Genomic DNA, 72,089 nt, shown 5'->3' with positions numbered 1-72,089 from the left:
CCAATTCCTTTGAATTTTTTGTGGTAGCTTCCACTCATTGGGCACTATAACCCCCTCCCACTCTTTTGACCATGTGGCCCGTTTTGTGATCTGAATTAATTCAGATTCGGATTAATTCGGATACAAAACAAAACTGGGGTGATTTGGAAGGCTTAATTTCCTACAAAATACAAAATAGGGTTGTTTCGGATTTGGTACAAATCGAAACAGAAAAAACACAAAACGCGCAACCCTAGTTTCATGTGCAGTAGATGTTATAAAGCATTGGTGACAGAATGGAGCCCTGAAGGACATTAATGCTCAGTTCATTTATGGAACAAAGACAAAATACTGGCTGACAATCCACACAGAGTACTACCAGTTCTGCACCACCAGATTCTAAAACAAAACCAACACTGTTGCAGAAAAGCACTATTGCACTAATACATAAAATGTACAATTGTGCTTGTGCTACAGCTGTAGCATCACACAAGCATGATTGCACAATTTTTATGGCATATTTTATTCTATGGCAACAGCACCAGTGTTGTTTTCGGATTTGTGGGTGCTCCTGCAGTATGCTCTGCAGCATGTCAGCCGCTGAAACATTTATTAGGAACTTTCAAAATCTAATGGAGTCTTCTAAAATCTCCAAGCTGTCACCCATGATTTGGAAAACTTATTGGCATGAAAGCTCAAAGAAGGTGGTTTGTTTCTAAACAAGGAATCCAGAGAATCTAGGCTGCAAAAGGTACAAGATAAGACCAATGAAACATCGTCAGTTGGACCAACTATTAATTTAAAACACTGCAAACTTTTGAAACTTCTGAGATTTTCTCTTTTGTTTAAGTGTGGCTGCTTGCAGTGATAATCAAGTAATGTGAAATGAAATATTTCCTTAGATATCCAAGTTTGGCTGCCAGTCACCCATGGTATTTTGAGAACAAAGAAATGGTCAAGGCTGTGGGTTTAATTAAGGGCTTTAAAAAACTGGAATGGTGAAGAAGAGGAGCTATCAAAAAGCAAAGGAAAGACAGAATGAATATGATCATTACAGCCAGATTGATCATTTAAAGAAAAATGGAATAGTAAGAAATAACTACTGGTGGATGAATATTTTAGAAACATATGGGATATTTTAATGCTATCAAAGTTAATATGCTAATTAAATTGAGAAAGCCAAAACTGACCAAAAAGGGGGGGGGGGAATCTTTGTGCACTACATTTTGGAATAATAGATATTATCTGAATCAAGATTATCTCATTCTTTACCTCATTCCTTAGGATTTAGGTACACATGGGCTCCTGTATGAGAAGACGTAACAGAGGCTTTCTCTCTTTAATTTGTTTTTATTCTTTTGTATGGTTTTATTGTCAGGGGTCCACAAATTTAAGATTAACTCACTAGCCAGCCATTATATGTGTTGGCCACCAACCTCCTCTCTCCCCGCAAATCCTTTCTGGCACATAGACAGAGAACCTAGAGGGGAATCAGATCTTCTCCCATTTCCACGGGGTTATGAAGAGGGTAAGAAACAGTGGGAGCCCTCTGCTACTGATCAAATGGGATTCCTGCTGTTTCATACCTTCTCAAAAGGTAAGTGGAAATGAGACCTCTGCGGAGGTGATCCATGTGGTCCTGGGTGTCCTGCTCACCACAGCACTCTCCCCAAGTAGCTGGCAAGTGGATTTGTGGATGCCTGGTTATTGCAACATTTTCTTAAGTTTAAAAAGAAGCAGGGGAGCTGAAGCAGATGCTAGCTAGGCAAGCAGAAAAACCTAGGAAGGTGTGTTAGAAAGGTTTTGTCCCATGTCTATAACTTGGGGTAGTCTAAGTAGATGATGTTAGTGGGAAAAACAAGGACCCTAACATCCATAGCCCTGTGAAATAATAATGGTAATGTCAGCTAGGGGAACCAGGAAAGATTTGCCTTCCAACCATCCCAATGCCAGGCTAATAGATCTTTTCCTCCAATCGACTTGGAATGTGTGGCAGCCCCATTAAAAAGAGAAACCTTGGGCAGGAAAATGACTCTTTTTGACACTTTAGTGGCAGAAATCACAGATCTGGAACTCATGTAATACTTTGTATTGGCATTGGCTTGGTAATTGACAATTAAATTTAATTACACCTTTGAGAAATAATAGTGTAAGTTTTTTAATGGGCTTATGTAGGGCTGCTCCGATTTTCATGCCGTACAGTCTCTCCCTAAATGAGATGGATAATGCAATGATGTTCACACCTTTATCAAGGCTATTAGCTGGGCTCAGCAGTAGGACAAATAGTACAGTTGGGAATTTTTATCAGACTGAAATGTAGTTGTTTAAAATTTTGTTCTGCTTATCATAAAATAGAGGCTGATGTCAGTAGGCTTGCAAGCTACAGCTGCTGTTTTCCAAATTTACCTTGTCTCACCTGGTCTGAAGAAAGCTGATCTGACCCAAAACAGAACCTCACTTTCATGTTGGGTTTCAGCTGAAGCAGTGCTGCAACTAGTGGTTAGAGTGCTGGACTAGGACCGGGGAGACTTGAGTTCAAATCCCCATTCAGCCATTAAACTAGCTGAGTGACTCTGGGCCAGTCACTTCTCTCTCAGCCTAACCTATTTATTTATTTATTTATTTATTTGATTTATATACCACCCTTCCAAAATGGCTCAGGGCGGTTTACAATTAAAACAAGCCTCTAAAACAATAAAAAGCTAAAACAAATTAAAAACAATATAGCAACGATTAACAATTTAAAAACATTTTAAAACAGCAATTAAACAGTTTACAATAATTAAAAGCCCCAAAATTGGGTTAGAATTTAAAAACCCTGGAAAGCCAGGCCAAAGAAATACGTTTTAAGGGCTCTCCTGAAGGCTAATAGAGAATTCAAATTACGGATTTCCGCAGGGAGCGCATTCCACAGCCCTGGAAGCAGCTATAGAGAAGGCCCGCCTCTGAGTCGCCACCAGACGAGCTGGTGGTAACTGAAGACGAACCTCCTCAGATGACCTTAATGTGCGGTGGGGATCACGCAGAAGAAGGCGCTCTCTAAGGTAACTCGGGCCTAAGCCGTTCAGGGCTTTAAAGGTAATCACCAGCACTTTGTATTTTGCCCGGAAACATATTGGCACCCAGTGCAATTGTTTCAAAATAGGTGTAATATGGTCTCTCCGGGTTACCCCAGAGACCAATCTGGCTTCCGCATTCTGAACTAATTGAAGTTTCCAAACTACGTACAAAGGCAGCCCCACGTAGAGCGCATTGCAATAGTCAAGCCGGGAGGTTACCAGCTGGTGCACCACTGTTTTGAGGTCATCCTCCTCAAGGAATGGACGCAACTGTCGAATAAGCCGAAGCTGATAGAAAGCACTCCTGGCCATGGCCTCCACCTGAGAAACCAGGGTGAGGCCTGGGTCCAGGAGTACTCCAAAGCTGCGCACCTGCTCCTTCTGGGGGAGTGTAACCCCATCCAGCACAGAGAGTTCTAACTCACTCCTCAGATTCTGAGCCCCCACAATGAGCACCTCCGTCTTGCTTGGATTCAGCTTCAATTTGTTCTCCCTCATCCAGCCCATTACTGCCTGTAGGGAGGCATTTAAAGAGTGAGTGCTAGGCGTGTGCATCGGTCCGGATCTGTCCAGACCGGCAAGGGGGGGTCTATCTTTAAGGGCGGGGGGGTAGAACTTACCCCTCCCGCCGCTCTTCCCCCTCCGGCGCTGTGGTAAAATTTCAAGTTTTCGGGGCGGCAGCGTTCTTCCCTGCCGCCCCGGCCCCCATCGTTGCCCGGAAGAAGCCTTCATATCAAACACGCATGTGTGCATCGCGGCGCGTGCGCCTGGTGCCGCCGTGCGCGCCGCATACGTCACACGCAGTGTGCGTGTGACGTATGCACCGTGCGCATGCGTTTTTGATATGAAGGCTTCTTCTAGGCAATGACGGGGTCCAGGGCGGCAGGGAAGAACGCTGCCGTCCCGAAAACTTGAAATTTTACAGCAGCGCCGGAGGGGGAAGAGCAGCGGGAGGGGTAGGTTCTACCCCCCGCCCTTAAAGATAGACCCCCCCCGCCAGACCGGTCGGTTTCCGAACCGGTTCAGAAGCCTCCAACATGGCCTCCGGACTGGTTCGTGCACACCACTAGTGAGTGCCATTTCCTGAAGATGAAAAGAAGTAGATTTGGGTGTCATCAGCATACTGATAACACCCAGCACCAAATCTCCTGATGACCTCACCCAGCGGTTTCATGTAGATATTAAAAAGCATTGGTGACAGAATGGAGCCCTGAGGGACTCCATATAATAGCTCCTGCTTTGAGGAGCGACTGTCACCAAGCTCCACCATCTGGGATCTACCCAAGAGATAGGAACGGAACCACTGCAAAGCAGTGCCCCCTATTCCCAACTCCTCCAGGCGACCCAGAAGGATACCATGGTCGATGGTATCGAACGCCACCGAAAGATCCAAGAGGACCAACAGAGTCACACTCCCTCTGTCGATTCCCCAGTAAAGGTCATCCATCAGGCCGACCAAGGCTGTCTCAACCCCATAGCCCGTTCTAAAGCCAGTTTGAAATGGGTCTAGATAATCAGTTTCCTCCAAAACTGCCTGGAGCTGGTTAGCCACCACCCTCTCGATTACCTTGCCCAGCCAGGGGAGATTGGAGATTGGCCTATAACTATCCATCGCTGAGGGATCCAGGGTAGGCTTCTTAAGAAGAGGTCCAACTATTGCCTCCTTCAAACAAGGAGGCACCCTACCCTCCCCCAGCGATGCATTTATGATATTAACTAGGCCATCTCCAACAATCTCTCTGCTAGATCGAAGCAGCCAGGTCGGGCAACGATCCAGAGAACAAGTGGTAGGCCATACCATGGTAGGCCGTACCGCTCCAAGCAGCTTGTCCACTTCATCAGGAGTCACAGATTCTTCACAGGGTTGTTGTGAAAGAGAAACTCAAGTATGTAGTACACTGCTCTGTGCTCCTTGGAGGAAGAGCGGGATATAAATGTAATAATAATAATAATAATAATAATAATAATAATAATAATAAATTATTATTATTATTATTATTATTATTTACACAATATAAGTGGAAAATCAGACATCACCAAGACCTGGCAATGGCTTAAGAATGGCAACTTGAAGAAAGAAACAGAGGGTTTAATACTGGCTGCACAAGAACAGGCACTAAGAACAAATGCAATAAGAGCAAAAGTCGAAAAATCCACAACAAACAGCAAGTGCCGCCTTTGTAAAGAAGCAGATGAAACAGTGGACCACCTGATCAGCTGTTGTAAGAAGATCGCACAGACTGACTACAAACAAAGGCATGACAAGGTAGCAGGGATGATACACTGGAACATCTGCAAAAAATACAAGCTACCTGTAGCCAAGAATTGGTGGGACCATCAAATTGAAAAAGTTGAAGAAAATGAAGATGTAAAAATATTATGGGACTTCCGACTACAAACAAACAAACATCTGCCACACAATACACCAGATATCACTGTAGTCGAGAAGAAAGAAAAACAAGTCAAAATAATCGACATAGCAATACCAGGGGATAGCAGAATAGAAGAAAAAGAAATAGAAAAAAATCACCAAATACAAAGATCTACAAATTGAAATTGAAAGGCTGTGGCAGAAGAAGACCCAAATAATCCCAGTGGTAATTGGCGCCCTGGGTGCAGTTCCAAAAGACCTTGAAGAGCACCTCAACACCATGGGGGCCACAGAAATCACCATCAGCCAATTACAAAAAGCAGCTTTACTGGGAACAGCCTATATTCTGCGACGATATCTATAACCATTGACAATAAAATTCTGTCATCCCAGGTCCTTGGGAAGGACTCGATGTCTGGATAAAACAAACCAGTCAATAACACCTGTCTGACTGTGTAAACAAGAAATAATAATAATAATAATAATAATAATAATAATAATAATAATAATAATAATACTACCTGAGTTCTCCTTAGGCTTCCATGTTTTCTGCAACAACCCTTTATTTTTAATGACTCATCCCGCAAATACCACAGTATTTGTGCATGCATTTTTTTCCTTTGAAGAGCCTCATATTTTTGAATGTATGATCAGCTCCTGAGTGATCAATCACTATAAACAAGGCTGGACTTTTGTGTAATCTAAACCATAAAGGAGCATGGTAATTACATAAATGGGGTTTTAAGTATGAACCACACTGCCCATAGAGATCACCAGGAGAGGTTTCTCTGCAGTTACCACCAGCTTGTCTGGTGGCCACTCAGGGGCGGGCCTTCTCCATTGCTGCCCTGGGACTTGGAATGTGCTCCCTGCTGAAATAATAATAATAATAATAATAATAATAATAATAATAATAATAATAATAATAATAATTTCTATACTGCCCTTCCAAAATTGCTCAGAGCGGTTTACACTGAGAAATAATAAATAAATAAGATGGATCCCTGTCCCCAAAGGGCTCACAATCTAAAAAGAAACATAAGATAGAAACCAGCAACATTTACCGGATGTACTGTGCTGGGGGTGGATAGGGCCAGTTACTCTCCCCCTGCTAAATAAAGAGAATCACCACATTAAAAGGTGCCTCTTTGCCAAGTTAGCAGGGGTTAGGGAAATAAGAGGCTCCCCATCTCTTATAACTTTTAAAAAGGTAGTTAAGACACATTTGTTCACCCAGGCTTTTAATTAGATATTGTTTTAATAATTTGATAATTTTTAATAGTTTAACCTTGTTTTAAGTTTTAATGTTTTAATCTTTTTTACTTGTTGTTTTTATTGTTTTGTTGTAAACTGCCCAGAGACTTGCATTTTGGGCAGTCTTTCTTTCTTTCTTTCTTTCTTTCTTTCTTTCTTTCTTTCTTTCTTTCTTTCTTTCTTTCTTTCACCAACCTATTTTTATACCACCCAAAACTTACATCTCTGGGCAGTTTACAACAAAAACAGAGAAGTTAAAACATTAGTTAAAACAGATAAATGACAACAAAGAAATTAAAACATTGGTTAAAATAAATGACAACAAAAAGTTAAAACATTACAACAGTTCAAAACTTTAAAACAATGTTAAAACTATTAAAATGGAATCTAATTAAAAGCCTGGGTGAACAAATGTCTTTAAAGTTTTTTAAAAAATTATCAGAGATGGGGAGGCTCTTATTTCAGCAGACAGCACATTCCAAAGCATCAGGGCAGCACCTGAGAAGGCCCGTCCCCAAGTAGCCACCAGACAAGCTGGTGGCAACTGCAGATGGACCTCTCCTGATGATTTCAATAGGTGATGGGGTTCATGACAAAGAAGATGTTCTCTTAAACACCTAGGGCCCAAGCTGTTTAGGGTTTTATAGGTTATAATCAGCACCTTGTATTTTGCCTGGAAACTTATCAGCAGCCAGCGTAGCTCTTTCAATACAGGAGTAATATGGTCTCTCCCAGATGACCCAGAGACCAACCTTGCTGCCGCATTCTGAACCAGCTGTAGTTTCCAGACTACACAGAAAGGCAGCCCGTCATAGAGTACATTACAATAATCCAGTCTGGAGGTGACCAGCATATGTACCACTGTTCTGAGGTTGTTTATCTCAAGAAACAGACGCAGTTGGCGTATCAGCCGAAGCTGATAAAAGGCACCTCTGGCTACCGCCTCAGCCTATATATAGGTTATACAAATATGTTAAATAAATAAAATAAATAATAATTATGGCTAGCTCTGAAAATAAAAGGGAGGAAAAATCTATGCACAAGAGGGGAAAAAGGGAAAGGTGGGGAAAAGATGGCATAAGTCTAGGGTTGCCAGGTCCAGATGTTGAAAAAGTTGATATCCACCACTAAAAAAGTGGAAATAGAGGATGCTTTTCACAAAAAGTCTCCACTTTGCATATTTGTGTGTGTATGTGTGTATTGGTATTATATATGCATATTTTGATTAAAATTGGATAATTTGAGAATAAATCCTGCTCACCACTGTGAAGTTGATGACCAGATGAGCTGTATGTCTGCTCAGTCTGCTGTCTAGTCTGCAGAGTTCTCAAGGTCCCTGCTTCTTAACCATAATTCATCTCCTGGTTAGGTTTACCACAAACACAGTCCTCTGTCCTCCTCCCCACGGGTCACCCAGCCTGCTCTCCCCAGCCAGGCCACCAAGGAGAGGAGAGCTGGTCTTGTGGTAGCAAGCATGACTTGTCCCCTTAGCTAAGCAGGATCTTCCCTGGTTGCATATGAAAGGGAGACTAGAAGTGTGAGCCTCTGGGGGGCGGTGGGCAGCTTCTTTAAGTGTAAGTGGAGCCACGCTTGGTGTGAGCACTGTAAGATATTCCCCTCAGGGGATGGAGCTGCTCTGGGAAAAGCAGAAGTTCCCAAGTTCCCTCCCTGGCATCTCCATGATAGGGCTGAGAGAGATTCCTGCCTGCAACCTTGGAGAAGCCGCTGCCAGTCTGTGAAGACAATACTGAGCTAGATAAACCAATGGTCTGACTCAGTACATGGCAGCTTCCTATGTTCCTAACTTCATCTCTTGGCTGGAGGAAGGGTAGCCAGCCAGCCAGCCAGCCAGCCTCTTTGCATGTTGGCACACACAGTCTCCTACTTGCTTGCTGATCTCTATGCCTGCAAACATTTATAGATGCCTTTTCAACAGAAGTGTTTTTCAAAGAAATATAAATCATAAGATGGTCCCCTGTCCCCAAAGGGCTCACCATCTAAAAATAAACACAAAGTAAAACCAGCACCAGCCACTGATAAAGACAATTGCTCTCCCCATGAAAAATCAAAGAGATTCACCACTTTAAAAGGTGCCTTTATACTCAATTGGCAGGGGTAGCTGCTAACTGACTACAGTTAGTTTGCTAACTGCTAACTCTTTACACTGCCCCCGTAGCTGCCGCTTCCACCATGAAGGAAACAAGCTGCTCCTGCCAGGCCCACCTATCTGTGCTCCTGCATCACATGACTCTGCAACCTGCCACTGAAGAAGAACCTCCACTCTGGTTTCCCCATTGGATGGATGGTGAGGAGGAAGGGGAAGGAGGCAGAGGAAAAGAAGCTGCTCATGAGAGCAAACAGTGTTCTGAGCAAACAATGCTACTGGGAACACAGCAGTGTCTGATCACTCCCACTACCCCATGGAAATGACTAACACCCCACCCTCCCTGTCACTCACCCAGCTGCCTCAGGAATGTCACTTCCCCCTCCCCTCCTCATTTCCTGGCACCCTGTGAAGGCTGCATGGCAGACACAAGATAGGCTAGGAATTGTAGTTTTGGCAAGGTTACATCAAGACTTCTCTTCCTCTCCAGCTGGAATAAACATTTGAGTTGGAAAAGAACTTTTGGATTGTACTGCTTGTCTTGCATTGGAGGTGATCATTATGAATCTATTGAATTCAGTTGCTGTACTGCACTTTGACAATGTTTTGCGGCATCATTCGTGTTGTGTCTGCACTGGGCTAGTGACTTTTGCAGTTGCAGCACTGTCATGTTGAACTTGGCTGCCTGAAGGCAGTACCACTCCATGCTTTTTCTAAGCTATGGAGATTTTGCTTGCTGGAAGCATGGTAGCACTGGACTCCATCACACAGTAGATCCCTTCAGATATGATAAACCTTGTGTGGGAAAACAGGTGTTTGAATCCATCCTAAATTGAGATGTCACTAGCCTCAACTGGGACAGGATATAGAGGGCTCCCTGAAAATCAAATCATGAGGACTGCAAGCATGGGCTCACAAAGAGTTTTGTTACACGAGGAGAGATCCAATGTCATAGAAGGAAGTTGTAATCCTCCACATTATGCCCCAGGCTGACCCTTAAAGCAGCGGTGGGCAGGCTTCAGGCTTATGGAACCTACTTTGTTTTTAACAGTGATGTCTACCAGTTGAAACCAGGTATGACATAGCCACCTTAAGTGGCGCAGTGGGGAAATGCTTGACTAACAAGCAGAAGGTTGCCGGTTCGAATCCCTGCTGGTACTATACCAGGCAGTAGTGATATAGGAAGATGCTGAAAGGCATCATCCCATACTGCGTGGGAGGAAGCAATGGTAAACCCCTCCTGTATTCTACCAAAGAAAACCACAGGGCTTGGTGGGTGCAAGGAGTTGAAATCGACTTGACAGCACACTTTACTTTACCTTTATGACATAGTGGCTTTGGGGTGGGACCAGGAACAAAATGCTGGCTTAGGGCATAAGGCCAATTACCCCCTGCACCCCACTAGTGCATATACAAATACCTGAATTACTATTTTCTACTTGCTACAAAATCTGAAATGCCCAAATGAAATGGGTATTCAGCTGTTGTTGTTTGAGTGAGGTTGACCATTGATTCTGATGCAGAGATGAAGGGGAAACTCTGCTCAAAGAATCCATTCATCCGTAACTGTAAATATCTAAACTAACTTCCATGCACATCTATAATATTCTACTACTCTCTCATCTGAAGAAAACTGACCTTAATAAGCTTGCCTTGAGCTCCCCACTGTTCAGGGACAATGGAGCAAAACAGAAATCTCATTATTGAGCTTTCTCGCATCTAAAAGCATCCCCCAATGTAGATAATGTGCAGAAGAACAATAGAGTCCATACTTAATATCACTCAAAGTAGTCCATCAACAGCTCAGTATTCAAAGTATTTGCATATGGGGGTGTGAATGTCCTCTAGCAGGATTCATTTAAGGTGAGTTTCAAAGATGTGGAAAACACATTGATTAATTATTTCTCACAGTGCATACTTGGGAACCATTCCTCTTATGCGTACACTGTGAAAACTAGCACAGGTTTCCACCTGTAAGTGGCAGCAGTTCAATATCAAGTCCATGTCCAGCTCCTAAGCTTCTGAAAGACTGAGTTCAAGATAAACTTGCAGACGTTAATTACAAAATCAAGGGCTAGGTATTTTCCTCTTGGCAAATTATAAAGCCTTAAAAAAAACAAAAAACCTCTGCCTGAATGCTAACATTCGCAACACCCTTCCCTTTCTCCTCAGCTCCTGTTTGATCGGTAACCACCAAGCAGATTGCATGTCTGGACATCAAGGTCAGATAATTATCGTTGCAAATCAGTCTTTACAGAGGATTTTTTAGCATAATCATTTTCAATAAATGTTCTAGTGTGTTAATGCCATGGCCAAATTCAAAGATGAATTAAAAAATCTATATTTGAAAAACTGTACAATAACTTTTTGTGAGGATGGCCAGGAGTCCCTTGATGCTTCTCCTATTCTCCTTCTTCTTCTTTTTAAACATCTCTACCTGTCTTTTAATTCTCTGACTGCCTTCTGCTTATCTGTTTTGAACCTGTAAAAACCAAACATCAGAGCAATTAGAGTGCCCATTGAAATGACTTCTGAGGCAGGTGTTTACAATGTGATGTGGGGAAAATACCCCCCACCCCGCTCAAATAAATATGATTTGGGATTACGGGATCTTGTGCCCAACATGGATTCCCCCTGCCCCCATTCATTCATTCATTTATATCTATTTAATAAACTTACTAGCCACCCTTGACTATAAGCTCCGAGGGTAACGTACAATTAAAGATAAAAACAATATAATCACTAAAACATTATACAACCACAGAAGCAATAACTATCATCATCATCAACAACAAATATTTATATACCGCTTTTTAACAAAAGTGTCCAAAGCAGTTTACATAGAGAAATAATACACAAATAAGATGGATCCCTGTCCCCAAAGGGCTCACAATCTAAAAAGAAACATATGATAGACACCAGCAAAAGTCACTGGAGTTACTGTGCTGGGAGTGGAGAGGGCCACCCCCTACCAAGACAATAAAACCAGCAGAACCATGAAATCACAATTAAAACCAGCCAATCAGCATGTTGGAAGGTCTGAGCAAATTAATCAGTCTTTGTTTTAAAAAGCACTTTAAAAGGACAGCAAGATTGGTATCAAGGAAGCCTCTCTGGGGTGGGAATATTTTAAACAAACGAACAAACAAATATGGGGCACCACAACTGAAAAAGCCCCCTTTCTGATCACTACTCACCTAACTTCAGATAATGGAAGGACTCAGAGAAGGGACTGTGTGGATGAATGTAAAGTCTGGGCAGCCTTGCATGACAGAAGACAATTCCTCCTGTTTAACACATATACACCACACATGTAGATTATGTTCCTAACACACACAGGGGCTGTTCACATGAGCAGCCCTACCCCCAGGCTTGCACAGCCCTACCCAGGAAGGGCTGCTTGTAAGCAGTATGCTGTCCCGCCAGCTAGCCTGAGTTTTTTACTCAGGCTTTTACTGAGGTAGAAGAGCACGAGGACACTCTTCTACCTCAGTCCCCACTGGTGTGGCTGCTCGGACTGCCTGAGTAGCCACGGTGCCGGGCAGCTAGAATGCCCGGAGTTCTGCACTCCTTGCACAGTGGTGCATTGTGGGATATGGGAGGCTGCAGCCTGCTTTCTTCTCACCTCCTCTCTGCTCCCAGAGCTGTTGTGCACCGTTCATGTGGATGCACAGCGTTGGGAAGCCCGGCAACAGCACTGCTCATATGGGGGAAGGCAGGAAGGCTCCTGCCTCCCCCGCCCAGCCCTCCCCAGGCTGGGTAAGATTGGGTTGTGAGAACGACCTTACAATGTCACATGCAACAGTGAGGACCAAGTGCCTATATTGTTGTCTTACTATTCTGAGGCTCTACACACGATCCATGTGCAGAGCCTGGGCGGCTTCTGTGGGGAGAGTGGACTTAGCCTGCTAACCCTGCAGCCGAGCAGCCGCTCGTTGCTGGGTGGCCAGATCGGCCACCCAAACGACTACCGGCTCTGTCAAGGCTGCAGGGATCGGGGGCTGCCTGGCCCCTGGCAGTCACAGGGAGACCCCTCAAGTCCTGGAGGCTTGTTTGAGCCTCCCAGCAGGGGTCTTCCTGTGTGTCACCATGGAATGGAGCTGCGCTGCAGTGGCACGTGATCAGTTAGTGGATTAGTGGGTTAGCGGAGCGCTTACTCTGCTATCCTGGGTTAAGGGGTGGGCTACCTTGGCAGGCTAGCCACCAGATAACCACCCGGCTCGTCCGGTGGTTCTCACAGTGGGGGGAAACCCGGCTGGGTTCCTTCAGCCCAGTTTCCCCCATCATGAGAATAGCCTCAGTGAGTTTTTTCTGTAAGATTGTTTAGACAAAATGCAAAAGATGAGGCCATTTATATATGCAGTGGAAGGGGACAGGGAAAGACCTAGAGGCAATGAGTCAAGGTGTTACTTGACACAGTGGTTCCCCTTCCCAAATTATTTTTCTAGGGCTCAGCCTACATGTTATGATTACATGAGACTATTTGAAATACCCTCCATGGAATGCAGTTCCCCTTCCCATTATATGTAAATGCAGCCATTGCTTTTTACTTTCATATCATGTGGAGACACTATTGCCAAATGTTGGAATCTATTGGTGTCTTGGTAGCCAAGTTGCCTCTAGTGTTAGAGGCTCTTGGAGAAAGCTTCTTAGGATTCAAGCTACGTGGGAAAAGATACACAAAGATTTCAGGCTATCACCGGTTGGAACCAAGACTTCTCCATTGTGAAATGGGAAGGAGGATTTCAGAATTCCTCCAAGGAGAAAATGAAATTCAAAGAGGAATGACAGGGCTCAGACAATTTTATCAGATAATTTCTCCGGATAGAACAAGGCTTTATCCAAGGGGCATTCTCATGGAGAAATAAGAAACGCAAACGATGGCTTCAAATCGTATCACATGCCCTGCTATTTAGTGGGCTTTCACTTGGTTTGAATTACAACTTTGCTCTATGCAGCATCTGTCAGAAAGAGGTATGGCCTCAGAGGCATATCTTCCTGTTTAGACAAATAAATGAGTGTCCTTCTAGAAGAACTGTGTTTGTTACAGGGAGGTCTAGGTTGTGTAGAGTTGTGTGTGCTGCTCGCAACTGCACACAGTTATTCATGCTCTGACAACTGCCAGGCTAGATGACTGAAATGTGCTCTGTGTGGGGGCTGCCTTTGAAGATGGCTGGGAAACTTGGGTTGCCTCCGAATACTGTGGCTATGACTGCTATGAGTTAATAGAGAGGAAACCCTGCCACTGCTTTGAAGAGCTTCACTGGCCTGGGGTACTTCCAGACCACCCACTCTGCTATGAGTCTGTCCTTCCACTTCCACTGAGTTCTTCTTTGGAAGCTCTGCTCAGTGCCCCCACCTTCTGAGGTACACTGGGTGGCAATGTGGGACAGAGGGGGCAATTCACACAATCGTCCTGGGCGGGCTGGGAGGGCATGGGGGGAAGGCTGCACTGAACCTACCTTCCAGATGACTGAACTTTCCTTTCTCAGCATGCCTCCCGCAAGCCCACACAGACAGCCCTGCTCTGTGCAGCTCTGTGAAGCACGGAGCAGGGCAGAGGGATCTGGGGTCAGAACTTGTGGTTCTGGCCTCCAGGCATCCCTCAATGCAATGTGCGTGCGTTGCATTGGAGATTCCCCCATCAGAAGGGTGCTCGATGTGCCCGTCTCTGTGACTCCTCGGGCTGCACACAGCCCAAGGAATCACAAGATAAGTAGCCGGGCAGGGGTGTGAGAGCACCCTTAACCTCATCTAAAAGCTGGGTTTGTTAAGGGGGTTATGCGGGCAGGGAGTGGAGGGATCCACAAGGATCCTGCCACTTCTCACGACCAGCCTAATTCTGCTTGGGGCAGCCCAGGCAGGGTTAGGCTGGTTGTGAGAAGAACAGCCTCACGGTTTGCTTGCTAAGTTGTGGCACCTCACCTCTGAGATTCCCAATCAGTTCCATTTCTTCGGGTACCCATTGTCACCATGGGTACCATGGAAGACGTTTGTATTCATTCCAGCATTTGGTGAAATCCAAGTTTACTACTATTCTATCGTTGCTGTCGACTGAGTCTGTTGTACTGTTTATAGTGCTTATCCCTGTTTAACATTTGGTTAAATATTATATCACTTTATAGAAGCTGTTCTGATGATCAGTGGAAAGTGGGCTAAGGGTGCTTAGCCTGCTCCCCACCAATCGTCAGATGCACCAGGCTCGCAGCCGAGCCCCGCTCTGTCAAAGTGGGGCACCCACTTCTGTAGCCCGCCCCTTAAACTGGGTTTGCGGAGCAAGCACTCCACAAACCCAGTTTTTTTAAATCATGCATAGCTGCAGCATGGCTCCATGCTGTGGCTACTCATGAGTAGACCCCCAGCGAGAGGCTGAAAAGCAGCCTCTCGGCTTGGGGGTCTCCCCAGTATGCCCTGCATGCTCACGCAGGGCATACTGGAGCTTCTGGGGGCTGCGCGGCCCCCGATCCTCCCAACCCCCGCCAGCTCCGTCACAGAGCCGGCAGTCATGTGGGCGGCCAATCCAGCTACCCAGGGCTCCCACCCTGCTTGTCTGCGGGGAGAGCGGGCTTAGCCTGCTCTCTCCGCTTACCTTTACAAACTGGGTCTCACTGATTGTGAGACCCGGTTCATAGTGTTTTTAAAAGAAGTTGGCCATTTTGAGATTCTTTGACTGAGAGATAGTACAGAAATATTTTAATAGATATAAATAAAAGAAATGATGAACTGAATTCAAGATTTTGCATGGCATTCACAATGGTACCATATTTAGGGAAACGTTTGATCTCTGAAAAATACTCAGCAGTGGAACTGTCTTTCTGTAACAGCCAATTGTGGTGCATCATTGGGACCCAGAGCCTTTTACAGTTCTGTCCTCTTTGGTATTTAACAAGAAGTTCTGATAAGAACTAATCTACCTACTTTCCTTTCAAGATAATCTTGATTGATAATTACCATCTTCACAAGTTAGCCTACTTCCCCCTCAAATGTTCAAGCATCCATCCATCCAACGACTATGCCACTGAAGTGTCCCTGTGTGACACTGTACTAAAGTGTCACACTAAATTTAGAACTGTACTAAGTTTGGTGAAAATTGGTTCCCACTTGTGCCTCAAATGTTCATGTGTCTGCCATTTATAACTGAGGTGGATGACATCATCATAAACTATGCTGATGAGGTGTCCCTACAACTGTTCTAAATGTGGTCCAAATCAGGCGGCTCACAAGTTAGCTCACTTGCACCTCAAACGTTCATGAATCTGGCATCTTAAACTGGGGTAGATGACATCATCACAATTGATGGTGTTGAGGTGTCCCTCCATATGTGTTTCTACAATTGTACTACATTTGGTCCAAATCAGTTCCCACTGGCACCTCAAACATTCATGCATTCACCATCTTGAATTGGGGTGGATGACATCACCACAAACTACACCATTGAGGTGTCTCACTATGTGTCCCTATAACTGTTCCAAATTTGGCTCAAATTGATCCAGGCATTGAGAAGTTGATAGTGAGGGACACACAAGTGGGCACTTGCACACACACATACAGCTCGATGATCTCATAAGCTTACTTACCTTAAGGAAAGTAGGCTAATAAAACAATATGATCTCAATCCTAGTTCACAGTCCATATGAGCCACCCTTAGAGACATGCGTTGTAGAGTGCCTCCACATGATGTAGAAGTAAAATGTGGTGACTCCCAGAATACATTGTAATTGGAGTGACAGTTAGGGGTGTGTCCGAACCGGTCCGGAGGCCATTCTAAAGGCTTCCGAACTGTCCAGACCAGTTCGGACCTGGCCGGTCCGGGTCCGGGTGGGGAGTCTTTCTTTAAGGGCGGGGAGGGCTTACTTACCCCTCCCGCCTCTTTGCCCCCTCCAGCGCCCGTATTTTACCGAGTAATTGGGGCGCTGGAAACCAGCCGCCCCTGCCGCCCCCCCCCCGCGAGCAGATTAGGGTCAAAGCTACTACTGCCGCTGTCGCCCGCCTGCCCTCCCTCCCAGCAGCCCGCCCTCCCTCCCTCCCAGCCGCCCGCCCGAGTCCTCACCAGATGTTGTTTTAAAAAAAGAGAGGAGCTCGCGAACAGAGCTCCTCTCTCTGCAAAGTCCCAGACGCTACTGAGGCTTTTCATGTGCACCGCAAAGGACGCCTGGGAGTTCCGCTGGAGGCCCGGTCTACCCGCCGGGACGAGGCCGGCCTCGTCCCGGCGGGTAGACCAGGCCTCCAGCGGAACTCCCAGGTGTCCTTTGCAGCGCGCGCGCGCAAAGCCTCAGTAGCGTCCGGGACTTTGCAGAGAGAGGAGCTCTGTTCGCGAGCTCCTCTCTTTTTTTAAAACAACATCTAGTGAGGACTCGGGCGGATGGCTGGGAGGGAGGGAGGGCTGCTGGGAGGGAGGGCGGGCGGGCGACGGCGGCAGTAGTAGCTTTGGCCTTAATCTGCTTGCAGGGGGGCGGGGGCGGCTGGTTTCTGGCACCCCAATTACTCGGTAAAATACGGGCACTGGAGGGGGCAAAGAGGCGGGAGGGGTAAGTAAGCCCTCCCCGCCCTTAAAGAAAGGCCCCCCTTCGGTGCTGGTCCGGACTGCTCCGGACCAGGCACATCCCTAGTGACAGTGTGTCATTATGCAAACAAATGTTTGCAGGCCATGTTCTGAGGGCACATGGAACAACTACCTTTCTGAAACTAAGCAAGTTTGGTCACTGCCTGGATGCATGACCTGCCTGGATGCATGGGATGCCATGTACACTGTCATGAGTTCCATGATGGAGGAAAGGCAGGATGTAAAGTTAGTAAAGGTAAAGAGTGCCGTCAAGTCGATTTCTACTCCTGGCACCCACAGAGCCCTGTGGTTTTCTTTGGTAGAAGGGGTTTACCATTGCCTCTTCATGTGCAGTATGACATGATGCCTTTCAGCATCTTCCTATATCTTTGCTGCCTGATATAGTACCCGTGGGGATTCGAACCAACAACCATCTGCTAGTCAAGCATTGAAAACCAGAATGTGAAAAGCAGACTTAAAATACCCTCCAAATGGAACCTTGTCTTACTCAAGAGCCCGCTCCTGCTGTGAAGGCCAGACAGTACACAAATGAATTACCCCCCTCCCTCCATCACAGGTGTGTCAGTGCAGTGAGTCACCCCTACTGATGTTGACCTGGTCAGATTTTAGAAGTTGGAGGCTGAGGGTTATTGTAGACTTTGCCTATTGTTGCCGCCATGTCCAGAATAGCTGATGGCTGAAATGTTGCCATGGAAATATGTGCTGTTAGCTACTATTATTAGAGTTAGGGCTTTTTTCCCCTCCTTCTCCTCTCAATTGCAGAGCACCTTGGGGGAAAAGAATTAGAGACAGGTGAAAAGACTTGCCCCAAATCCCCAAGAAATGCATGACAAAGGCTGAAATATCAGTCAGCTCTACGCAATGACACACTGCTTTTCTTGGCCAGATTAGCCCTCCTATAGTATGAGTCTGTCTGTAGTCAAGTCTTAAGTCTGCATAGAGCTGACCTGGGTGATGTCTCTCACCCACAGTTACCTTGCTCAGGCTTGTCCACCCCAGTCTCCTGCCCCAAATCAAGCACCAAATATTTTTATATTCTTACAGCTCTGGCCAATGAATGGATGCCAGCTTGTGGTGTTGTCCCCAGCAGTGGTCAATCAATCATGTGGGGGCAGGGCCAGCATTGCTTCCATTATGTATGCTTACATTTTTCTAAGAAACTGCTCCAGGTTATTCCTCCTACCCAATTCCCAGTTGTGGGTATGAATGGATTCTGCCAATAGAACAGTGTCCCCCTCTTGTCTCCACACTATGCCTGCAGATTTGCCCTATGGATGTGCACAGAACCGCAGATGGACAGTTCAATGGCAGGGGGTTACCTTTAAGGAGCAGGGAGGGTGTTTTCAAATCCCCCCCCCCCCGTGTTTCCCCCATTGGTGCTGTCAGCAAAATTGCTGGCACGGGGTGGCAGGGTATCCTCTAGCTGCCCCAGTCAGTGTCAGACCAGAAGTGGCCAGTGCGCATGTGCATTAGGGATGTGCACAAAACTGGTTTGCCCAGTTCGGTTCGAATTCAAACCAGGTTCGAACCAGGAGGGGGTGGTTTGGTTTAGGTTTTGCTCGAACCTCCCCCTGGTTCGGTTTGAATTTGAACTGCTTCAGACACCCAAAAATTGGTTGGATGGTATCTGGCACCAGGGGTACCTGGCACCCAAACCCTAAACCAATCGGACACTTGAGCCCCTGGTGGTGCAGTGGTAAAACTGCCGCCCTGTAACCAGAAGGTTACAAGTTCGATCCTGACCAGGGGCTCAAGGTTGACTCAGCCTTCCATCCTTCCGAGGTCGGTAAAATGAGTACCCAGAATGTTGGGGGCAATATGCTAAATCATTGTAAACCGCTTAGAGAGCTTCCGGTTATAGAGCGGTATATAAATGTAAGTGCTATTGCTATTGTACAATTTTTTATGAATTTTTGAAAATTATTTCTATTTTTTTCTCATAGGATATAATGGGACGCCAACCCACCCATTATTCCTTATTGTGAAGCACCCATGGGTGCCAACAACTATGCAAACCCCGAAGCAATCAGACACCCCTATGATTTTTTTATGAATATTTGAAATATTTTTAATTATTTTTGTCATAGGGTATAATAGGATCCAAACCAGCCCATATCCCCTATTGTGGAGCACCAAGGGGCACAAATGTGGGGTAGGTGGTAGACAACCAGGGGTGCCTACTATCCACAAAGTTAGCAACCCATGGAGGGGGTTAGCTACCCATGGAGCTGGTTGGCACCCTCGCTCTGGGCCACTCCAACACCCCCCAAGTGCAGTTATGGGGCTGCTGAAACCTCCATTCTTCCCTATGGAGAAAAACCTTAAAGCCACTTGTGGGGTACTGGGTTTTGTTGTTTCTGAAGTGTTCTGAGTGTAGATTCTTTGGTAGCATATAAGATTTTCAATGACAAACCATGAATCCACTCTCATTGCTAACCTTAAAGACACATAAACTTCAAAAATCACTTAAAAATCAGCCCTTTGCCCAATTCCTTTCAAATAATTCTGATAGCTTCCTGGCCCCCCTTGGGCACTACCACCAACCCCACACTGCTCTAGGCCACCCCTTTGCCCCCGACGTGAAGCTATAAATTTGCTGACACCTCCATGCTTCTTTATGGAGAAAAACCTTAAAGACACGTAAACTTCAAAAATCACTTAAAAATCAGCCCTTTGCCCAATTCCTTTCAAATAATTCTGGTAGCTTCCTTGCCCACCCTAGGAACTACCACCCACCACAATCCACTCTACGACACCCCTTTCCCCCCGACGTGAAGCTATACATTTGCTCCAATCCTAATTATTCCCTATGAGGAATTCAAAAATACTTTAACAATTCACCAATAATCAGAGGAGTGTCCAATTGCCTTGGGGTTTTGTGGGTGGTAGTAAACCCTGTCTGTCTACCAACCACCCCTCATTTGTGCCCCTATGTGCTCCACAATAGGGGATATGGACTGGTTCGGGTCCCATTATACTCTATGAGGACAATAATTGAAAATATTTCAAATATTCATAAAAAAATCATAGTACTGTCCGATTGCTTCAGGGTTTGGGTGGTTGTTGGCACCCATGGGTGCTCCACAATGAGGAATAATGGGTTGGTTGGAGTCCCATTATACCCTATGAGAAAAAATAGAAATAATTTTCAAAAAATCATAAAAATTGTACGAGTGTCTGATTGCTTTGGCGTTTGGGTGGCAGGTACCCCTGGGTATCAGCTACCATCCTACCAATTTTTGGATGTCCAATCAGGTTCAAACTGGCTCTAACCAGTTCGAATCAAACCACCCCCTGGTTCAGTTCAAATTCGAACCTGCAGCTCTAACCTGATGGCTGGTTCGGTTCAAATTCGAACCTTCGAACCACCCTGGTTTGAATTTGAACTGGTTCGAATTTGAACCGGTTCGCACATCCCTAATGTGCATGCGTGCTGTGAGCATGCACACCAGCCACTTCTGGTCTGACGCTGACCAGGGCGGTAAGTGGGTACACTGCTGCCCCATGCCAGCGATTTTGCAGACAGTGCTGGTGGGGGGAAACACAGCGGGGGTGGCTGGGTTAAGAGAATTCTCCCTGCTCCTTAAAGGTCAACCTCCCGCTGTCAAACTGGCCGAACTACCGGATCTTCAAAGTGGTTCGGAGGTCCATAAAAGGGCCTCTGAACTGATTCGTACAGATCCCTAAACTGCCCTTGAGTACCCTTGAATTATTATCTGCTAATTGCTCTACAGTCAGCAAAAAAAGAGGGGGGGAGTTAATAGTGACCTCCCATTTGCTTTTTAGATCCCAGCAGCAGGATATTAGCATCCTGCTCTCACTGCATGGTGCCTTCATTTGTCCCAGAAGAATATGTGTTTGGTTCTTTAAATTCTCCAAAGGAGGCCTCTGCTTTGATGATGAATCATACTGGGCAGCTTTGTGTATCACAACTCAATGGAACAACTGCTCTGAGATGGCTGAAATGCAGCTGCAGGCTGGAAATTTTAAAGATGTGCACACATATTTTTTTTTAGTGGTGAAACTGATGCGTTCTTAGTCATCTTTAATTAATGACATCAAGTCCTTCTAAAAGGCATGATTCCTCTAAAAGCAGGTTAGTGGGTTTTGATACAGTAATGAAATAATTCAGTCTATTATGCAAAAAAAGACAGGTTAAAAGGGATTAGCTTTTTTAAACAAATGAAAAATTGATGGATAATCCCTGACTGAAAATGATTTATCTGTAGAATTTTGCTGTAGCCGGTATGGATTTACCTTTGGCTTTGTTGATTTCCTTGGTGGCCTGAAAGAACCAACTGTGAGCCCCAGAATTTTTGTGGCCTTTAAGGTAATGTGAGGTCATTAGTGTATAAGATATAGATGGTGCTTTAGTGAAGCTGGGTCTCAGCCCTGGAATATATGAATTAATAACTGAGTTCCCGTGAGCATGTGTAGAGTGCCTTTTGCTTAGCACTTTTATAACAACATCCTGCTTTTGCCAGTAAGAAGGGCTTCAAGAAAGGTTTGGCCTCACCATTTCTGAGACATTTTTAAGGTTAATAACAAGGTGCTAATATGCTCCAAAAGGGCTGAACTACTTTTCTTGCGCTCTCTCTCCCTTTTGCAAGTGAGTTGCTAAAGCCAAATATCGCAGACCCTCTGAGGTCATTGTGATCTTTGTTACTCTAGCAAGCTAGTCAACTATCCAAGTGTCACACCTTCTGGCTGATATGGGTTTAACTCTGCTTTAATGACACAGGCTATGATGCCATAGAGAGCATGAACCACATAGTTGGTGTGGCCCCTGATTGGGCCCGGCCCGGTTTCTTTGAATCCGTTGGCCCAGTGGTGGTTCTGCCCCTGCATTTTGCTGGAAGCAAAGAGACTTCTCTAGCTTGTTGTAAAGTAGCATCTTTCTAAACTACATTCTTTCTCTGGTTTTAAATGTATCCCGTATTGTGAGTTTGCATGATAGGGCGGAATCAACTACAAATTAATAAGTGCCATCAATTTTTAGACATGAGCCAGCTACTGTCCATCACTGCTGAGTGGAACAAAGCCTGCCGTGTCCTAGGCACAGCAGTTGCTTCATGGTTGAAAGAATATTTGGTGTCTAAGAAATGCCACTTACTGTATTTTACGGACTATAAGACGCTACGGACTATAAGACGCACCTTAATTTTAATCCAGTTTTTCAGAGTTTTAACATATTAAACTGTTAAAACATATAAGACGCTCCTGAATTTTGGCGGATATTTTTCGAGGAAAAAAGTGAGTCTTATAGTCCATAAAATACGGTATCTCTTAAAGCCCAGCAGCCCTATGTGGAATGCTGGGAATTCAGACTTGTGGATAAGCCTCTTCTGAGAAACATCTGCACATGTCATGGAGGACTACCGGTTCACTTAGTGACTGCCAGAGCTGTGCCCATACAGTGATCTCTCTCACTAGACTCAAAAGGATGGGATGAAGGTTTCTTGAACCTAAACTTAGTGGGGTGGTGAAGAGAGAGAAAAGGGAGCAAAGAATAATACAAAATATCTGTTGTCGTATGTTTAAGGGCTACATCTCATGATAGGCACTAAAGACACAAGTTTTTTTAGTGCTCATCAGGACCCCCACATCCATACAAAAGTGCAAAGAAATAGATGTCTGGATGATTAATATGCACAACTGGCTGCCAGAAACTTCAGCATTCTGGAAGGACTTGGCAATTTGTGACTCTGACTAGGAGCTAGTTTCATGCATTTTGTATATCTTTGCAGGTGCAGGAGTGATTTGTGGGAATCATCTAAAAACACATTATGAATATTGGCACAATTTACTTCATAGGAACTTTGGTTCACACCCTTTGGCTAAGCTTAGGGGTGTGTGTGTGTGTGTGTGTGTGTGTGTGTGTGTGTGTGTGTGTGTTGTGTGTGGCTCTGGGATACTGGAGGAAGATTATAGGGCTCACTGCTGGAATTGTGGAGAAACAAAAAGAAAGAAAAGATGGTGGCCACCTGAAGAAATAACAAAGAACCGCAGGTCCACAGGGGGACCCCCTGTTCTCTCATACAAATTTGGACATTCTGGAGAGCTGCCTCTGCAGTCAGTAAGACTGCAGAGAGGCAGGGGTGCTGGCTATGCAGGCTTGCTTCTTGACTGAAGTACAGCTTGCACAGCCAATTCGGCCAGAGTGAGGGAGGAGCTTCCTCCCTCAACTCCATGGGGCTGAAACTGCGGTGCCAGTGTTTGGATGTAATGCTGGTGCTGCAAAACTGGAGTTGAATGTGGCCAAACTCCACTCTGAAACAAAGGTTCAGAGCGAAGGTTCAGAGTGGAGTTTGGGGAGGAAAACCACAAGTCCTTTTTCGCCTTTAACTCTGGTTCCCCAAATTTGGATATATAGCTATGGAAACTAGGGGTGTGCATTTTGGAATTTTCTTGTTTCGATTTGTATTCAAATCGAAACACCCCCGTTTTGTTTCGTACCCAAATTTTCTGAATCCGAATCAGCTCTGTTTTGTTTTGTAGCCAAACTTTCCGAATCCGAATCGATTTGGATTTTTAAAAAGGGTCCCAGGGCAAAAAGAGTGGATGGTGGTGGTAGTGTCCAATGGGTGGAAGCTACCACCCAAATTTCAAAGGAATTAGGCAAAGGGCTGATTTTTTTGTGAATTTTTTAAGTTTACAAATCTTTAAGAATTTTCCCATAGGGAATAATGGGGATTCCAGCAAATGTATTGCTTCAAATCAAGGGGAAAGGGATGACCCAGAGTGGAGTGTGGTGGGTGGTAGTGTCCAATGGGGGCAAGGAAACTTCCAGAATTATCTCAAAAGAATTGGGAACATAGGAAACTGCCATATACTGAATCAGACCATTGGTCTAACTACCTCAGAATTGTCTTCACAGACTGGCAGCAGCTTCTCCAAGGTTGCAGGCAGGAATCTCTCTCAGCCCTATCTTGGACAAGCCAGGGAGGGAACTTGAAACCTTCTGCTCTTCCCAGAGCAGCTTCATCCCCTGAGGGGAATATCTTGCATTGCTCACACTTCTAGTCTCCCATTCATATGCAACCAGGGCAGATCCTGCTTAGCTATGGAGACAAGTCATGCTCAGCCACAAGACCAGTTCTCCTCTCCATTGGGCAAAGGGCTGCTCTTTTGTGAATTGTTGAAGTTTATGTGTTTTTTAAGATTTCTCCCATAGGGAATAATGGAGGTTTCAGCAGCCCCATAATTCCACTTGGGGGGCACTGGGGTTCCCCAGAGCGAGGGGTTGTGTAGTGCACATAGGGTGCCAACCACCTCCATACCCACAAGCCCTTGGGGTACTGGGTTTTGTGTTTCTGAGGTGTTCATTGTAGATTCTCTGGTGGCATATGAGATTTTCAGTGAAAAACAAGAATCCACTCTCATATGCTACCAGAGAATCTACACTCAGAACACCACAGAAACAACAGAACCCAGCACCCCATGGGTTAGCAACACTTCCCCTGGCCAATGTGGGGTCAGGAAAGAGTGGCAAGAAGCAAAAGAGCCAATGGGGAACAAGGAGGGAATTGTCAGCAGGTCAGCCCATGATTTAGGTCACCGATCAGAAGGCTGGAAGGGTGGGAAATTCAAAGAGATGTCAAACACAAAATGGAGACTGACTCAGAGATCACTACAAAATGGAGATCCACTACAAAACGTTTTGTAGCCGAAACAGTGACGTTTTGTTTTGTATAGAAAACTTTTGGATCTGGAAAATGGGTGTTTTGTTTTGTCTACAAAACACCCGAAACAGGCTGTTTTGGGTACAAAACATTTTGTATCTGAAACGTTTCACACATCCCTAATGGAAACCAGAGGTGAAGGGACCTCTAGTTTCCTATTGCTTCTGAATTTGGCCTTTGCCTCAACTGTAATCAAGGAAGGCTTGAAACATGGGATGCCAGGGATGATGAGACCGTTGTAGATTAGAAATGGAAAGCATCTGCAGACTTTGGAGTGTGGAATGGTGGGACAGACATGGAGAATGTGTTCCTGCCAATTCTCCTTGGGTTCAGCAGCTTTCAATAACAGCATCCATTTTGACACCCTTCTGCATCAACTTGCAGGGATGGCATGTTCCCATCCTTCCTGGAGAGTTGGTTCCAGAAGAACCAATGCACTGGAAATGCCAGACTGCAGCAGCTATCCTTTTGTGCATTTTTGTTGAAACTTAAAGCTGCCTTGATTCTCTTCTCTCTCTTTTTGATGAGGAAATGCTTGACTAACAAGCAGATGGTTTCTGGTTTGAATCCCCGCTGCTACTATATCGGGCAGCAGCGATATAGGGAAATGCTGAAAGGCATAATCTCATACTGCGTGGGAGGAGGCAATGTTAAACTCCTCCTTTGGTATTCTACCAAAGAAACCCACAGGGCTCTGTGGGCGCCAGGAGTGAAAATCGACTTGACGGTACACTTTCTCTTTGCACTCCTCCTGAAGGAGCAGGTATGCAGCTTGGGGAAGCATCTTGATTTGGTCCTTTCTGTGAATATGCAAGTGGCAATAGTGGCCAATAAGGTTTTTATGAGCGCCTGGTTCATCAACTGCAGCCTTATCCTGGAGAAAGCAGATCTGGCTATAGTTATCCGTGTTCCAGTTACTTCTAGGCTGCAATGTTCTCTACCTGAGGCTGAGGCTTTAAATCTAAAGTTTGGTAACTTCAAATGGTTCAAAATGTGGCTGCCAGACAACTCGGGCTAAAGTGGAATATATAACTAGTCTGCATTTAGTGCTTTAAAGTACTGAATTTAGCCTGAATAATTTGGGCCCAGTTGAACCACATGAACCTCTCTGACATCTAAGATCACCATCAGAGTCCCCGCTCCTCATTCTGCCCTTGTGTGACATCGGATTGACAGATGCCTGAGACAAGGCCTTCTCAGTGGTGATGCCAAGATTCTGGAATACGGTTTTTCTAGAAATCCACCTGGCTCCATTTCTATACTTTTTAAAAGATTTAGTTTAAAGACTCTCTTATTTTAGTGAGCTTGTAATCGGTAGCTTATCATGTGTTTCCATTTCAGTGCTGTAATGTGCTGCTTTATTTTTGGATTGTTTGATTTGATTGGTGAGGTCAGCATTTTATTGTTTTGGAATCTGACTGTCTTTAAAATTTTGTAGACGACTTGCTGTGTTTTTACAGAAAAGCAGGAAAAAACTAACTAACCAACTGAATGGATTGTAAGAGGAATAATGGTCAAGATGGAGAAGGATCAGCACAACTGGAGAGGGTCAACCCACCCTTGCCAACTGGTCAAAGTAGCTACTTTGTGGCTCTCTTATATTTAGCAGGAAGAGAGCAATTGTCCCTATTCAGCCTACTCCAGTGGCTGTCACTGGTGTCTCCACCAGAGGTGCATCTAGGTAATTTTCGAGCCTGGACATAAAGGCCTTTGGATAGCCCCCTCCCCCCAGCTGGAACCCCCTCCCCACAAGTTAGTGCAGTGTGAAGTATAGGCCAGTGGTGACCACACCACCCAGGACAGACTAAAGAGGATGGGGGGGGGCCTGAGGAGGTGTGGAGGCACTGGACTTTGCCCCCGAAGTCCAGGGGTAAGAGCGCCACTGGTCTCCACTGTGCTTCTTTTTAGACTGTGAGCCCCTTTGGGGCAGGGAAGCACCATTTCATCCTTTTTGCTGTATAAACAGCTTGGAGACTATTTTTGTTTAAAGGCAGTATGCGTGAAGGGATCGACCTGAGCTCTAAGCCCAGACAGCCACTTTTGCAATTAGCCCTCATCTCAAATTAATCTGCCCCCCTCCATTGCCCTCACTGACAGAGACTTACACTGCACCTGTGTGTATCTGAAGTTTAGGGTTTCAAGCAAAAGGCCAGTTGCTGTCACCTCATAAAGTTCTTCAGGCATTTCCCGAGCCTGGTCAGCTGTGCAGTGCTCGCAAACCCCAGTTATTTGTATTAGGCAGTGGTCCTCTGAGAGGCAATGAATATTCCGGCCCTGTCTGTGCGTTCTGTGGCTGATGTGCCTGTCATCGATCTTTGAGGCAGGTTCACAAGGGCACGGCAGGCTGGAAGGCCCAGCTATCAACTTGCAAGCTTCAGTGCTTGCAGGAGAATCTTCGCAGCCAGGCATCGAGGCCTAAATGGAATAACCTCCTCCGGACCTGTCTGTGTGGCTGCCATTTAAGTTAATGGTGTTAGTGCCGCACAACTGAGAATGGAACCAGCATAAAGGAGACTCAGAATGATGTTTGCTGCCAATGCTGCTTCTGAGGGCCATCTACACGTGACATTCAAGGCATTATTAACCCTGAGAGGCTTAGTTTTCTTTAGTCAATATCAGCTAGATCGGGGAGGGGGGGGTGGGGATCAAGACTCTTTGCCCCTTTCACAGTTATGATTTGCAGAGTGCCCCAATTTGGCTGCTATTTACTCTAGAAAAAAGATCCCATTGGCGCCAGTGGGATAAAATCCCTTACCCCTGCCACCATAGTCCCAAACTACTGGGCCCTGATCCAGCTGCTATTGAATACAGAAAATGAAGACAGAGCTAATATGCTTTAAATGGGACATGTAGTTTGCCTCTCAGATTTGAGTTTGCACAACAAAAGATAATACAAAGTAACCTAATCTACTCCAACCTAGATAATGGCCAACATTCTCCAATGGTTTTTCCAGGGAGCCAGGAGACTAGCTGTACTGAAGTCTTGCTGCACAACCCAGCACACAGGGATAGGAATGGGGAAGCAAATTTTGCTTTTCTCCCCTCTCTGCAAAAGCTCTTTCAGCTTGCATAAATATGTCCCTGAGGGCTGTGTGATCCTTAGGGACATATTTCAAGCAAACCAATATAACACCGCCACAAGAGTATGTTCTTGGTCTAAATACCAAATAAAACATAACAAAAATATGTTTTTGTTAGGATATATTTCAAAGAAGCACAAGGAGACAGCAGTGGAAGCAGGAAAAGATTTGGGAAGATTTTTTGATTAATTCATGTAGACTTACATAGGCTTAGGTATAGTCAGAGGACTAGGAGTTTGGGCTAACACTTCATGCAAAAGGTGGCTTTGAGGAGTGACATAGAAGAAATAAGAGAGAAGGCATTCTGGGAGGCAGTTCCAGGCATAAGGGGCAGAAAGGGAGAAAAAGCAGTGTTGTTTAATGAAGCAGGATACTCCCTTTGGATGGTTGTGGGTGCTGGGGTTGGACAAGTGAAGGTCACAAGCAGGGATGTGTCAGGATATGAGGACAGAGAGAGATAATACAGAATCTATCTATCTATCTATCTATCTATCTATCTATCTATCTATCTATCAGTTCCAAACATTCTGTCACCTTCAAGCATGGCCAAGAAACAGAACCCAGGATAGGGCTTGTCAGACAGAAGCAGGCTTGATTCAATGGCTGACATCAGCAGGGGCGGGGAGCAGATTTAGCAGCCACCCCAGTTGCACTCATTTACTTTCTCCTATATAAGTGAATGGCTGCCATTTATTCTAGAGGGGGAAATAACATGTCAGGCTTTGAGACTACACTGTGGTGAGGGCTCTCTCTCTCTCTCTCTCTCTCTCTCTCTCGCTCTCTCTCTCTCTCTCTCCTGCTTGGTGGCCCAGCTATTGGTGACAGGATAGATCCCACATTGGGTTGCAGTCTGGGTCTGTACACAGTTTCTTGCAAGATGCAGGCCCACCCCCTATATACTCTTCTTGTCATAACAATGGGCATCAGGCAGTTCATGGGCACTGGAAGGAAGACAAAAGTTCTTTGAAACCTCAAAAGAAGAACTGTTTTATTGTGGCTTGACGTTCTCAACTTTACAGTCAGTTAATTGCGTACTGTATTACTGGAAGCATATGCGTTAACTGATCTTTCCACCATAAACTGGATATGTAGGGTCTGTGTGAATTCCCTTCCTTAATTTAATGCATGGTGAAACCTATAGTATCATTTCAGAGAAATCTTTACTTCATATTGCACAAATATTTCCATTTCATACTAACACCTTCCAAGTATGAGTTATTCTTTGCAAATTTGGAACAATGAAAAGGAAGCAAATAACACTTTTCCATGACTCACCCTGAGGGGCATCCAGCAAAAGAGGACTAAAGTGAGGGAAGATGGAAAAATTTGCATTAAAAAAAAAAAGCAGTAGAAATGTTCCCTCCGCAAAGTCTACCACACTGATGAGTAATTTCACAAGAAGCAGGGCTAGAAGTCTCAGAGCTCAAGCTAGGATAGTCCAAACATAATAAATACATGGTGGGGAATAACGCTCCACCGTCTGAAGGCAGGGTGTGAACCGAATGACCTGAGGAGAACTTTCCCATTTTGAGCGTCTGTGGAACAGCCAGCAGAGTTTTTCTTGTAGCAGTTTCAGAAGCAGAAAGGTAATCAGTTTGTAAAGGATGAAAGGAATGTGAAAGAGATCTCAGAATCATTGTGGAAGGTTCGCTGAAAACCATCAGGCTGCAGCTATCAAAAAGGCAAACAAAGTGTTAGGAAAGGCCAAGAGAATAATACAGAAGCCTTTCATAGTATTTCGGTACAAATGAATGGTGGGCCCACATCTTGAGCACTGTGTATATACACCCTGTGGCAAAAAGGAATGAAACCAAACAAAATGCAAGAAGCAGGATAACAGCAATGATCATAGAGAGATCATCCTCACAGAGAAAGGCAAAGAGAAGGATACGTTTTAACTTCCACACAGAAACAAAAAGCTAATGGAAAGGTGAGAGGTGGAAGATGCGAGAGAGGAAAATGAAATTACTTATTTTGCCCTGTTAAAGATGAAATATGAAAATTAGGATGACTCCTGAAGAAATTAATACAGCAAGTTTTAAACAAACAACATATCCCCCACCAATTAGTCTGGAGAGCTCACAGTCAGAAATGAAATGGACTTTAGGGCATTCCTAAAGGGAATATCAACATCTGTTAGTCAAGGCAGTCAGAGAACACATCTGCAGCAGTGTTTGGAGTTCAAAAAATGGAGAGCTACCATGAATGCACTTGTGAATGGCAAGTGGGCAGGGAAGTTGTTTTCTAACACCAGCTTCAGAGGGCATACAGAAAGCAACTGGACGATGGTTGTGGACTTGCACTGGTTGTTCCTATATAGCCCTAAAAGGGTGACATCAAGAGAGAACTGGGAGAGTCTATGGAAGAGAGCTCAACTTAGAAGTGCCTGGCATCTCTTGCCTAATCTTTCCCTTTAATCAGGGGTTCCCAATCTTGTGTCCCCAGGTGATGTTGGACTACAACTCCCATCATCCACAGCCACAGCAGCTTTTGGGATGATGGGAGTTGTAGTCCAACCTCATCTGGGGAACCCAGTTTGGGAACCCTTGCCTTAAGTGGTTAACGGCACTCAACTTGATTTCAGGCTGAAATGGCAGAAAGAAGGCCCAGAGATGGGATCTGTTCCCCCACCCACGCACACACATGCACACACACACACACATACTTCTGAGGTCACTGGGGTGAGTAATTATAAGGCTGAACTCTTGCCTTGACGCCATCTGCCATATGATAGCAGCTCGTTTTAGCCAACTATTAGAGAGCTGTCACTCACTCACACCTTCCCATTATCTGTGGCCAATAGCCAAGGATCACTTGGGCAGGTGCCATTCTGCTGGCGAGGAATGTGTCACAATGTCCTCTAAATGTGAATGCTCTCATCTGGCAAGCAGACAGCCTCATCTGCTCACACCCTGTCCTCCATGGATGCAGAGGAGAAGGGCAGACAGTGCAACTTGGCACAGACGGCCCAGCAGAGGAAGAAGGAAAGGGGCTGGCTGGTGGGTTCCAGGCAGTCAGGCATGTCACACAATTACCAGAAGAAAATTAGTCCAAAGCTAAGACCCATTTTCCTGTCTGTCTCTGTCTGAGTGATCATCAGCCTCATTAAAAAATGACTAATTATTATTCTGCCTCATTAGCAACTATAAATCTCCAGTGCCACAACTTCATTAAAAAAAAATGACAAGTTAGCACTTCATTATGTTCCATAGTGCCAAATGTTAACCTTTGCCAGGCTGTTTTTCTCTAGTGTGAGGGTGCCAGTCCATGCCAGGGCTTAAAGGGCATGAGCCTCCTTAAATATATACGGCCAAACACAACACCAGGGATTTCCGTAGGGAAGGTGGATGTGATGACTGGAAATAGTTGGCATATTCTGGGGGGTGGGGGGAGAAGAGACTTCTGTTTGGAATGAGGAATGTCCTTTGTTAAGAGGTTGGGTGCTTTCAGATGAGCCGGTCAGCTGGACGAGATCAAGATTTCCCTTCAGATTTAAAACCTGATGTGGAGAGTGAGTTATAGCCTCTGAAAAACCAGATCCTGGATCCTTGTGTAATCCCCATGAGGGAGATTAGACAGTCGGTTATGGTCTCTAGCCATCTATGATGAAGTCAGTGGATTTATAACCTGGTCTGTTGGACTGCTATTGTTTGCTCTGGAGATTATCAGTTCAGTCTTTGCTTGTGGTACACAGGCACGTCTTAGAATGATGGAGGTTCATCTGGCTTGGATCTGCATAGCCCACACACACTTACCATGAACTATGTCTGTTGAGCTTTGCAGTCCTTCCCCGCCCCCACTGTAAAAAAGAAAGAAAGGATGACTGACCACTTGCCCTCTTGATTCCTTTGCAGCAGAGGTTCCCAACCTGGGATTCCTGATGTTGTTGTACTAAAATTCCCATCACCCCAGCCACGCTGTAGTCTAGCAACACCTGGGGACCCAAAGTTGGGAACCCCTGCTGCACAGTATAAGGATCACACCACCAAAAGCTTTTATAGGTCAGGCTGAAGAGATGTCACTAAAGGAGCTCATTAGTTAAATTCCTGTGGTGGGCTCTTGATATGCTCCATCATCTGGTGTTTTCCTCCTTCCCTTCTTTCTATGTCTCCTCCACATGAGGAAGAGATTAGATTTATGTTCTGGTCTTTTCTTCAGCCTCATCTAGCAGGGACCACCAGATCAAACATGTTTAAATTAGCAACAGTTGAAGCTAGATTCCAGAAGGAAGGGTCAGTTTGACGTACAAACTGTAGCCATTTCCACAAATGTCTCAAAGATCACTTTAATGTTCACTTACACATTTTTGATGACACTGCAGCTGACTCTCTGCACCCCTGTTCACCTATGGGGCTTTCCCACCATAGAGGTGGCCATATTGTCCTCCAGCTCGTGTGAATGAGGATATTCTCCCACTTGTAACAACCAGAAAGTTTACAGCTCCATGATAACAGTCATGGGCCAATAATATGCTTCAGGTAGAGCAAATGACACAACAAAAGCATGGGAGTTGGAATATGGATGTAAATCCACCTTTCTGCATGGCTCTCAGTTGATCTAACAACCATATCCCTGCAAATCTAAAAGTGCATAGTAGTTATTCACTTGGGCCAGGGGTCTCAAAATATAGCCCTCCAACTGTTGTTGGACTACAACTCCCAGCATTCCCTGACACAATGGCCAGTATCCAGAATGATGGGAGTTGGGGGCCTACATCAGCAGGAGGGCAGCAGTTTGAGAACCCTGACTTAGGCCTACAAATATTGTGGGCAGGGACTATAGCTTTGCATGCAGAATGTTCAATCTCTGGCATTGCCAGCTTTTTTAAAAAAAAGGATTGCAGGTGGTGGGAAAGACCCCTTCCCTGACAATCAGGGCAGACAATATTGTGCTTGATGGACTGCTGTTCTAAGCCTGGGTAGGGGAACTTTGTATAGTGTGAGCAGAGGCACTCTTACCCCTGGACTTTGGGGCTGAAGTCCAGGGCCTCCACGGCCCCTGGAGGCCCACAAATCCTCTTTAGTCTGTCTTGAGTGGTGTGGTCACCTGGCGGAGCATGTTGATGCTTAATTTGCAGGGGAGGGAGCCTCCCAAGGCCTTTCTGTCCAGGCTCCAAAATTACCTAGCTGCACCTCTGAGTGTGAGATGCAAAAATGTGCTCTCGGTACCACTTGTGAACATGCTACAGAAGTTGGTGAGATTTATTGTGGTGTAAGCTTTGTAGGCAACAAACCAATTTTCCATTAAGGAGTGCCACAGCACTCTTAATGTGCAGGGCTAGAGGGTCTGCTGCTTCACTGTTCAAGAGGACTGTTGTCTTCTGAATGAGGAGCCTCTATTATATCCTGTGAGAATATTATATTTTGCAATGAGGGACAGCCCTTCAAAATAAGGGACAACTCTCAGCCCTAGAACCAAGTCATTGCATCAATTACTTTCTGCACTACAGAAATCAAGGAATCCATTATTAGACAGCAAGGACAGTCCTCAAGTTGTAGTTGAGAAGTTTTGTAGCGCTGGGTGAGTTTAGGAAAGAGGCCAGGCCTAGACCAAGAAAGCTGGTCTTGTGGTAGCAAGCATGCATTTCCCCCTTTCCTAAGGAAGGTCCACCTTGGTTTACATTTGAATGGGTGGTGACTATATGTGAGCATTGTAAGATATTCCCCTTAGGGGATGGGGCCATAGCTCAATGGAAGAGCTTCTGCATGCAAGCATTCAGAAGGTTTCAGGTTCACTCGGTGGCATCTCCAGGTAAGCTGGGAGAGATTCCTGCCTGGAACCTTGGAGAGCCACTGCCAGTTAGTGTAGACCAGAGATTCTCAACGCTGGGTCTTCAGATGTTATTGGACTTCAACTCCCATAATCCCCAACCAAAGACCACTAGGGCTGTGAGTTGAAGTCCAATACCATCTGCGGACCCAACGTTGAGAATCCCTGGTGTAGACAATACTGAGCTTGATGGACCAATGATCTGATTTGGTATAAGGCAGCTTCACATGTTCCTAAAAGATCAGCAGGTTGAGATTGAGAGAGATAGCCAGAGATATGAGGAACCAAAGTGTGGACAGAGCTAAAGACAGTCCTCCCAACAGTTTGAGCTGCAATATAAAATCAGCCCCATTCTAGCCATTTCTAGAGAAACTTACAGCCTCATTCAAGGGCAGAGGGGAATGACTTAGTCATATTATCAGTCATTCCAAAGACCTGGCACATAAAGGGTTACCCTTTCTTTTCAAGACTTACCCCATTCTGTGCTTTTAAAAAATCACCTTCCCGCTGCCTGACAGATATTTGGCTACTAAATCCCCATGGGGAAGCACTGGTGAGAAAGAAATTACTGCTGTGGAACTAACTTTCCCAAATTATATCACCCTCCCTGACAGCATAATTGCCCCCTTTCCTGGAGATTTAACGCGGTGCATGCGTCCTTAAACAGTTGAATGTTATTTTAAGAGCTCTCTGTGTTTCCCCCTCTCCCACACCAGGTGATGTAGAAATCGACTTTACCTTCACCCTCATGGCTCCAAGTGTTGAAAAAGTTATTTGGGCTGAGGGTTATTGGTGAGGGCAGGAGGAGCTGTGCCATGTGGGAGTGGCCAAAACATTCCCACTGCTTTTGCAGCTGGCTCCATCCCTGTTCTCCACCAACCTGAGCTCGTCAAGCCTCTCTTCCCACTGGCAGTGTGCGGATGCTTTGGGATGAAGAAACTGCTCTGGAAAGGTCATGGTGACATATAATTAATTCAGAGGTTTAATGACAAACATGGACAGGCAAACAAAGCATTTCTCCACTAGTGCATGACAGGAAAGAGTAAACATTTGGCTGCCCTGAAATTGGGGGGGGGGGGCACATATATTGTGAACATTTTTCGTCTACAGCAAAATGTATCCACCCACCCCGCTTTTCAGCAATTCTTTGCATACCTTTGTAAAAATATGGGAAATGATTCAGAAGGTGCTGGGTGTGTTGGCAGGAAGGTGGAAAGTGCTGGAGCAACTGGGTTGCTCTTCTTTTGCTCCAGCCTAATTGTGCAGAATTAACTAACTAGAGCAAAAGGCGGGCAGGAATGCACAACTGGGCGTGCATCCAAATGTGCATTCCATTGAAAGAAATCCAATGTGGATGGATATCATCTGCATTCCAGTGTGCATCCCCATTCACACTTTGCCCCAACTATTTATGCGTGACTAAAGCTGGATCAGAGCAATAGTCTTGCCAGGAAGCACTAGCAGACACCAACATTGACCGCATAGTACAGTACAGCAAGAGAAGTGCCAGCCTAGTTGCCTGGACAACAGGAATGCATCTTGGTTCCCTCCCCACATTCACAGTAAATGAATGAGAAGGCTTTGCCTATTCTTGGTGACATCATCAGATAGTCAGAACTGATTAGCTGCATGGCACTCTGACAATTTCAGATTCAGCGTGTGATCCCTGATTAGGGATCCCTGATTAGCTGGGACTCCGCAGTGAAGAAGCCTTTTCAAGTTTGTTTGTTTTTTTAAAATAGTACTGAAGCAGAAGATCAAAGAGACCATGGTTGTGAACAGGAATGACAATGTCATTCCCCTGCTAACTGGGCAAAGAGGCATCATTTTAACATGGTGATTCTCTTTATTTAGCAGAGGAAGAGTGACTGACCCTATCCACTCCCACACAGCCCTCCAGTGGCTGTTGCTGGTGTCTGCCTCATGTTTCTTCTTAGATTGTGAGCCCTTTGGGGACAGGAAGCCATCTTGTTTGTTTATTTATTATTTCTCTATGTAAACCACTTTGAAAACATTTGTTGAAAAGCAGTATATAAATATTTCTTGTTGTGAGCCGCCCCGAGCAGTAGTGTACTGGATGGGCGGGGTATAAATATTTTAAATAAATAAATAAATAATAAATGAATTGGTGGTGGTGCATGAAAGAGTGGAAGACAGAAGATTTGTTTATTTATTTGTTATTCATTCATTCATTCATTTGGCTGATCTGTCCACTCCCCTAGTGCATCAAACAACATTTGCATTGAAAATCAAACCTATCAAAAATTTGGTGCAACACAAATTAAAATTCAATAGGCTGCTTTGGCCTGTAAGTGGCGATGTGACCTGGCAGGAAGCCTGCCACACTTTCTGTAGAACCTAAAGATATGACATTCTGTAGTATCCTGGGGTCATACAGAAGTGATTGTGGGATTTAGCAGTGCTTCAAGGAAAGGATAGGCTATTTCTTCCTCAATCTTCCTGTAGCACCTACTTTATACGTGTGATAAGTTATATTTTTTTTCTCTTGGTCTCAGGTGGGCTAGCTATTCTTAAAAAGAGTGGGCCCTTTCAGACATACAGTGAAACTCTGGGTTGACAAACCTGAGATTAACTCTTGAAACCGGGAATTGTCCCACAGAAGACAACCCGGGTCAAGCAACCTCTGGTTTCAGAGCAGAGGAGCCCCTCCCTCTTCCTGGTCCACTGGTAGAGATGTGCACAAACCTGTTTGGAGGCCCTTTTCGGGCCTCCAAACAGGTTCAAACACGAGGCAGTTCAAAGGGTTTGAAGGCAGGCGGGGGGGATAACTTTAGGGGTGGGGGAGGGTGCACTTACACCCCCCCTGCCACCTTCCCCCCGCCTGTGCTCACTTAAAAACCAGTCCAGTGGGGCAACAGCATACCTCCCTGATGCCGCATCTGCTCCTTGGACCGGAAGTAGCACGTGCACACAGACGTCGCTCTCGCATGCCCATCAGGTGCTTATGCAACATGTGGTAAGTGCACCCTCCCCCATCCTTAAAGTTATCCCCCCCACCTCCGAACCTGCCCCTGCCAGTTCCGTGCCCATCTCTATCCACCGAGACCACATCCCAGCAAGCTCCATAGTGCTCACATTGCCAGGCTGCAGGCAAGGCGTCAGCACGTCCACAGGGCAGCAGCCCTGGGCCATGATCTTCAAGGGGCATGCCCGGCATGATTGTACCTTTTTGGCATGGACTGCCTGCCTCACACCATTGCCTTTTTCCTCACACCACTTGCATCACCACCCTCACAAGAGCCCTACGGCCAAACAGTCTAGCACAAGCACAATTACTAGTAATGGGGGGATGGAGAGATGCAGTATTTTTCTGTTACTCCAGGAAGGGATTGTGATGGTTGTTGTTGTTGTTGAACCCCCAACACACTCCTGCCACCATGTCGGCTTGCCGGCCAGGGATTAGCCCTCTCATAGGAGGCCCAGTCCACTGGGGAGGACCAGAGGATCCATGAGCTCCGTATCTCCATGGGACTGTGCCCTCATGGTTAGGCCATCCAACTATAGGGGCCCCCACTAATGTGGGCTCCCCAGTATATCTGTTTAAAAATAGAACTCATACCCCTTGTCTTCCCCTCTACACTCAACCTCTACTGACTCCCAAGCCCATTTAGGCAGCACACGATGAGAGTGACAATTCATTTCAGACACTGCACCCTGCTAATAATTATCATCTATCTACCCCCACTGCAATGAAACTCCCAGGTCCTGAATCTATGGTCTCAGCTAGAAAACTACCCGACTAACCTCTGCTCCTCCTATCCCAATGCGCACATAGTGTTAGGAGGTGACTTTAATGCCAGGCTGAGCCTGATGATGACACTCTATATGCACGTCACCAGCACCCCAAAGAAGAAAGACTCTCTCTCACTCGCCACCCGAAGGACAGGAAGTCAAACTATCTGGCATTTGCCTGGCCCAAATGGCCACCAGGCTCAATCTCTTCATCTTAAATGGCTCCCTTGAAAATGATTACCCCACTCAATTCATTTTTTGGTCTGGGACCAAAATGAGTGTCATTGATTATGTAATCGTTTCTGGAAGCCTGCTCCATTTTGCAGATCGTTTTGAGGTCACCTCCCCCTGCCCCAATTTGACAGTGACCACTTTCCAATTCCTCTACTACTAAAGTCCTTTGCCCATCAGCCCCACACTGAGGACTTATATCAACCTCACATCCTACCAGTGGGAAGAGCCTGTTGCGCCAAATGGTCCACTCACCTAGACAAAGCAATAACTGAACTACTTATCTCAGAACACTTCCAGCACCTTTGCCTCTCCCTGATAACAGCAGAACCCTCTAACTCAACCCTAGAGAATTATAGCAATCTAGTGTAGGAAGGAACTACAAAAGCACCTAACTCACAAAAACCATGCTCGCCCAATACCTGCACCACTCTAAACCATGGTTTGACATTGACTGTGTTGATGCCAAAGAAAGTACTCATCACCAACTAAAGGTAAGAGTGTGCCATCGAGTCAGTGTCAACTCCTGGTGACCACAGAGCCCTGTGGTTGTCTTTGGTAGAATACAGGAGGGGTTTATCATTGCCATCTCCCATGCAGTATGAGATGATGCCTTTGCCTCTTCCTAGATCACTGCTGCCAGATATAGTAGCAGTGGGGATTCGAACTAGCAACCTTCTGCTTGTTAGTCAAGCATTTCCCCGCTGCGCCACTTAAGGTGACTCATCACCAACTACCATTTTAATAAAATGAATACAAAATCAGTGTCTGTGCAGGACCTTCTTAAGCAGTAGAGACAATATAAACAAACAGCTACTTAAATGCAAGAAAAGAGAACCTATGAAAGCCACCTGATCACACCTTATCCAGGCAGTCAGAGCCAATATCTCAGCTTCATTCTGGTGCAAGACAGCAAATCTCACCAATAATGGCCCAACACACCTGGACAGTAGAGGTCTGGGGGAAGCACTTCTTTGATCTGTACAGGGATGAAGCTGTGGAACACGGATGTCCCTGGCATGACGTAGAGAACTTGCCTGCTTGGCTGCCAGCGGACAGCTGAGATTATGAACCTCATCTCCCAACAAAGACCTGGGAAGGCCCCTGGTTTTGTTCTAATAGCCTTAAAGCTAACAAAACCCAACTCTGGGGGGAACAAATCCCCCCCCAGAGGGCCCCTATTTTGGCCTCTTTGTATTTATTGACAAATACAGCTGTATTCCTAAGGACTGGGAGCTAGTGGTCATTGCTCCCATCTTCAAAAAAGGTAGAAGGGACAACCCAGCAAACTACAGCCTGCTCAGCAAACCTAGCAGCTTGCTCAGCACATTTAGTAAGCGCCACGCTAGACAGCCGTACTGGAAACTAAGGGACTGGTTGGAACAAGAAAATATCCTAGCGGAGGAGCAGGCTGGCTTCAGGGAGGGACAATCCACCATTGATCAGTGTCTAGTGCTACAACGTATAATAGAGAAATATTCCACCCACACTACAACCTCCCTCTATGCAGCTTTTATAGAACTTAAGGCTTAAGGCTTAAGGCTGCATTTCACTCCATCTTATGAGTCAAACTGTGGGAAAGACTGGAAGCCTCCTCAGTTGTCCGGCTCCTGCTGTATCTCATCTGTATCCTACCTGTACATGATGAGACATCCCTGAAAGTTAGGTGCAACCCCCAAGGTCATCTATCAAGCACCGTTCCAACACATAAGGGCATCAAACAAGGCTGTATACTTGCTCTACTCCTGTTTAACTTCTATATTAATGTCATGGTGTATCACCTTAATAATCCAGACTTTCACTGCCCCCACAAGCTCAAAGAAAAACACATCTCTACTCTGCTCTACACATATGCTGTGGCAATTCTCTCAAGGACCCCCATAGGTCTCAGAAGAGCCGAATACTGCAAGGAAGATCAGTTGGAAATTAACAATACAAAAAAAAAAATTATGGCCTTCGCAAAGAGACTCAAGACACACTTCTGGCGTATAAATGGAAACACAACTGAGAAGATTTCATGTTTCAAATACCTGGGGGTGGTCTTCCATACCATTAGCACCAGAAAAGCTCATGACACACATGCTGCCCCAAACTCCCAGAGGAGTGCCACTGTCATCCTAAAATTATTTTGTTCATGAGGAGGCTACTACATACCTGCAACCCTTAAACCAGGCCTGCTCAACTTAGCCCCCCCCCACAGCTGTTTTTGGACTACAACCCCCATAATCCACTAAATCCAGGAGGATGCCAGCATGGCTAATGGGTACCGTCAAGGAAGCCATAAAAGGGAAGAAGACTTCCTTCCGAAATTGGAAGGCCTGTCCAAACGAAAAGAACAGAAAGGAACACAAACTCTGGCAAAAGAAATGCAAGGTGACAAAAAGGGAGGCAAAAAGAGAGTTTGAGGAACATTTAGCAAAAAGTATCAAGGGGAATAACAAAAACTTCTTTAAGTACATCAGAAGCAGGAAACTTGCCAGGGAGGCAGTTGGGCTATTAGACAATGAGGGAGTGAAAGGGATTATTAAGGAGGATATGGAGGTTGCAGAGAAACTGAATGAGTTCTTTGCGTCTGTCTTCACGGCAGAGGATACTGAGCATATACCTGTTCCTGAACCAGGCTTTTTAGGGATGGAGGCTAGAGAGCTGAGTCTGATAGAAGTGACAAGGGATGATGTTCTAAACTGTCTTGAAAAACTGAAAGCTAACAAATCACCAGGGCCGGATGGCATCCATCCAAGAGTCCTCAAAGAACTCAAATGTGAAATTGCCGACCTCCTTGCTAAAATATTTAACTTATCCCTGAAATCGGGCTCTGTACCAGAGGACTGGAGAGTAGCAAATGTAACACCGATTTTCAAAAAGGGATCCAGGGGCGATCCGGGAAATTACAGGCTGGTTAGCCTAACGTCCGTTCCAGGCAAATTGATGAAAAGCATCCTCAAGGATAAAATTGTAAAGCACCTAGAAGAACAGGCCCTGCTGGGAGTGAGCCAGCATGGCTTCCGCAAAGGTAAATCTTGCCTCACCAACCTTTTGGACTTCTTTGAGAGTGTCAACAAGTATGTGGATAAAGGTGATCCAGTTGACATAGTCTACCTGGAGTTCTAAAAAGCTTTTGACAAAGTTCCTCATCAAAGACTCCTGAGGAAACTTAGCTGTCATGGAATAAAGGGACAAGTACATGTGTGGATTGCAAACTGGTTAAAAGACAGAAAACAGAGGGTAGGTATAAATGGAGAGTTTTCACAATGGAGGGAAGTAAGAAGTGGGGTCCCCCAGGGATCTGTACTGGGACCGGTGCTTTTTAATTTATTCATAAATGATCTAGAAGCAGGGGTAAGCAGCGATGTGGCCAAATTTGCAGATGATACCAAACTCTTCCGGGTAGTGGAATCCAAAACGGATTGTGAGCAGCTCCAAAAGGATCTCTCCAAACTGAGGGAGTGGGAGACAAAATGGCAAATGCGGTTCAATGTTAGCAAGTGTAAAGTGATGCACATTGGGACGAAAAACCCCAACTTCAAGTATATGCTGATGGGATCTGAGCTGTCAGTGACGGACCAGGAAAGGGATCTTGGGGTTGTGTTTGACAGCTCGTTGAAAGTGTCTATTCAATGTGCAGCAGCTGTGAAAAAGGCCAATTCCATGCTAGGGATCATTAGGAAGGGGATTGAAAATAAAACAGCTAACATTATAATGCCCTTATACAAAACTATGGTGTGACCACACTTGGAGTACTGCGTACAATTCTGGTCACCACATCTTAAAAAGGACATTGTTGAACTGGAGAAGGTACAGAAGAGGGCAACCAAGATGATCAGGGGCCTAGAGCACCTTTCTTACGAGGCAAGACTACAACACCTGGGGCTTTTTAGTTTAGAAAAAAGACAACTGCGGGGAGACATGATAGAGGTCTATAAAATCATGCATGGCGTGGAGAAAGTGGAGAGAGAGAGATTCTTTTCCCTCTCACACAACACTAGAACCAGGGGTCACTCTATGAAATTGATTGCCAGGAGGTCTAGGACCAACAAACGGAAGTACTTTTTCACACAACGCGTGATCCACTTGTGGAACTCTCTGCCACAGGATGTGGTGACGGCCAACAACCTGGATGGCTTTAAGAGGGGTCTGGATGACTTCATGGAGGAGAGGTCTATCAATGGCTACTAGTCAGAGGGCTGTGGGCCACCTCCAGCCTCAGGGGTGTGCCTCTGAGTACCAGTTGCAGGGGAGTAATGGCAGGAGAGAGGGCACGCCCTCAACTCCTGCCTGTGGCTTCCAGCGGCATCTGGTGGGCCACTGTGCGAAACAGGATGCTGGACTAGATGGGCCTTGAGCCTGATCCAGCAGGGCTGTTCTTATGTTCTTAATCCCCATCTACAGTAGCCAATACCCAGGGATTATGGGAGTTGTACGCCAATGTCTGCAGGAGCGCCGAAGTTGAGCAGCCCTGCCTTAAACTATTCAAAGCCAAGTTGCTGGCACAACTCCTCTATGGCACTCAACTGGGCCCCTTCTTCAACTTTGACCCATTGGAGTTTGTCCAGTCCCAATTCCTAAGAGCAGTTTTCCAAGTACTTCGGTCCATCTCTAATGCCAGCCTGCATCTAGAGACAGGCCTGGTGAAAGTGGAGGCCACAAAATGGAACCTCTGGCTTGGCATTATTTGTAGCCACTGTTCCTCTATTTCCATTTAGCTATGTTGAGGTCTTGCTGAAAGTATGGTCTGATTCCATTGCTCATGGAACATTCTAAAGTATCTCAGGGTGTTGCTGTTAAATTGCTACTATTCCATATTCTCCCACTGCAACCAGTGCTTTACAATAGGCCTCAAAGCCCTGGCCATTTGTATAGGATTCACACACTGCTCTTGTTCATCATTCGTTCTCCTCCAATTCAGTGGCGTAACTATAGGGGGGACGGGGGGGCACGTGCCCCGGGCGCCATCTTTTCTGGTCACATGGGGGGCGCCGCCATGACCAATTTTTTTTTTAAAAAAATTAAATTTTTGTTAATACAAATGTTTCCTGCTCAGTGCAGCAGCGCTGCAGCAGTCAAGGGAGCGCGTCGGTGCCCCCTTCCCCACGAGCGGTCCCTTCCGCGCCGCCTGCGCCCCCCCCCCATTGCTTTCCTGGCGCCTGGCAGCCAGTCAGTGGCCTGGCTTGGCGGCGGGCGCTTGTCAGGAAAAACCTAAGTATAATGTAGTATGGGGGGGGCAATGGGGGGCGCAGTGGGGGGGGGCGCCATTTCAGTGCTTGCCCCGGGTGCCGTTTTCCCTAGTTACGCCTCTGCTCCAATTACATCCTTGAAGGTGGCATGCTGGTTGAGAGATGCTGTGCTGGTCTCAAAGAGACAGTTTCGAGTCAGATTCAAAAATCTAGAACCCTTTGTCCAGCTCCAAGGGCAGCAGACAACTTGCACAACTCAACAAGCTACTGAGCACAATGGAAGCCTTATACCTGAGAACAGACCTTGATGAGTCCTCCAAACCCCACCACTTAGCAAACAGTGGAGAGAGCTTCAAGAGCTTACTCTGTCCTGGCAGCTTGCACTTGTACAATACTCTGTAACCTTTATGTGAGTTTGTAAACACCTCAGGCCAAGAATTATGGGGCGGGGGTGGGGGTGCTGGGCAGTTGATACCTGAATCTCCCTAGGTCTCAAGCTGCCTACTCAGTGTATATATATACATCCCTGAGGCCATGATTAGTGTCCAGGAGTGAGTCTCCTTCTGCCTGTAAGTCCATGCCTTTTATAAGGGAGATCTACCCTGTCTTTTGGAGTGTTTTATTCCTGATGCTGCTACCTCAGAGTCTATCACTATTCAGGATCATGGACATGACATATTGTTTCTCAACTCTGTCTCTGTGTCTTTGTGTTGAGGAGGTCTCCACTTGGATCTTCCTTCTCACTCGTCTTTGTATACTACTGCCTTGTTTCTTCTGCAGTGGGCCACTGTCAACTTCTTTCGTAGAGCTATCCTATAGGGCTGTTCTCATAATCAGCATTAGGTTAGGAGAAGTCTTCTACTCTAATTCGGGAACCATGCATGCTTCCCATGGACCACTGTGAGAATTCTATAAGGAAGGTAGTAGGAGGGGAAAATGATAATCTGCAAGCTGAGTACAGAGGCAGGCAGCAATGGTGAGCCCAGAACTTGTACCCAGAGTGAGGATAGAGGAAGAGCACTCCCTGTGCCTCCCACGTTCATACCCAGCTTGCAGATGAGCATTTCCCCCTCCTCCTACCTTGTGTGTAGAATTCTCACGATGACCAATCAGGAGTGTGCATGGCTCCCAAATTAATGCCAATGGTGATACAGCCCTCATTTATATTGCCCTAACACTCTTAACCTTGACCTCATTGTATAGCAGGGAATTCCAAGAGCTTGTGATGCACTCTATGAAAGCAAAAGGCCCTTGGGTTGACTTGGAATTTTGCCAATCTTTCAATGTCGTTAAAAGTCCCTCTTGTTCTTGTTATCGGCACTACATTGATCTTGGCATCATTCCTGATATTGATACATCATCTGAATGGAAAGATATCACTGAGATGTTCTGTACTATATATAAATATCACCTACTCTAGGACTCTGTTTCCTAGATCTGACTCTGCTGATTAAAAAGTCACAAGAACGACTGATGGAGGATGCTTTTAGAAAGCACTTTAACCTCATTTGGGTGGAGGGGAGAATCAAGCAACACTAACAACACAGGGTAGGCAAGGCAAGCAGTAACCACCGAAGGCATGTACTGCTGGGGAGAACCAGGTTCAAATCCCTGTTCAGCCATGAAACTCACTGGGTGACTCCGGGCCAGTCAGTTATCTCTCAGCCTAACTTACCTCACAGGGTTGATGGGAGGATAAACATAACCAAGTAGACCACTCTGGGCTCCTTGGAGGAAGGACATGATATTAATAAACAAACAAACAAACAAATAAGATGGCCTAGCAAAATGCATTTAGTTGCTTTTAAGTTTTTTCTTTCTTACTCTTTTGGAGTCCTTTGTGTAGTCCTTGTGTAGTCCTTGAGTAGTTTCTGGGATATCATTTAGAGAATTCAGGAATGAGGAGAAACATCTTTGGCAGTGCTGGTGCTAGGTTCATGGAGCCCTCAGCCAAGTTCTTTCATAGGGCTCCTGAAGGATGAGTGTCCAGGAACACAACCATCTTTTAAAAACCTATAATATGATACTCCTGAACATTTTCCAGATTACATGATGCAACAGTTTTGCAACGTGTCCGTTAAGTGCCCCTTCATATTGCCCATGTTTCGACATGGTGGTCGCTGTGCTGTCAACAGAGTGCCGTTCATATTTCTGATGCCTTGTTTCAGATTTTAGTGTTGCGTTGTAGCCCTATAACGTTGTATATGCATTGCAGGAAAGTAGCTGTATTTTTCATTTGTAGGAGGCTTGCCTTGTCATTTATGCGTTGCAGTGTGGTGAGGTGTGGATGGTTCAAATAGCAGTGTAATGATTTGTTGATTTTTCAGAGCCCCTTTCTGTCCTGTTCATGAAATAATCTTTCTGTGAAATGAGGTTTTTCCCCCCACCTGGGTTCTTGCAACCTGATTTTCATCTGCTTCTGAATTTTGATTTCGACCACATTTGCTTTTGTTTTTCATCAGACTTATTTTTCGGACATGTTTATGTTTCCTCCTTTTTTGTGCACTGTGGATTGGCTGGCTCATTTGGCAGATCGAGTTGATATGTAAGGGCACTTCTTTTCAAAAAAATTATCACTCCATTTTTTGCACAAGGGCACAATCCTCTCACTCTCATTTCAGCTTTCGGCCCTAGTTTTTGGTCACATTTGTCTCTGCAATTTGATATGTATTTTTCAAAAATATATTTCCATTCTGTTTCATTTCCACTTTTGGACTTAGCTTATGCTCTTGCTAACGCAAAGCAGAGCAGATTGAGCTGCGCTTTCTGCTGCTGGCGGCTTTGTGCAAAGGCACCGAGAATTTTTTTTTTTAAAAGAGAGTTTGTCATGTCAGCGGTTCCCTGCCCCCTCCACAGCCCTATTGGCCCAAAATGGAGGAGGAGTAGGGGGGCAATGAATGTGATTCAGGTGGAATTTGGACACCCCCTGCCTGGAAAACCCGCTGCAGTTGTGGGCAATATGAACGGCCAAAACCCTGTCACGATGCATTGAAAAACACATTGAGAAATGCTGTACTCACAGTTTCAAGCCGCTGCCTCATACCGACGCACTTTGCAACACTTTAACCAGCACAAATCTCTTAGTCCGGAAAGTCCCCTGCTGTTTCATCACTGGATGCAATGGTGGGGGCACTGCATTAATGGTAAAAGCATCTGCCAATACAGCTCTAAGCCCCTTCTCAAAGGATTGGTGGGGTTGCCTTAGTGGTAGCAGCAGCAACTTGGAGTGCTTCTCTCAGTAGCCATGCTGCTGTTTGCCATCTTTTTTCACCCAGGGGTCAGCCATGGGGCCTTTGATGGCCCAACCTGGCCAAACCCCAATTTTTGGACAAAACGTTGCTGTTGTTATATACTACTTTTCAATTAAAAACAATTCTCAAAGCAGTTTACATAGAAAAAATAATGGTGGTTCCTTATCTCAAAAAGGTTCACAATCTAAACTGAAACACAATCTAAAAGGAAACACAAGATATAGGGTTTATTCACATGAACTAGTGGGCAGGCAGACAGGTATGGGGAAGGCTTCACAAAACTTGCCTCCCCCACCCCTGATGAGCATCCTGAGCTTGGTGGAAGTGCGCTCTGCTCTCCCACACAATCCCTGCTGCTCCATGCAGCACAGAACAAGGCAGGTTGCTCTGACTTCAGGACACATTATCCTGGCTTCTGGGTATCCTACCGCTGAACTTGGTGCACTGAGGAATTCCTCTAGGGGACAGGTGCTCTAGGCACCCGTCTCTGTGTCAGCGTGATCTATAAGTAGCCCATGCTGACACACGATAAAGGGAGCAGGGTTAAGGGTGTGTTTGTACCCTTAACCTTGGCTAAGAGCCGAGCTTCTGTGCTGGGTTTGGCACCATGGCACTGCCAGGATCCAATGGATCCTGGCAGTTTTCATGGGCAGCCAGGCCTGGGCTTGGCTGTTTGTGAGAAGAGCCTCATAGCCTTCATTGTGGTAGGTATGTTGTGGTATAGCCCTAGGTTAAAATAATGTCCTACTATGAAATAAATAGATGACATCAGTCAAACCCCATAGGGTGCTATGCAATCATTTTGCTATGGAGTAGTATGCAAAATGACCATATTTAGTAAGAAGATAAAAATCATATGAAGCCATGTTGGTCTATTCAAAGAAGAAAAAAGCCACATTTGGTAATATCTTTATTAGCATCTTGAAATCAGTGCCTATCACTTAGAGAGGGAAAGTCAACTTTAGTCCACGTAATTTCTCTAGTACTCCATCTTAAGACTTATAAACTACAGACTTTTGAGTTCTGCCACATTGCTAGCTTTTAGCTCTTCCACATACCACCCCCTGGCACTTTTATGCTTCGTCATCTAGCCTGATGAAGCACTGTGGAGAATTTGAAAGCTTGCTGCTCACAACTTTGTGTCACTTGGGTTGCCAGACTGTGGCTTGTGGATATTTAGTAAGGCCATTCTACAAAATTGACTGTCCTATATGAACAAGCATCCCTTTGAGGGCATCTCCTCTTGTAGATGCCTATACAGCACAGGGGGGAAAGCATGACTTGAATCCGAATGTGGAGAACAAGCCTGGAGAACAGGAAGTGCAAGCACATTTTGTTTCCTGTTTTCCCTGTAAGATGTAATGTCCAAAGCCACCTTTTAGGCATTTCTATGCTATAAACCTTACTTTGATTTTGTACAGTGCGACTGTTGTGGCTTTCCTCAAAGCATCCTGGGAATTGTAACATGGTGAAACTGCTGTGAATTCTTTGGGAGATCCCCATCTCACCTTACAGAACTCTAGATTTCAGTGAAGGAGGAATAATGATTAAATCAGTTAAAATCTGTCTCATGGATACATCCTTAGCAACAATAACATCATGACTCCCCCGCCCTGAGGCACCAAGCCTCCACCACCTTGCTTAAACTATACCTGACATTTTAAACTCGAGTTTGACTTTGACACTGAGCAATGCTGATACTTGACACACACACACACCCGGTCCCTTGATCAGTCCTGCAACTTAAACAAAGCTATGTGCATATACACACACGTCATTCACTTGCATCCATCTCTTCTTGTCCTTGCCTCTTCAATTACTCCCTTCTCTCAGCTGGTTTCTTATCTTTGCCTCTCCCTCCCCTCCCTCTGCTGTCTTCCCCTTCCTCTGTCACTACATCAGATTCAGACTATAGTAGGGTTACTTACCAACAATCTTTTATTAGCAAGAATGTCCTTTATTTCAGCGCCAAATTGTCTGCCCCTTACAGGATACCATTTGTCCCTTATTTTCAGCTAATGGCAAGAACCTAAGGCCCAGATCAAACCAGTTATTTTCACTAAAAATGAAATAAAGGTGATGATCATGAGCAGTGTTCAAAGAAAAAAAATATAATTAAAAGAAATTATCTTTTTCAGTATGGCAGATGAGGTTATCATTCAGTGCATGCTACTCACCACCACCACCACCACCACCACCACCACCATTACTACTATAAGTTTCCCCTCTGTGCCTTTAAAGCAGCCTGCTACTCAGGCCCAACCGTAGAGTGGGGCGACCGGGGTGGTAGCCCCGGACCCCACGTTTGGAGGAGCCCCACTGTGCCAGCGAGTGGCGGGCAGCCTCGCAAACTGCCTGCACGCTCAGTTTCTGGCGGCAGCAGCGGTGGCTGCCCAGCACCACCATGTGTGATTGCCTGGGAGAGGGGGAGGGAAGCAAGCCCCACGCCCCCTGCACCTGATGAGGAGGTGCAGCTTTGCTCTGAAATGGGGCCACACGCGCTCTGTTTCAGAGCAAATACTGGCAGTGCTGCATTCACAGCACTCTGTTTCAGAGCAAATACTGGCAGTGCTGCATTCACAGCGTGGCCGGGAGAGCAGCTCCTTAAGGCAGGGAGAGCAGACCCCGGCCAGTGCTGCACTCGCAGCGCTGGCTGGCATTTGCAGCACTGCAGCATCTGCGGCATTTGTGCAGAGCCCCATTTCAGAATGAGGCCATGCCCCCTGCTGCATCTGATGTCAGACACTGCTGACGTCAGACTCAGGGGACGGGCCCCTTTGCCCCACACCACCCAAGGATCAGCGCTGCTGCTGTTGTACACATTTTAGGGTTGTGCATTTTGTTTTGTTTTTCTGCTTTGTTTTTGGCCCGAGTCCTGAACACCCCCATTTTGTTCTTTGTTCGAAATCAGCCAATCCGAAACACCCCAATTTTGTTCTTTGTTTGAAATTGCAAAATCCGAATCTGAAATGTTTTGGATTTAAAAAAACAGCCACGGGGCAAAACTAGTGGGTGGGGATCGTAGTGCCCAATGGGTGGAAGCTACCACCCAAATTTCAGAGGAATTGGGGAAAGGGCTGATTTTTGGTGCATTTTTGAAGTTTAAGATTTTCCCCATAGGGAATAATGGGGGTTTCAGCAAAAGTATAGCTTCATGTCAGGGGGAAAGAGGGTGGCCCAGAGCAGAGTAGGGTGCGTGGTAATGCTCAGTGGGGGCAAGGAAGCTGCCAGAATTATTTCAAAGGAATTAGGCACAGGGCTGATTTTTAAAGATTTAATGGAGTTTGCGTGACTTTAAAGTTCTTCTCCATAGGAAATGATGGAGGTTTCAGCAGCCCCATAATTGCACTTGCGGGGCACTGGGGTGGCCCAGAACGAGTGGTGGTGTAGAGCACATAGGGTGCCAACCTATGGTACTGGGTTCTGTTGTTTCTGAGATGTTTTGAGTGTAGATTCTCTGGTAGCCTATGAGAGTGGATTCATGGTTTGTCGTTGAAAATCTCATATGCTACCAGAGAATCTACAGGCTGGGCTCAGGCTGGCAACAAGGCAGGCATAGGCAATGGCATGGCATCTCTCAAGGAGGTGAAAAAAAATTCTTCTGGAATGAAAAAACAATGCAGCAGATAAATCCATTCCCAGGCTGGCATGCAGTAGCCAAAGCAAGCTGGCAGGCTGGGCTCAGGCTGGCAACAAGGCAGGCAGGAATAGGTAATGGCATGGCATCATCATGGCAACTTGAGGCATGCCATGCAATGCAAACTAGTTCTCTCTCTCTCTCTCTCTCTCTCTCTTCAATGAGGCAGAAAGGCAGAATGGTGAATGAACTTGTTGGATGAATTGAAAACCCCTCCTTGAACTCCCCCCACCCTTGCCCCTTCTTCAACCCTTCCCCTGGGTAATGTGGGGTCAGTAAAGAGTGACAAGAGGCAAAAGGAACAAGGAGGAATCGTCAGCAGGTTAGCCCATGCTTTAGGTCACCGAGCGGAAGGCTGGAGGGCAGGGAATTCAAAGAGATGTCAAACACAAAATGGAGACTGACTCAGAGATCGCCACAAAATGGAGGTCCAAAACAACAAAACGTTTTGTAGCTGAAACAGGGATGTTTTGTTTTGTGTACAAAACTTTCGGATTTGGAAAATGGGTGTTTTGTTTTGTCTACAAAACACCCCAAACAGCCCATTTCGAGTACAAAACGTTTTGTACCCAAAACGTTTTGCACATCCCTAACACATTTCAACTCCTTTCCCTTCTTCCTCCCTACCAGTATACTCTGTGGTTCTGATGGGCTAAACTTGGATTGACAACAGTTCTGTGCTGGGGGGACATTTACAAAAACCTTAACATTAACAGCCATCAATTGGCTAACTTACCATTCTCCAGGTATCGGGATCATGAAAATCATGCAAGTAATGACTACTAGATGGTGCTCATGTGTGAAATCTATCATAACTGTCTAATAACACTTCTCTTTCTAGAAAACAAAACTACATCACAACTGGTTTGGCTGACCACAGTTATCTCAATAAGCAGAGGAGAAGCAATCTAAGTTGTAACTAGTTTAAGTTGAAATTGGTTAAGATGCATACAGCACTGCTGGTCAGGCTCCTGATTAGCCCCTCCTCTCTCGTGTCCCTTATTCAGGCAATGAAATGTTGGCAACCCTAGACTATAGGCTTGTCAGGGCAGAGACATGATTTTTGTTTATGCTGTTCATTGGTTTTCACTGGGAACTCATCAGGGAATTTTAAATTGACTTTTCTGTCAAGGAATCTCTCCATGTTTCAAGGGATTCAAAGGAGTGCTATAGGACATCATTTCCCAACCAGTGTGCTATAGGACACTGGTGTTGTGCTGACTCAGCTACAAAAGCAGAGAGCTGGCTAGCTCCCAGACGCCCTGGGAGGGATGTGCCCTTCCTGGTGCATAAGGGATGCAGAACATTTAAGCTCACCATTTTTGGAGCTGCCTTGTCCCACAATCCTGGTGTATAAGGGAGTGACCCAGCTCTAAAATAAATATTGCACAGTGGCTTTGCTGAAAAAAGAGGTGGGGGGGAGGGAAGAGACAGTTGGGTGACCAGTGTGCTGCAATTTGGGGAGGGGGCAGCTAAGCAAGCTGCCAGGTGAGAAAGTTGGGAAACACTGTTCTAGGAGACATACTCAGACCACATGGGGCCCTCACCAGTCTCTCTGTGACCCCATAAGAAAGAACAGCCCTGCTGGATCAGGCCCAATGCCTATCTAGTCTAGCATCTTGTTTCACATAGTGGCCCACCAGATGCCTTGGGGAACCCACAGACAAGACATGAGGGCATTCTCCTTCTCCTGCTGTTGCTCCCCTGCAACAGCAGGAGAGAGGGCATGCCCTCCCCACATTTTCATGAGAACTGAGAATGCACCTTAAATGTTGGAACACACCAAATTTGCTCCTTCTGCTGTACATGGCAGAAGCAAAACAGAAGTGATAGGCAAGCTGCCTTTTATGGAAACGTGTCCACCATTACCAATCTTCCCAACGAGGAACCCCACGGGACACAGTGTGCTCCACATAAACAGATGGCAGAATACAAACATATCTTCAGTGTGCTGAACTAAAAGGAGGCTACCCTAGTCTGAAAGCAGAACAAGCTGTAAGGAATGTGATCTCTTTGACAAACGGAGAGCCAGTGTGGTGTAGCAGTTAGTGTCAGACTAGGAACAGGGAGGCCTAGACTCAAACCCTCACTCAGCTGTGAACTTCACTGAGTAACTGTAAGTCTCTCTCTCTCTCTCTCACTCTCCCTCTCCCCCGCCCCCTAACCTACCTCACAGGGTTGTTATGAAGATAAGATGAGGAGGGGGAGAAATTTGTCCACTATGCAGAGTGGACTAAAAATGTCACCTTTTCTTAAATGCTTACTTTTGAGCTGCTCATATGATTCTTTATAATCTCTCTCCCCACCCCCTCACACACACACACACCTTGCTGCCATAAGCTGTGAGGCCAGCATGAGTGCACCGCCATTAATCAGAAAGCAAGGCATCTATCACCACACAGTGATTATCTCCTTTAATTTGATGGCGTGCCATGGCTTGGCCTTCTTCAAGTGAGCTGGGATTCATGAATGGAAGGGGAAAGGACCGCTCGCAGCAAGAGGTTTACTCTCCACATGTAGTAATGGCTATATCAATGTTATCTCCCCCGGAAGGTGGCCTGTGACAGATATATTAATGACACAGTGTGGAGCTCCAAGGGGAAGGATGCACAAAGCATAAGGAATTCAAACAAACAGCAGCAACTGAAATGGAAGAAGACTTCCTCTCCTGCAAGGGGGGGGGAAGCTCTGTGCACACATTCAGCATTGATTCCTACCCATCTAGCAGATCTTGGCTCATGGGGTGAGTGATGCTAAGCCAGGTGTGACCTGACTGAATACCAAGATGGCCAGCACATGCTGATTCCTTCCCCGCCACCCCACCCACCCCCAAATGCAGTCACTTAGTCTAGAAGGCTGTGGCATGGGATCTGGAAGCAGGGCATTACTTAGGCCAGGGGTTCCCAATCTAGATTCCTCCAGATGTTGCTGAACTACAACTCCCAGCATCCCCAACCTCAATTTATTGTGGCTGGGAGGTGCTGGGAGTTGTAGTTCAGCAGTATCTGGAGGAACAGATGTTCCTCCACTGGTTGGGAACCCCTGACTTAGGCCATTAATTTCCAAATTCTACATTCAGAAAATTGAATGGCTTTGTAGGGCTGGCCCACTAATGAGGCTGGGCAAGGCAGTGGCCTTTAGGGGTGTGCAATTCGACTTACCATTGAATTGATCCAGGTCAAATTGGGGGTGATTTGCAAATCTGACCCCGAATCAACTTGCTCTAAAAATAAAGAGCCCAATTCTGGGTCAAGAAGAACCATCCCTGATTAGAACCGAATTTATTTGGGCAATTCAAACAGCGTTTTGAGGCCCATTTTGCTGGGAAAACAGGCATCAAAGTGGTACCTTTCCCCCGGGTAGAGCTGGTCTACCAATTGGTCGGCGGGTAGACCAGCCCTCCTCTCCAGACTTAATGTGTCAGCCTGCTGTGGAGGACAGGTCTACTCAGGCAGACCTGTCCTCCAAGGCAGGCTGACACACCAAGTCCAGAGCAGAGGGCTGGTCTACCCACCAATTCCAATTGGCAGACCAGCTCTCCCCAGGGAAAAAGCACCATTTCCCCAGCACAACAGACTTCAAAATGGTACACAAATCACCTGAATCAATTTGGGTGATTTGAGGCTGATTCTTTGAGGCAGCTGGTCAAGCTGACTGCTTTCGATGAAACAGTTTGGTGGTTCTACAATTCAATTTGACATTGAATCGAATCACAGATTTTGAACACCGCTAGTGGACTTAGATGCCTGTTTTATAGCTGCTTCCCTCATAAACACAAAGTTAGCTTATGTAGATTTAACTAAGGGTGTATTCAGAAACGACTGAGCTGGTCTGTGGTAGCAAGCATGACTTGTCCCCTTAGCTAAGCAGGGTCCGCTGTGGTTGCATATGAATGGGAGACTAGAAGTGTGAGCACTGTAAGATATTCCCCTCAGGGGATGGAGCCACTCTGGGAAGAGCAGAAGGTTCCAAGTTCCCTCCTGGCTTCTCCAGGATAGGGCTGAGAGAGATTCCTGCTTGTAAGTTGGAGAAGCCACTGGCAGTTTGCGAAGACAATACTGAGCTAGATAGACCAGTAGTCTGACTCAGTATATGGTAGGTTCCTTTGTTCCTATGTTCCTAACTCCATTTTCTCCTTCTCCTTTCCCTCCCGTTCCCTTCTGACTCTACACCCCACACTCTCTACAGGATCCCCACTGGGACAAACTTCTAAACAAGAAAACATAAAAGATTGCTAGAAAGAATACAACTATGCCCCCAGCAAAGGCCACTGCCCCTACCCTTAGTTTGCCTGCCTCCAGTCACTTCACCAGGCCCCCACCCCCAACTCACTTGGTAGTTGTGGTGCACACACACCCGTGACAACTACAGTCACCACCACCACATTTGTCTTCCTCCCCATGTCCTCCATCCCATTTGTCCTACTCTGGCCCTGCCTTTTCAAAAGGCAAAGGGCAGGGAAAGAGTGGCAGGAAGTATCTTTGGAATTGAATAAGGGACAATCTTTCAAACCAAAAATGATGTAAGGAAATGTAGAAAGGAGTATTTTCTTTAAAGGGCTCAGATCACATTCTTTAGCTGTACTGTGAGTGTGTCTTTCCTAGTAAACTGACAGGTGACCATATCAGAAAAGTGAATCCTAGCTGAGGCCCATCATCATTCAGCTGGAAGACAGGAAGCTTCCCATCTTCCCATTCTTAGGAAGCCAGCTGAGGCAGGAAGTTGCCCATCTCAGACACCTGATAGCACCGCTATCTAACATCTAAAGGTGTTAACCTTTCTCAACTGGAGAAGGAGGCAAAGGCAAAAGAGGGAGTGAAGGGACAGTCAAAACAGATGACCTGGGATGCTCAGCAGTCAGTTCAGTAGTGAGGGTGGGTTTGGAGGCCTCTGTGAAGATTCTGTGTGAGTCTTCCTCATAGTTTATGTTTGTCTTCTTCCTTTAGGGACATCTGGCAATCCTAGAGGTTACAGAAAATATATGCAACCTAGTGGTTTATGACAGAACCATTTTGATAACTTCCCCCAAACCTTGTAATGGGTTGCTTCAAAGTTACACTCCAAATCAGGTCACTGTTAGGAGAGAGACTAAAACCTCTGCTGACACTGAGTTCAGTCATGCCTGTATCATTTTTCAGTCTTTCTAAGATAGCCTGGCAAGTCCTGGCTGAAAGTCCACTATTCACTATTCAGTCCATTGACCATGGATGACGAGCTAGACAAGCACATTGGCATGTTCCCCCTGCTGCATACACAATCCAGCTAAATACCTAAATAGGAATTAAATCTGTAGGCAAAGTCTGAAGACTGTTTGTTCCGTGCATGTGTCTGTGCACACACACACAACTGAGAAAGACATTCTCCAAACTTCCTTGAGACTAATCAATGTGTGTTCCTGTGTGTCTCCTTTGTTGTCAAACTGTTGGTGTTAGGTTCACTACCTAATATGGGAGTGAAGGTAGGGAGTTGTGTCACTCAGCATAATGAAGTCATGTGTGCTGACCTATGGTACTAGGACACTTGAAAAAACCATTTTGACAACAGTTTCATACTTAGCATTTATATAGTACCTACGAATGTACAAAGCACTTCACATACTTTGTCCTGCTATTACTCTTACAGCAACAACACAGTAACATAGATCAGGATTATTATCTTTATGTTGCAGATAGGTAGCTGAGGTCGAGAGAGAGTGGTGTGCCTAAGGCCAATTCATAAGCTCACAGCAGAGGCAAGGTTCAAATCAGGAACCTCCTAATTTGCAGGCCAGTTTTAACCATTATGCCAACTGCAAAGGGCCTGCTAACCATGGAAGGAATTGCATTTCCCCTGCAACATGATATGGCGGATTGACTGCTGGGACAATGCAATGTCCTTGAAGCAGGAGCAGTTCCTTGAGGGGAAGATGTCTTGGCCATGTGCAACAATGAGCAACAGCTACAACTGCTGCACTAGAAACAGATCCTCTGGAAATGCCCTTGGGTATTTATCCCGAATTAGTGACTCCTGGTCTCTGATGTTGCCTCCCACTTTGACTTCCATGCTTCCTTTGATTCTAAAGTCAGACTGCATTTAAAAACAGTAACAAGCAAATAGCTCGGGCTTTGTTTTAAGCCCTGTAAGCAGCAGAGCGCCGTCTGGCTCTGGATCCACCTACCAGCCACAGACATAAATCTCTTTTCTGTTCCCTTTGTAGCTGTTTGATGTCTGGCCCCTTAAACCTTTCCCTGCATGCCCTGTCCCCCATGAGAACATATACACAGCAATTGTCTGCAGGCCTGCATGGGGGTCTGGATTTACTCTTCTTATCAGGAGGCAGCAGATCCTCACCAACTGACATCGGCATGGAAGGAACAGTCAGCCCTGCCAGAAATTGGAGGCCTAGCCCATGGGACTTCTTAAAATGAGCTTGCAGCCTCACTCACTTATGCTGCCCCCCCCACCAATACCCCTGGTTATAGTACCCAGGCTTATTTTTTCCACCCTCATACCATGGTACACACATAACACAGAAATTACTGTTCCCAGTTGATAAGCTCATCTCCTGCTGTTGTCTTTTTAATGCCCCACTAGGTACTTCTGTGTGTTGCCTTACTTTCCTCCCCACAGTGATTTCTGTTTTCTTCTAAAGAGGCACAAAAATTATGTGCAAAGGATTGTGGGTCACTGGAGGATAAGGAAACGAAGCAGCATATGTTAAGCTTATCACAGGCAGTTCATACAGTGCAAAACTATGGGAAGTGAGGACAACCTGGCCATTTCATAGATTATGTTTTATGCTTAGATACAGATACACAAGAGTGCAAACACTTGTAGAGTGCCAGTTCTGAGGAGCATGTGTGTTGAACATTTCACTTTAAAAATATTCAAACAGTGAGCTATGGAATAAGGTAGGTTGTGCTTGTTTAAAAAGGAAAAGTTGCCAATTCTACACATGTGCACTCTTCACAAGTGACATATTACACAAACAGGTAAATGTCATATTCATGTATCTGCAACCAAGTGTCAAGCATAATATGAGAAGCAGCCCAGTCTAAATTACCTGGGATCTGCAAGGCAAGGAGAGAGTGGTGTATTTGGATATGGGAGACCTTGGTTCCAAACCCTGTTCAGGCATAAAGCTCACTAACTGGGTGGCCAATGGATTCTCTCTCTCTCCAGCCCATTTTTTGTGGGAATACCTGGGATAATAATGGTAGGTTTTCACACAGAAGAGTGCAATGACAATGATAAATTATAATATCTCTCTCACTTCCCTTAGGATAATACTCAGCAGTTGGAGGCCCAAATCAAATCTGTTGCCCTCTGAGGAACACTGCCCAATAGTTCCCAATGTAGAAATCAAAGAGGCATGGGGAAAGTGACGCAACTCCAGAAGTATCTGGCTATTTTAGGTGCTAGAGGTTGAGATGCTGGCCCATAACCCCTCACTCCCTTCTCAAACAGCCCCCTAGGAAAACTCGATGCTTAACCATCTTCCGCTCAGGTCCTGGTTATCTTCAGTTTGATCTCCATTTTAACAATTCACTTTCTCTTCTGCAATATGCTGTGAACTCTCCATGACCAAATGTTTGAACACAATCGGAAGAAGAAGAAAAAAGGTTACATGTGCATACTCATAAACGGAAGTTGTATTTAGGCTTGGGAGGCAAGGAAGAGAAATGGGTAAACTTATTCCAGCAGCTTGGCATAGTGTATCTGTTTTTTTAAGGGTTCACCTTCCAGCACTGAAATGCTTCAGCTCACCTTCCAGCACTAAAATGAACATCCTCCCCTACCTGTAAATTTTGAAAAACAGCAGCCTTCTATGAGCTTTTCAGCAAGGATTCCTTACCAGTGTTCCCTGTAACAGGGACTCCCAGGTGTTGTTGATCACAAAACCTAGCATCCATGTCTATAGTGGCCTTTGGCTGGGCATAATGGGAGTTGAAGTCAACACCATCTGGGAATCCCTGTTCCAGGGAGTACTGTTCCCTACTCCCTTTCATTATGTGATTTGGAGGCATGAAATCATTGGCATTGGACCAAGGCTGGCAATGTTGTAGCACGTACAAGGACAAATGCTTTGGGGAGTCATCTGGAAAGGCCCTGAGGCTTTCAGTGGGAGGTCATCTCTGTTCTTTGAGTATTTCCTACCATTATGGTTACCTGAAGCTGTTTGCATCAACAGAGACCTTGGTTTTTTGTGGCAGTTTTGTGAGTTGCAGAAAGCTAATTGGGGCATGTTCTTGGCACACATGACTGTATGAACCATATTCCACATCCTTACAGAGAGAAAAAACCCAATATGTTAGCCCTAGGATCAATGTGCTTGCTTCCTGGATGTTTTCAAACGTGATTATTATATGTGGTTGGCCATAAGGTAAATGCCATGACTTTAAAGTCCTACCTCTAGAGAAATTACTAGACTTTGGCAGGGATTCTGCGGGTCTAGTGAAATCTAACCTTTCCCAACATGGATATCCATAAATCATCTGGCCTGATTTCCTGGTTAGTTAGTATTCTGCAGCAGACATGTACATTCAGCATTCTTGCCAGGCCAGTTTTAGGCAACAGGAGGTGTGATTTAGCAATCACAGGAGTGGAAAGCCCCAATGAGAGATCTGTGTTTGTATTAGCCCTTTATTGCAAAGTGCCTCTTGCAAATGTCATCCAGTCTCATGAGGAGGGCTTGAAAACAGAGAATGAATGGCTGAAAATTTACAAAACAACACCTCTTACAGTACATATTGCTGCAATCTCACAGGATCACTTTTTCAGTTTTGATGCCTTAGCGGTTTACTAACCCCCAGTTTTTAGGCCATGAAGTCAGTCCAGGTTTCAGTGAGCCTTTGGTAAACTGTTCCCCAGGAGCCTACTTCTACCTGAGAGGTCCCTCTGCCACCCACCTTGCAAAGCCACCTTGCAGCGGCTTCTCCAAGGTTGCAGACAGGAGTCTCTCTCAGCCCTATCTTGGAGAAGCCAGGGAGGGAACTTGGAGCCTTCTGCTCTTCTCAGAGCAGCTCCATCCCCTGAGAGGAATATCCTACGGTGCTCACACATCTAGTCTCCCTTTCATATGCAACCAGGGCGGACCCTGCTTAGCTAAGGAGACAAGTCATGCTTGCTACCACAAGACCAGTTCTCCTCCCACAAAATTATTTGAATATAGGTATGATGCTGCCAGAGGCATATCTAGGGAAAATAGCGCCTAGGGCAAGCACTGAAATTGCTCCCCCTGTCCAAACATCTGACACCCTTCTTTCAGATAACTTTACCATAATATCCGCTGAAAAATACTAGTCAAGCTCATTAATCTTTTAATATTTCAAAAACTATTTAGCAGTGGACGTAGCCAGACCAAAAAATGCTGGAAAACTACAAATTTCAGTATGCTGGGACTCATGAAATACCCTAATACTATGTGGAGGTGTACTTGGAAAACTAAACAGAAGTGCCTGTCTAATTCTCTACTATGCATTGTAGCATCACCATTACATAAGTTTTAAAAATCAATGGAGAATTTGACTTTTCCCAGATACTCTGAAAATAATTAAAGAATATGCAGAGTAATCTGTGTCACTGTTTGGAATATATTCTAGTATTTCAGAAAGACAGTTAAAATGAGAGAAAGAGAGCAAGAAACTCCCTGTGTGCCTTAATACTAAGGATTTCACACTGATTCAAAGACAAACTCACCATTAATAGCCATATTATTAAGACATCACATTTAACTCACTTATCACAAGAAGCAAAGTAAGAGCAAATGAATACAATCCTAGCTCATAAGCTTAAGCTCAGTATTCACAAGCCCTGATTCTCTGTGCATAGTGCCAAACTAAATATGTGTACAGTGACTTGTATTATTATTATTATTTAAAAAAAAATACCTGTAGCCCCTTCGGGGTTTTCCTAAGGGCCATGGAGGGGGTCTGCAAAGGTTTGCCCTCCCTCCACTGGCCTCTAGGGCCTCACAGGGACCATTTGAGCATGTGCGGTGGCCATTTTATATATATATATATATGGCCGCTGAAAACAAAATGGCCACTGTGCATGCTCAAATGGCCTCTGTGAGGCCTAGCATGGCCTAGGGCCTCACAGAGGCCATTTGAGCATGCGTGGTGGCCATTTTGTTTTTGGCGGGCATTTTTTTTGAAAAATATTTTTTTTAAATGGCGCCCCCCTTTCAAGTGATGCCCAGGGCACGTGCCCTGCCTGCCTTACCCTAGATACGCTCCTGGATGCTGCTACTTTTAAATATATTAGGAACATAGGAAGCTGCCATATACTGAGTTAGACTTATTGGTCCATCTAGCTCAGTATTGTCTTCAGAGACTGGCAGCAGCTTCTCCAAGGTTGCAGGCAGGAATCTCTCTCAGCCCTATCTTGGAGATGCCAGAGAGGGAACTTGAAACCTTCTGCTCGGCACGGGACAGATTCCCTCCTCCCTCCCCGGGGCAGCCCTGCATGAGCCTGATCTACATGAAGTGCCTCGATCATTTCCAGGACTGGCCCTAGGCATTGTTCTGCCTCAGCTGCATGCCATGATCTGAGAGCTGAGTTCCATTGTTTCCTGTAAAGCATTCTGTGGTGTAGCTCTCAGCTCCTTCTGTCCCAAGCGACTATCACAAGTGCTAAGACGTCTGCCTGAGCCAGGCCTGCTCATTTTTTGGAGAGAGAACTCCATATCCATTTAAAGTGCACAGTCACTAGGAAAGTACAATGTTTCTTTGTATGGAAGAAGAAAAACACCTAGGAAGCCACAGCAGCAAGTAGACCCATTCTCTTCAGTTCCCCACATTTCCAGCTCAGTACTCTAAGCACAACCCATCTTGTGTGGCTTGCCCTAGTTTTTCCATCACATTAAAACAATGACTGAGCAGCTTCCAAGAATAAACAGGTGATCTCACTGGAACATCAGGAAGTGATTTACCACTGCTTTGCTATGAGGTAAATATAGCATCTGAAAATAGCCTTGGCATTTGTATATAGGATACAGAGATCCCCACTCACAGATAAAGGGCTGAGGGAAGCAGGTGCTGGTACTCTTCCTTTCTCGCTTCTCGGATCGCTACGTGAGCATCCAGGCTGTAGCAGGAGGAGGCAGGAGGCCGGCCTGCCTATCACAGGCACTCCCCACTGAGAAACCCCACTGCTCACATCTCCCCTGCTCCCGCTTCCCCAACTGCTGGTTGAGAAATAAATGGCAATTTCTCAGCAGCTGTCTGGGATGAGACATGGTGATCGATAGGGCCCTGCTCATCTGTGCTATTTGATTCTCCCTCTGCCGATGCAATCAAGGTGCTGGAGACAACGGATGCCAGGCAGCGAGCGGTGTAACACATTCAATCAAGCCACAGATGTGGAGCTGATAGAGTGTGCCGCTGAATTACATTTTGGGCAAACATCCCCACTGCTCCAGCTCCCCGCTCTCTAGCTTATCAGGGCAGTTTTGAGTCCTCTCCTGCCTTCCCAACCATGTCCTAAGGGACCCCTACCCACCTGCACTGCTACTTCTTTCTGCTGGGCATTGATTTGTCAATTATGTTAAAGGGCAAACCAAACAGATCAGTGAGGAATCTCAACTTATTATTGACAAGCTGGGTTCCAAAACCACCACCACAACCCATGCAAGTTTCCTGAAAAATCTGTGGTTCATACAAGTGCAGTTTTTGTTTTTTTTAAGATAGTCATAAAGAAGGAGTTCAATTTTATTTCCTGATGTATTCATTTGAGATATATCTTACCTTGCTCCAAATTAAGGCCCTAAGGCAGGTTACAGAACCAATCATAATGTACTAGTGAAAAAGACTAGCACTAGTGCTCACACTGACGTGCCTTATTTATTTATTTGTTTGTTTGTTTGTTTGATTGTTTGTTTGATTATTTATTTATTTGTATACTGCTCTTCCAAAATGGTTCAGGGCGGTTTTATCTGTTGTAAAAATCTGATACCTTACATTTCCAATATTTAACAATGTTCTTTGGAAACTCATGAGTCCTGGCCCTGTTCTTAAAAATCATACCTAACTGCAGGGAAAGGGTAGGCAAGAAAAGATGGAATGACCCTGCTCTAATCTAGACTTTGTAGCCTCTCCTAGACTTTTCAGATCCTGTCCCCATACTTCTGATATATCTCCAGCCTTGCCTACGGTTTAGATTGTTTAACTAATAGGTAGGCTGATGATAGCAAAACCTGATTTGACGACCCCTTGAGATGATCTCCTGAACTCCCTTCTGTTGCATTTATCCTGGGCTAAATCAGATGGTACCTTTCTCTGGAGCTGACTCATACATATGATGGGAAGGGAGAGCATGTCTTCCCTCCTCGTGCTTCCACCTCTTAATCCCTTAATTTCCATGCATGGGTGTAGCATTGTAAAAGGGCATATATTTGTAAAATCCAGTGCTCATTGGCCCATTTTGCAGGGTCAATATCCATGGTAAAAATCCAAAAATTGAACACCAGATAGGGCCTAATGCACACTGGGTTTTACATATGTTTTGAATATCACACCCCATATAGACATCCAGGGATGTGTGAAGTGGGGAAGGCAGATGGGCTGGGTAAAGAGGGAAGGTGTGTTCTCACTTCACACATACAGAATGGATCAAGGGAGAGCTACTATCTGATCCAGCCCCCTATCAAACAAATCTGAGATTGACAGAGATAAATATAGTCTTTTGTCTTGTCTTCATGGAATGTTCCTTTCCAGCTCATTGGAAGAACTGCTGGCCTAGTCTTTCATTAGGAGGGCAGCTTCACACATGATTAATATCCTTAGAAGAAGTTACACCTGAATACAAAATTGTGAAGATGCTGTATAATGTCACTATTATTGTAGAAAGATTCCTAATATCCAAGAATCTTGAGTCCCATTCAGATATTGGCCACATTCACACGTAAAATGGAGCCGGAGTTGCAGGGCCCAGAGGTTTCCCTACCATTACGTCCAAATGTGTGCAGCTCTGGTCCCGTTCGTCAAGCGACCCAAGGTTGCACTCCACAGACTTTAATTTGAACCTTCAGTTTCTAGTGAGTTTTGCTGCTCATAACTGGGGTTCCAGCTGTAGAGCATTATGTGTGAATGCAGCACTAGAGGCTGCATTTGCTCCAATCAGAGTTGAGGGAGGAAGCAGAGAGCCCACTCTCTATTTTGTCCAAATGAGGACAGGAGAATGGGGTAGAGGGAGCAGAACCACGGGTCCATTCAACTCGCGTTTCTGCATTATGTGTAGATGCGGCCATTGTTGTGTGAGTATACAGAAGCCTGTACACTTGTACGTGTTTCTGTGTGGATGCCTGTACAGTACCTACATGCATTTGAAAAATGAACCTGGGTACAGGTTTCTCAAATGGATGGTACAGATATGGAGCATATACAACTGTACCTTTGTTCAACATAAGATGTGAACAACTGTACCTATGTACAGATCTGTACCTGTGCATACTGTATACTTGTATGAATATTGAACATAATGTGTGAAGATTCCTAATGTCCAGGAACCTGGCCATTATAAAGGCTTCATTCTTTTGTATTTTGTCTTGTCCATGCAGAATGGAGAACTACTAATCATCCTCCTCCACAGGACATCCCTTCATGCATTAAATTGAAGATGGTTGTCAAATTCCACTCAGGGCTGAATCACACTTTATGAGGCAGTTGCATTTGCAGGTTTACCAACATGTGACTTCCCTTCTCACTTAATAATGTTCACCCCAGCACTGGCTCATTGCCTTTTACCACTTGAGGCAACAAGCTGCCTGCCCCTGCTCACTGGCCATGCCACCTGGGCCAGAGGCAGCATTAATGCTGACCCAGCCCCTTACTGGCCTGCCTCATCCATCCAACCTTGCCCACCCACCCACACCCTACTTCACTGGCCTGAATGCTGTCTTACTGGGGCATGCTGCTGCTTGATGTTATAGGCTAGCAAAGCAGCATGGAGGGAACTTGCATCCACTGGTAGCCTTGCTGTGTCACTGCTGCTGTGCCAGCACTCGCAATGTGTGCTCTCTCTACCTCTGCCTCTTCCCTCCATCAGCAAACGCACTGGCTTACAATACCAAGCATCAGCACACCCAGTGAATAAAACCAGCAAGGGGGAAAGAGGGGTGGCATCAAGCCAGTAAGGTGCAGGCAGGGCTAGCAAGGGAAATAGGGGCTGGCAAGGGGATAGGACCAATGAGGAAGGAAACAGTCAAGGAAGGGATTGGCAGACATGGGATGAAGTGGGGGAGATGGCAGTAAGGAGATGAGCCGACACCCATGGGGGTGGGCAGCATGCTTGCACTCACAACCTTGTTGCCTGAGGTCATCAGGTCATCTTGCCTCATGGGGACGTTGCCCCTATGCACACCACAGCAAACACTGGGTCAGGTCAAAACAAGCCAGGGCCAGCTCCAGATTTGTGTGGGTCCCAGGATGTGTTGTGCAGTGTTCCTCTCTGCTCCCCTTGGCTTGGCCAGTGGCTGCCACAGAGCTGGGCTGGCATTTGACCTTACTCAGGAAGAAGGAATCAGTTACATGGCACTGGGCCATGTCGCGCTTCCTCAGCCACTTCCATCTTTGGTGCTTCTGTCTTGGCCATTTCCCCTTTGCACTGGGGGATATCAGATTGTAATTGTACAATCCACCTTTGGATATTTCTTTTAAAAAACAACAACCTTCCATTGATACTTCAAGCTCATCTGGAATGGAGTAAGCAACTGATTTCTAACAAAAGAAGATCACTTTGCACTGTGCAGACATGCAGCTGAATGAGTAGGAGTGCATGGGATGGCATGGATCATGACATCAGCAGCCCATAACATACACTAACACACACAGGTCTGACATGCTGGTCAGGCTGAAGAGTGATGAAATAGTGACTCACCAGATGTGATCTCTTTTGTGAATCTTTCTTTGTTTGAAGGAGCATACATAAGAACAGCCCTGCTCAGGGGCGTAACTAGGTTGGAGTGGGCCCTGAGACAAGATTCTTAAGTGCCCCCCCCGAGAATTTTTTTAATAATAATAATAATAATAATAATAATAATTCAATTTCTATACCGCCCTTCCAAAAATGGCTCAGGGCAGTTTACAAAGAGAAAAAGATTTACCCTAAGGGGAAAAAATATAAAAGCACAACACATGCGTCACAGTTCTCACTCATGTCTCAGTTCTCACTCAGACCTGGGTTGCAAAATAATTTGAACATAAGTGTATTTATGAATGAATGAATGAATGAATGAATACATAAATAAATTTGTTCCAGAAGTTTTTGTAATTTCCTGCCATGAAACAAGCCACTTATAGGACTTTTTAGAGGTTTTTTTAAAGCCAGCAAATTTTCCAATCAGTTTTAAATTAAATATTCAGAGACTTCTCAGTCCCCATCCCCCCCCCATCAAAGCCCTATGGCAAGCAGTTCCCTATATGGGGGGGGGGTGTAACCACATAAAGGAATTCACATTCTACCTGGCAAAGGCTGAGCTGTCTGGCCTGGGCAGAAGAGGGTCTGCTGCAGAGAGCTGTAGTGGCCACTCTGACTGCCAGCCTTCTTCCTGGGGCTTGCCAGCCTACTCGAATTCAGGCTTTACTGAGGCCTACATGGAGGCCTCCCTGGAAGCCCCGCCTACCCGCCGATCAGCTGAGAGGAGGGGAGAAAAGCAGCTTGCCTGCTGCTTTGATTTCCGACCAGGACGACAAGCAGGAGAGAGGGCAAACAGCGCAAGTGGCTGAAGGGTCTTGGGGCTGGGCAGGGGGCAATGGGGAGTCATGTGAGGTGTCTCTGGGGGGCCCCTCAAGGCAGTGGGGCCCCGAGACGACTGCCTCCCCCTGCCTAATGGTAGTTACGCCCCTGGCCCTGCTGGTTCAGGCACAAGGCCCATCCAGTCCAGCTGTCCTGTCCTGTCCAGTCCTGTTTCACACAGTGGCTCACCAGATGCCTCTGGGAAGCCCACAGACAATAATTGTGACTGGGGATGATGGGAGTTGTAGTTCAACAACAGCTGGAGTGCCAAGGTTCCCCACCCCTGCACTAGTGCTTACTTTGACACCAAGAGGGAGGAGGATACATTAGTTTGCCACACTAGACAGAGGCATTTGCAACAGGAGCAGACAGCCACGTTCTGCCAGGGCCAAAACCAGCCCCTGCCAGACTAAGAAATCATTGTAATTTGCCCCTTCCTGTCACAAGCAGTGTGCTGTTCTTTTATTATTGACTCTAACGCTCAGATATCCCAGTCATGGATGGAAAATTCAGGGTCAATTTACAAGAGACACATTTTCTACATGGAAGTTTCTTCTGTGCAGGTGCTGTGCAGAAACCCATGTGTAGTGACCACCAGGGGCATAGCAAGGTTGGAATGGGCCAAGATAAGATTTTAAAATGGGCCCCCAACCCCTAAAAGTCCAGGGCCTCCACACACCCCAGGCCCCCAAGGATTTAAGTCTGATATTTCAAAATAAGTATGCTGCCTAGAAATACATTTCACTGAATACACACACACACACACACACACACTTCACAGTATATAGTGATATACGTTGAGTACTATATATTTGTGCTAATTTTAATGCCTAGAACACAGTGCAGCAACGCTAATTATTAAAATGGCCCCCTCGCTGCAGATTAGGAAAGGAGACTTTCAACCATGCAGGGTGAGCCTATGTTTGGTTTTTCAGAATTCTGAACAAATTCAGTCAAGTTCGATTCCGGGAGGTTTTTCACACGAGGCTTTTAAAGCCCTTGAACACACATCTCCTCTGGAATGGAGGTGCTGTATTCACATGTTGGCCAGATGCACCCTGAAGTCCCTGCAAGTTATTGGAGAGCAGTTCACACACAAGAAAAATAAAATAAAATAAAATAAAATAAAATAAAATAAAATAAAATAAAATAAAAGCACAACACATGCTTCACAGTTCTCACTCAGACCTTCTGGGTTGCAAAACAACTTGAACATAAGTGCATTTATAAATGAATGAATAAATAAATAAATATTTGTTCCAGAAGTTTTTGTAACTTTCTGACATGAAACAAGCCACTTATAGGCCTTAGATATTTTTTGTTTTTAAAGCCAACACATTTTTCAGTCTGTTTTAAATTAAACTAGCTGGACCCGCACAGAGCATCTGTGTGGTAGTTCACTTCCTTTTTGGGGTTATTTGGGAGAATTTGTTTGGCTGGTCTTCCCACAGCTCTCTCACTCGCTCTGTCCCCCCCACAACAGCTCTCTTGCTCACTCTGCCCCCCCCCACACCGCCTCTCTCTCTCTCTGTGTCTCTCTCCCCTCCGCGCCTCTCTCGCTCTGTCTCTCCCCTCTGTCTCGCTCGCTCTGTCTCTCTTCCCCTGCGCCTCTCTCGCTTGCTCTGTCTCTCTCCCCCCGTGCCTCCCTCACTCGCTCTTTCTCTCCCCCCCGCGCCTCTTTCGCTCGCTCTGTCTCTCTCCCCCAGTGCCTCTCTCTCTCTCTCGCTCTGTCTCTCTCCCCCCGCGCCTCTCTCGCTCGCTCTGTCTCTCTCCCCCTGCCTCTCTCTCTTTCTCTGTCTCTCCCCCGCGCGCCTCTCTCGCTCGCTCTCTCTCCCCCGCGCGCCTCTCTCTCTCGCTCTGTCTCTCCCCCGCGCGCCTCTCTCTCTCGCTCTGTCTCTCCCCCGCGCGCCTCTCTTGCTCGCTCTGTCTCTCCCCCACGTGCCTCTCTCGCTCGCTCTGTCTCTCCCCTGCGCGCCTCTCTCGCTCGCTCTGTCTCTTGCCCTCCCCCTCCCCACCCTGAGTTCTTTACCTCTGCTGCCACAGGCCTTACCGGGTGGCCGCAAAGGGCCCCGCCGCCGCTGCTCCTCCTCCCAGGCAGCAAACAGGGAAGTTTCGCCGGCCGGTTCCCTCCCACCCTGGCCTCCCACTGGCACCTTGCCTCCATGGGCAAGCTGGCCTCCGTGGCCCGCCGCCTGGCTTCCACAGGCAAGCTGGGCCTGCCGCCGCCTGGCCTCTGCGGGCGGGCCGGGCCCGCCACCTGGCAGGCCCGCCGCTGGGCCAAGTACCGGCTCCGCGGCCCACCGCTTGCCTCCGTAGTACACTCCCCCCTGCCTTCAGCCCCAGTCTGCTCTCCCCCCTGCCTTCAGCCCCAGTCCGCTCTCCCCCCAAGCTTTCTGCCCCAGTCCGCTCTCCCCCCAAGCTTTCTGCCCCAGTCCGCTCTCCCCCCAAGCCTTCTGCCCCAGTCCGCTCTCCCCCCAAGCCTTCTGCCCCAGTCCGCTCTCCCCCCAAGCCTTCTGCCCCAGTCCGCTCTCCCCCCAAGCCTTCTGCCCCAGCTTGCTCCCTCCTCCATTTTTGCCTCTTTCTCTCTCATTTTCTCTCTCTCATTCGTGCTTCCGCCCCACCCCGCTGCTTTCTAGGCTGCTTGTGTTTTCCCCGCTGGCCATTGCCGCCACCTCCTTGGGCAGCCAAGCGTTCAGCCGGCCCCTTCCTGCATGGCCCTCCTTCTAGTGAGCGTGAGTCTTCCAAAGCTGCTTTCCTTCTTTTCCTTTCCTCCCTAAGCGGCCATTTCCCTTGCCCAGCCAATCCGGCACGTCCGCTGCCCAGCCAATCCGCTGGGTTGCCGGGACGCATCCCCACAGAGGCACCTGTACGAGAATTACTCTAATAGATATTCAGAGACTTCTCAGTCTTGCCCCACCCCCCATATCAAAGCCCTATGGCAAGCAGATCCCTATATATGGGGGTAACCACAAAAAGGAATTCACAGCCTACCTGCAAAAGCTGTGCTGGATGGTCTGAGGGTCTGCTGCAGGGAGCTCTGCCAGCCTCCTTCCTGGCTTGCTGGGGCCTACTCGAGTTCAGGCTTCAGGGAGGCCTACTGGGAGGCCCCTCTGGAAGCCCCGCCCACCCACCAATCAGCTGAGAGGCAGGGAGAGAAGAGCTCTGCAGTTTACAGGCTGCTCCGATCCTGGGCCGGAGCTGGAGGCAAGTGGCTGAAGGGCCCTGGGGCTGGGCAGGTGGGCAATGGGGTGGGGGTGGCAGGGACTGGTGTGGTGCCCCCACCTCAGTGGAGCCTAGGGCATGTGTCCTGCCTGCCCCCCCCCAGTTCTGCCTATGGGTGGCCTATCTCCCTCAGATTCAGTAGCCGTGGATAGACTTGTCCTCCATGAATTTATCTAAGTCTTTCTTAAAGCCATCCAGGCTGGTGGCTGTCACCACATCTTGTGGCAGAGAATTCCATAGGTTAAGTATGTGTTTTGTGGAAAAAGTACTTCCTTTTGTTTGCCCTAAATTTCTTGGCAATCAGTTTCATGGAATGACCCCTGGTTCTAGTGTTATGCAAGAGGGAGAAACATTTCTCTCTATCCACTTCCTTAACACCATGCATAATTATATAGACCTCTATCATGTCACTCCTCCGTTGTATTTTTTCTAAACTAAAAAGCCTCAGGTGTAGTAGTCTTACTTCATGAGGAAGGTGCTCCAGGCCCCTAATCATTTTGGTTGCCTTCTTCTGCACCTTTTCCAGTTCTACAATGTCTTTCTTAAGATGTGATGACCAGAACTATACACCAAAACTGTGACCAGAATTGTGGTCACATCATAGATATAAGGGCTTTATGTTATTAGCAGTTTTATTTTCAGTCCCCTTACTAATGATTCCAAGCATGGAATTGGCCTTTTTCACAGCTGCTGCACATAGTGTCGACACTTTCAATGAGTTGTTCACCATGATCCCAAGATCTCTCTCCTGGTCAGTCACCAACAAACTCAGACGCCATCAGCTTATAAGTGAAGTTGGGTTTTTTCACCCCAATTTGCATCATTTTACACTTGGTAAAATTGAACTGCACCTACCATTTTGTTTCCCACTCCCCCAGTTTGGAAAGTTCCTTTTGGAGTTCCTTGCAATCTCTTTTGGATTTCACTACCCTAAATAGTTTGGTGTCACTATGCAAATATTGTCACCTCACTTCTTACTCCAACTTTTTCTGCAGGGCCAGTTAGAGAGGATGCAATCCCTCTTGCAAGATTAGATTGGATCAGTTTCAGTTTGTGACTTCTGAGGATGTAGAGAAGCTGCTTGTAGCAGAAAGGCCTACCACCTGGTCTTCGATCCTTGCCCATCATGGCTGATTACATCTTGCAGGGAGGTTGTTGTTGCTAGCTTAGTTGATATCATTAATACTTCACTGAGGTAGGGCAGGATGCCACCTGGTTTGAAGGAGGCAATGGCTAGATATCTCCTTAAGAAGCTCACTCTTGATCTCCCGGTGATGTATATTTATAGGCCAGTCTCCAACCTCCCATAGCTGGGTAAGATGATTGAGAGGGTGGTGGCTGAACAGTTCCAAGCAGACCTGGAGGAAACTGATTATTTAGACTGCATATTGACTGCATATAGAAATGCATATTGACAAGCCACAATGCTTCTGGGAGAATGTCCTTTGGACAGATGAGCCAAAACTGGAGCTTTTTGGCAAGTCACATCAGCTCTATGTCCACAGATGAAAAAATGAAGCTTTCAAAGAAAAGAACACCATACCTACTGTGAAACATGGAGGAGGCTTGGTTATGTTTTGGGACTGCTTTGCTGCATCTGGCATGGGGTGCCTTGAGTCTGTGCAGGAAACAATGAAATCTCAAGACTATCAAGACATTCTGGAGTGAACCATACTGCCCAGTGTCAGAAAGCTCTGTGTCAGTCACAGGTCATGGATCCTCCAAGAGGATAATGACCCAAAACACACAGCTAAAAGCACCCAAGAATGGCTAAGAACAAAACATTGGACTATTCTGAAGTGGCCTTCTATGAGCCCTAATTTGAATCCTATCGAAAGAATTGAAACATGCAGTCTGGAGAAGGCACCCTTCAAACCTGACACAGCTGGAACACTTTGCTCAAGAAGAGTGGCCAAACTACCTGTTGACAGGTGCAGACATCTCATTGAGAGCTACAGGAATCGCTTGTTTGCAGTGATTGCCTCTAAAGGTTGTGCAACAAAATATTAGGTTAAGGGTCCCATCATTTTTGTCCATGCCATTTTCATTTGTGTTATTATTTGAAATATTCTGTTGAATCAAAACTCTAAAGCAAAGTCTGATTTTTGTTAAATGCAGAATAAACAATGGATGGGTGCAAATTATTTTTTGTCAGTTTCAAGTAATTTTCAGACAATTGTGGGTTCTTCTTTTTTCATGGAGGGGTACCAACACATTTGTCCACATGTGTATATGCTGAATCTCTTGCCTGGTGTTTGCTATCTTTCTTGTGATCACTTGATCTCTTTGACCAGCTCACACAGCCTTGTGTCTGCTCTTGACCTCTTCTACTCTGTCCCTTTCTGGTTTATCTGAAGCATTTACAGCCTTGCACCTTAAGGGATGGCATTTGCCAAACTGGATACTGCTCAGGTCCTGTCAGCTATCCCCCAGGTGTCATTTTAAAAGCACAATTTGACCTTTTTTTGGTATTTATTAATTTTTTTGGCCCAGTACAGGTGAAAGGCCTGCTCTCGAATAGGCTTTCGAATTGCATCCTCTAAAAAAAGATTTTAATAAAACCTTTCATTTTGCCCAGCAGAGCTGTAGAGCAGTTCCTTTGACCAAGCCCAGGTGCAGTAGATCGCGCCGGAGTGGCCTTGCTTGCGGAGCCGCAGGTCCCTGTCGTTCTCTGCAGAGTTTGTTTCCTGCAAAGCGAAAGCGATTTGGTTTGCAATCTCATTTTTTGCCATCCGTCAATGCCTGTGACACCCAGTGGTAATAGAAAGGCCTGGGATCCCTGGATTTTATAGCTCCACTCGGCAGCATTTCTCTTTTGGAGGAGACATAAATTTTGCCTTTTTTGTGGGCATGTGTGCAGATTTTGCAAAATTAGTCGCCTTTTTTGCAAAGTGCTCTGTATTCTGAGCAGCTCCTTTGGGGGCTGGGGAAGAGCCTGGCAGAGGAAGTTTAATTAGGGGCCTGTATTTTGTTGGGAACAGCACGGTGGCGCATTGGCAAGGCCATGACAGCTTCCAAATGAAATAGGTTTTAGGGGTCTTGTTGAAGTGACCCTGGCTGTATATCACAAAATCAGCTCGTGACTTTAGTGCATGGAGATATATAGAGAGAGACAGGACTAGAGCTGGGCAAGGGAAAGGAGCGGAAGCATCTGTTGGAGATGGAAGAGAGGCTTGTACGTGGAACCCATGACTGGATTGTCATTGGGTTGTGGGTGAGACTTGAGGGAGCATCAATGGAGAAGCC

The 72,089-nt window shown here is 46.0% G+C and overlaps 1 long non-coding RNA gene across 3 annotated transcripts; it reads right to left on the bottom strand.

Moving 5' to 3' along the window:
* Nucleotides 1-29,066: 29,066 nt before the first annotated feature.
* LOC128347982 (uncharacterized) lies at nucleotides 29,067-68,697 on the bottom strand. Of its 3 annotated transcripts, XR_008317862.1 has the most exons (6): nucleotides 68,613-68,697; nucleotides 54,749-54,868; nucleotides 48,199-48,299; nucleotides 47,677-47,789; nucleotides 34,600-34,805; nucleotides 29,067-31,891 (listed from the first exon to the last, which is right to left on the bottom strand). It is a non-coding gene; the product is annotated as an uncharacterized LOC128347982 (long non-coding RNA). The 3 variants fall into 3 exon arrangements; XR_008317863.1 differs by lacking the exon at nucleotides 54,749-54,868 and having other exon boundaries at nucleotides 48,199-48,329; nucleotides 68,613-68,669; XR_008317861.1 differs by lacking the exons at nucleotides 54,749-54,868; nucleotides 68,613-68,697 and having other exon boundaries at nucleotides 48,199-48,438.
* Between the last annotated feature and the right edge of the window lie 3,392 nt (nucleotides 68,698-72,089).

This window comes from Hemicordylus capensis, chromosome 2 (assembly GCF_027244095.1).
Source record: "Hemicordylus capensis ecotype Gifberg chromosome 2, rHemCap1.1.pri, whole genome shotgun sequence".
NCBI classification, from domain to species: Eukaryota; Metazoa; Chordata; class Lepidosauria; order Squamata; family Cordylidae; genus Hemicordylus; species Hemicordylus capensis.
Note: the sequence above shows the minus strand (reverse complement) of the source record. Positions and strands in the feature narration are given on the sequence as shown.